The sequence below is a fragment of the Perca flavescens genome, chromosome 10 (genome assembly GCF_004354835.1).
Source record: "Perca flavescens isolate YP-PL-M2 chromosome 10, PFLA_1.0, whole genome shotgun sequence".
NCBI classification, from domain to species: Eukaryota; Metazoa; Chordata; class Actinopteri; order Perciformes; family Percidae; genus Perca; species Perca flavescens.
Window position 1 is genome coordinate 580,101 of NC_041340.1, and position 72,089 is coordinate 652,189.

The window sequence follows — 72,089 nt, forward strand, 5'->3', positions numbered from 1 at the left end:
GAACCGATCCAGTGAGTGCTGAAGGTCGCAGGCCGATGATGCCATCAGGACCACATCATCTGCAAAGAGCAGCGATGAGATCCCCAGCCCACCAAACTGCAACCCCTCCCACCCCGAACGCCTCGATATCCTGTCCATAAATATTACAAACAGGATTGGTGACAAAAGCGCAGCCCTGGCGGAGGCCAACCCTCACCTGAAACGAGTCCGACTTTTACCGAGAACCCGGACACAGCTCTCACTTTGGTCATACAGAGATTGGATGGCCCTGAGTAGAGACCCCTCACCCCATACTCCCGCAGCACCTCCCACAGTATCTCCAAATCCACAAAACACATGTAGACCGGTTGGGCATTTTCCAGGATTTAAGAGCTGGTCCGTTGTTCCACGACCAGGACGGAATCCGCAATCCGTAATAATTTAATTTAATTTAATTTAATTTAATTTAATTTAATTTAATTTAATTTAATTTTATTTTATTTTATTTTATTTTATTTTATTTTATTTTATTTTATTTTATTTTCGCTCTACGTTCGCCTCCACGGCAGCAGGTGGCGTAAATGCGTCATCGCGCTGTTACCGAACGTCACAAATCAAAGAAGACCTGAAGGACGCTTCAGTCAGTTAGCAGCTAGCAGTTAGCTTGTCAACCACAGCTCGCTTTTCTGCATTTGTCTTCGCTAAAAACAACATTTCTTTGTAAAGTGACTGCGTGCTTAACGTGACAGAGTTTGGACTTTAATTTAAGGTAAGAACCGGTAGAAAACATGTCTCTGTCGGTTGGTAGCCGCCAAGCTAACTGTTGTTGATGTTAGCTAACTTTAGCTCACTGAGCTAACGCTGTTAGCTTCCTGCATACGGTTTGTTTACATCAGAGATTTAAACTCCCACAGTAGTTCCGACTGAGATCTACTGGACACTTCTCTGGTCTACACTTTAATCTGAGTGTTTAGTTTAAGGTAAGTATGTTTCTGTCGGTTTTTAGCCGTGCATTTAGGGGTTTTACTGCAGTAAAAGTATTAATACACACTGTAAAAACACTCCACTACAATTAAAAGTTCTCTGTTTTTATACTTTTATCTCCTCTACACGTCAGAGGGAAATGCTGTTGTTTTTGACACATGGCACGTACATGTTTCTGTTGATGGTTTATTGATTAATTAGCCTTTTATAGTTATAGCAGGTTTACTGTGAGCCTTTAGTTTGTTAAAGACTGCAGATTTATTAAAGCTGCAATTTATATAATGAATTATAATAAAACCAGAGGTGGGGGGGGAAGTACTCTGATGCTTTACTGCAGATATTAAGTACAACACCATCAAATTACAAAATACCCCCCAAAAATACATTAAAACAGTTTTTGTGTGTGTGTGTGTGTGTGTGTGTGTGTGTGTGTGTGTGCGCGCGCTCGCGTGCCTGCGTGCATGTGTGTGTGTGTGTGTGTGTGTGTGTGTGTGAGTGAGTGTGTGTGTGTCTCTCTGTGTGTGTGTGTGCTATTTATAAAATGAATAATAATAATAATAAAACCAGAGGTGGGGGAAGTACTTTGATTCTTAACTGCAGTAAAAGTGCTACTACTGTGAAAATAAGTCCTGTAATCAAAACTTCACTGAAATAAAAATGTGTATGTTGCAGTAAAATGTCCCCTGTAAGTGTTCTACTGTTCTCTCTGATGTTTCTGGATTAATAGTCCTGCTGCATTAATGTATACGTTGCATTTTACAGCTGCAGGAGCCTGTACTTTCTAAAGAACTGTACTTAAGTAAAGTGCAAGTAACACACGTTGGTAAGATGGTTATTTGGAGTATTTCATACAATCAACTCTATTTTTCTTTACGTGTGTACTTCTTCACTCCCAGAGACTTGAGCAGCTCGTCTTCCCGCGTGTTCATGTTTTCAGCTGCGATTTTCCCTCTCGCCATGAATCCTCCGCAAGCGTTAACGTCACTGTAAGTCCGATTGTTACATCTCCTGTCTTCCCTGACACCTTCTGTCTGCAGGAAACGCCCCCTAGCGTTTCTCCTCCCCGCCATGTCTCGCAACAACGGCAACAACAACCCGTACAGACGCCCGCCTTCTGACTCCGATCTCAGACCTGGTCACAGACGGTACGGCTCCTCGGACCGCCACCAAGCCTCGTCGTCGGAGCGAGACTTTTCCAGGCCGTCCTCCAGAGGTGCTGCGTGGTCGCAGGACGGCGCCCTCAGCATCCTGAGCAGCTGCGGGCTGGAGCCGGCCGACCTGGCTCTGCTGGCCGAGCTTCCCGAAGACGTCCTGACCGTCGAGTCCCTGCCTCAGGTCCTCCGGCAGATCAAAGGCAAGAGGGGAACCATCAAACCTTTCCCTTCCACTGCTCCGTCTCCTTCCTCTTCCTCCTCTTCCTCATATCCCCCCAGCTCTTCCCGTCTCCCTGCTGTCAACCCCCAACCTTCCTCCTCCGATGGCGCCGCCGGCGATTGGAATCCCCCCCGCAGCCATCTGCCCCGCTATCCGCTGGACCCGGAGACACCGGGCCCTGAGACGTCGGAGCTGGACCACTGGGGGAATCCCAGGACCGGCAGCAGCTCCGGCAGAACTGACCTAACATCGTCATCGTTGTCCTCCAGCTACGTGGTGGACTTCCAGCACAGACCCGGACCCTGCGGGTACGGCCAGACGGTTAGAGACTATAGTCCGGTTCCCTCTCAAGACTTCCAACACAGAACAGGTCTCTCTGATTATAACCAGACGGGTAAAGATGCCGCTCCAGTGTCTCTTCTAGACTACAACCTTATCTCGGGAACGTCTGTGTTTGGCCAGACCGGCAGAGGCTACGGTCCAGTTTCCTCTCAAGATTACAATCCCAGACCGGGATCCTCTGACTACAGCAAGAAGGGTAAAGATCCCACTCCAGTTTCCCTTCTAGACTACAACTTTAGCCCGGCACCGCCAGAGTTTGGCCTCTCCGGCAGAGACAACAGTTCAGTTTCCTCTCAGGACTTCCAGCACAGACCAGGCCCCTTCTTCGATTACGGACAGATGGGCAGAGAAGGCGCTCCAGTTTCCCTTCTGGACTTGAACTTGAGTCCTGGACCCTCTTATGGTAAGACAGGCAGAGACGCCGTCCCAGTTTCCTCTCAGGACTACAATCTTAGACCAGGACTCTCTGAGTATATCAGGACCGGTTCAGACATGGCTCCCGTGGCCCTTCTGGACTACGACCACAGACCAGTGCTGTCTGATTATGGTAAGACTGGCCCAGACGCTGGTGCTGTTTCCTCTCAGGGTCCACCCTCTTTCAGCTCAGCAGCGCGACGAGACAAGAGAACTCGTCCTTCCCGTTTCTCTCAGCCGGGCCCGGCTCTGCCTCCTGAAGAGCAGCGCCCGAATCCTCCCCGTCAGTCTGAGACCTCTTCCATCCGGAGCATTAGCAGCAGCAGCCGGACCGCAGCCTCCATGCCCTCCAAGAAAGAAGCTCTGGACTTCCACGGGGCGTCTCCGCCGACGTTCCCGTACTCGTGCTCTCTGTGTGATATCACTGTGATGTCCATGAAGGTAAGTACCCCAGTCCTGACAAGCTCCTCGAAACCTCTCTGTTTACAGAGTCTGACTGGGGGGGCTGCAGCTCTCAGAAGCAAGTCGAGTGAGACCGATTTATTCATGCTGCTTCTTCTTGTTTTGTTTCAGGTGTGGGAGAAACATATAAACGGGCCTCACCATGCAGACGGACAGCTTAACCTTCTGCAGCAGTAAGTTCCTCTCTGCAGAGCTGCAAAGCCGGCAGCCGACCCCTTTGAGTGTCTTTAAGTATATTTTTAGGTGACTGAAATGTTAAAGGTCCCACGGCATGAAAATTTCACTTCATGAGGTTTTTTTAACATTAATATGTGTTCCCCCAGCCTGCCTAGGGTACCCCAGTGGCTAGAAATGGTGATAGGTGTAAACCGAGCCCTGGGTATCCTGCTCTGCCTTTGAGAAAATGAAAGCTCAGATGGACCAATCAGGAATCTTCTCCTTATGAGGTCATAAGGAGCAAGGTCCCCTTTCTTTGCTTTGCCCGCCCAGAGAATTTGGCCCCCCCATGAGAAAGACCGAGACATCATGGCTTGCAAACAAGCGAAGCATGGCATTTGGTCAAGGCCACACCCCCACCCTCCACCTTGCCCCCCCTCTCTCTTCCTCAATAGCTACAGACACAGAAATGGCACATCATAAGGAAAGCTCATTGTGGGACTGGCTCTAGTGGCTGTGATTCTGCACCAAGCCTGAATTTCGGGAAAGAGACTTCAGATACAGTATTAGGGGACCACTGAGGTCTATATAAAGAGACTTCAGATACAGTATTAGGGGACCACTGAGGTCTATATAAAAGAGACTTCAGATACAGTATTAGGGGACCACTGAGGTCTATATAAAAGAGACTTCAGATACAGTATTAGGGGACCACTGAGGTCTATATAAAAGAGACTTCAGATACAGTATTAGGGGACCACTAAGGTCTCTATAAAAGAGACTTCAGATACAGTATTAGGGGACCACTAAGGTCTATATAAAAGAGACATCAGATACAGTATTAGGGGACCACTGAGGTCTATATAAAAGAGACATCAGATACAGTATTAGGGGACCACTAAGGTCTATATAAAAGAGACTTCAGATACAGTATTAGGGGACCACTGAGGTCTATATAAAAGAGACTTCAGATACAGTATTAGGGGACCACTGAGGTCTATATAAAAGAGACTTCAGATACAGTATTAGGGGACCACTAAGGTCTATATAAAAGAGACTTCAGATACAGTATTAGGGACCACTAAGGTCTATATAAAAGAGACTTCAGATACAGTATTAGGGGACCACTAAGGTCTATATAAAAGAGACTTCAGATACAGTATTAGGGGACCACTAAGGTCTATATAAAAGAGACTTCAGATACAGTATTAGGGACCACTAAGGTCTATATAAAAGAGACTTCAGATACAGTATTAGGGGACCACTAAGGTCTATATAAAAGCATCCAAAAAGCAGCATGGCATAGGACCTTTTTAAATGAATAAAGTGAAAACACAGGGTCAAAGTCCTGAGACGAAAAGTCCCGCCCAGCTTAAAGCATCCCGTGATTTATTTTATTTTAGGGACAAGTATGTAGCATAAACAGCAATTATATAGCCTGAGTTAATTTGCAATGCCCATCCCGATGGGCCTTTTTAAAATACATAAAACTCGGCAACCAATACGTAAGAGACAGTACAGGACACAAACTCAACAATAGATGCATACTGTACATTAAAAGTCAAAACTCAACAAGATAATACAGACGAAACCATACAGACTCTGGTCCACTAGCCTGGTCCTACCAGACTGGTCCATTTTATTTGTCTGACCACTCTCCATTGACAAGTTTTAACTTCCTTGAAGGCGAGTCCTCTGTTGAAGTTTAAAACTATTGGCTCTGCCCAGAGCCCCTCTGGATCTGCCGTAACCAATCGCTAACGTTTGGTCGTGACGTGGGCTTAGCATCGCTAGCATAAGCCTTAGCCAACTCCTTCATCACCAACGGAGCGAGCTGGAAAATCAAACTGTTCCCGAACCCCGTGGGGAGGAGGTCCACGACATCATGGCCACCAACACAACCCAGCAAAGACTGTTCTTGCTCGGGCCTTAACTTCCGAGCCCCTAAACCGGAGACATTTTGGAAACACTTCTGAACTGTTTTGGTTGGAAATCTGCGAGATGAGACCTTGGGCTACACCGACACTGACGCCAACGTTTCTCCTCCTGATTGGGTCTCATCGGTCACGACGTCTCGCTCTCTGAGACTTAAAGCTTCTAACGTTACCTTGGCAACCACCAGCAGTGGGCGGAGTCTCCACGCTGCCTCCTGCTTATGTCCAGTTTACCAGAATGATGATGAGATCTTTTGGTTTGGGCGTGTTAGTTTAAACAGAGTAGAGCTGGGCAATATATCGATATCGTGATATGAGACTAGATATCTTAGATTTTGGATATCGTAATATGGCATAAGTGTCTTTTCCTGGTTTTAAAGGTACAGTAAAGTGATGTCATAACTTTACTTACCAGGCTGTTGTAACTGTTTGCCTTTACCCTACTTAGTCATTATATCCACATTACTGATTATTATTTATCACAAATCTCATTGTGTAAATATTTTGTGAAACCACCGATAGTCAACACTACAATTTCGTTGCGGTATCGATATTTGGTAAAAAATATCGTGATATTGGATTTTCTCCATATCGCCCAGCCCTAAAACAGAGATTAGTTCTTCTACTGGAGATAAAAACACTTGGTGCACCCAGATCACTTTGGGCTCAAAACTCAAACGCCTAAAAACCAAAACGTAGCGATGGAGATGCAATCAGACTTATTTAATTTATTTGTTTTTTCATCACTCTGTCCCGTCTCTTCTGCAGGTTTCCTAGCTGGGACTGTCGCATGGAGACAATCAGCAGGTCAGTGTCCCACATCGCTTCAACCTAACACGACAAACTGATGCACTGCTCATGTCTGTAAAAACTGTGGACGTAATAACTAAACGCTGTTTAACAAGGAGGAACCGGTATCAAGGTTTAATAACGAGATGCTCAGATTACAGATCAACATCTTAACTACAACTGCTCTGTCATTTAAGCGTCGACAACCAATCGGAGCAGAGGAAGGATGAAGAAAAGCCCGCCCAGCCGCCCCAGACGGCCAAACAGAGCTCCAGTAAAGACACCTTGTTGTTCTCTATCAGTGTTTGTCCGATTGGCCTCCTTGTTTTCTGCACTAACGTGTTGTTTTTCTGTGTGTTTAACAGAGCAACAGCCGCATAAAAAACCCCAAAAGAAGGTAAAGACTCCAAAAGAAGTCAGACGGCATTACAGTTAACTTCATCTGCTGCTGTGTGAACTCTTAAATAATACATTGTGTGTGTGTGTGTCCTGTAAGGCGGCAGAGAAAGGTAAAGTGGTGTGTGTGAAGTTCCCAGCTCAGTCCGTTGACGAGGCGTACCTGAGGAAACTGGTGGAACCGTTTGGAAAGATCGTCAAGATCCTCATGTTTCCATCTCTAGTGAGTCCACGTGGTTTATCACACAGCAGTGTGTAACAGCATGCCTACAGTAATCACAGTTTGTAATCAGCTGCACATGAAACAGACAACATGCCTCAACACTCAAAAAATGAGCATATCTCAAAAACATTTCAACAATAGTTCAAATAACTTCTGTGTGTTCAGTGTTGAGAAATATTTACTTGATGTTTCTTTTGGATCTATATGTTTTGTATGTTTTAAAGGAACACGCCAACTTATTGGGACTTTGTCTCATTCCCCGTATCCCCCAGAGTTAGATAAGTCCATACCTACCCTTCTCGTGCTATTAAATTGAATAAAACAACCAAATTCAATGAAAGTAGGGAACTGATGATTTCTTTACCCAGCCCTAAATATAAGCATGAAAGAATCCCTCCCTTCAGACACACATGCAGCTCAGTGAACCATAACTCTCTGTTCATGGACCTTTTTCACAGCAGAAATGTTGACTTGTCATAGTAGGAAAAGCACAGCTGAAATTGATAACCTTAACAAGTGTCCCAGTAAGATATTTCAGTGAGTCAGCATGCACAATACCAGGACCTCTCCTAAGTGGAATGCAGCCATCAGTAATGGTTTAATACCAGGGTCTCTCCTAAGTGGAATGCAGCCATCAGTAATGGTTTAATACCAGGGTCTCTCCTAAGTGGAATGCAGCCATCATTAATGGTTTAATACCAGGGTCTCTCCTAAGTGGAATGCAGCCATCATTAATGGTTTTGAATACACCTGTGCTTTTCCTACTATGACATGTCAACATGTTTGCTGTGAAAAAGGTCTGTAATCAACCTGTGCTGAACCCTGCAGGCGTTTGTGGAGCTGGGCTCCGTCGATCAGGCCAAGGACTTGGTGAAGTTCCACGCCAACTATCCTCCAACTGTGAACGGAGAGCCGATGGAATTCAGCGTCTCCCACACCTTCAACTTCCTCCAGGTAGATATTTAATCCAGCCAATCACAACGCTGAGGCAACACAAGGGCAGATTCAAGCATCACCCAGACCGTTTACAGTTAACCTCCTGTCTGTGTGTGTGTGTCTCTCTCTCTCTCTGTCTGTCTGTGTCTCTGTGTGTCTGTCTGTCTCTCTGTCTGTGTATCTCTGTCTGTCTGTGTCTCTCTCTGTCTGTCTCTTTCTCTCTCTGTCTGTCTGTCTGTCTGTCTGTCTCTGATGTCAGTTTTATCGGTTGGATATCTTACAGACCTATCAGAACCAGTTCCACCTCTTCTTTGCTCCAAGATAATGAATCCCTGCTCTTAAGGCCGTTATATACTAGACGCATCCAAGGTGGCGCGCGACATCGTGACGTCAAAATTAAGTAATATCCGGCCGGCGCGTCCGATTTATGGCTCACGAGCCGAGGTCGTGCACGGCTTTTTTTTTTTTTTTTTTTTCTTCAGCGGCGCGCGACAAAGCGGAAACAGGAGGCCTGAATGAGTTCGCCGACAACCGGATGTCAGGACACTCAGAGTGACTGCAAGTTTAATTTTAAAAGTCTAACCAGGGACAGGGGTTGCAAATTAGTCATGGCTATAAACCTGTATGCATGGCATCTACTTTGTATTCTTTATAAAGCAATGTTCTATGCATTTGTCCCTGTCAAATAAACATTAAATAAATAATAAATAAATAAGTCTCTCTGGTAAACTTACTGGGTTAAGATGAGCTCTTTTATGTTGAATGAAAGGCTTGATCTGACGAAGTAGGTCACTGAATCACATCGGAGCATTGAGGTCAAAGCTGCTGCCAGTTCTGCCGTTATTGACCTTTTTCTTCTTCTTCTAGTCCGTAGAAAGAGCAGCGTCGGTAGCATTTGCTCATTAGCGCCACCGCTGTTCAGGAGAAGACTGCAACTAGTGTCGCGACCACCAGCGCAGCTATAAATACTCACGGCGATCTCATGACGTCACATTTGTAATGCGCTGCGTCCAGTATATAAGAAGCTTTACTGTCCTCCATTGTTCTTTCTCCAAAGTCTCCGAGGTTGCTTTGTAGTCTGGACGGACACAAACAAGCACTCAGACGCCAGTATTCCCCTCCTGATTGGCTCTTATCAGTCAGGAATAATTTGGGGGTAAAAGTTTGAAGTCAACGTGTAATCGTGTTAATAATCCTGATTTCAGTATTGACCAAAATTATCATGATGATTTTATTTTTTTTTTCATATTCGAGCAGTCTTAGTTCATACATTGTAAGTTTAGATAAATTATATGTGTCTGTGTCTGTGTGTCTGTGTGTCTGTGTTTGTGTGTGCGTGCGCAGAGGTCCACACACATAATTTCCCCTTTGGGACAATAAAGATAAAGCCCTGACGTTGCCCTCTGCAGGAGGTAAACAAAGTCTTTCTCCTCCCAGAGTTCCCGGGTGTTGAGTTTCTCTCCGGCTCCGACAGACGAGGACAGCCGATCGGACCTGTTCACCATCGTCAAACGCTTCGGAGAGCCGCTCTACACGCTCTTCCTGCCGTCTAAGGTCTGTTGATGCAACTCTTTCTTCACGTGACTTTCACGTGTAGAAGCTGTTTTTAAAATAGCGCCCTGTCAGCAGCACACCTAATGTGATCCAAAAATTCTCTTTCCTATCAAATATTTTTTAGACAACATTTTTAGGTCTTAAACTATATTTGTGGTGGTCTTAAAAAGCATTATATTTGACTTATAAAAGGGTGCAAGAACCCTGTCGTAAGTAGAAGTGGACACTGTGATCCACTGGAACTCTGTTCAGGCTCGTGTGTGTCTTCATTTGTTGAGGGAGAGAACACGTCGTTGTAAAGTGTTTTTATACTTTATATTATATATACTTTTATACTTCCATCATTGATCTGTCATTTGCAGGCGTACACTTTCCCAGGTTTGTTCGTGTTTTATATCGCCATCGTTGTGTTTGTTTCAGCCATACTTGTTAATAACAAAGTGTTGCACAATATATACTGTAATATAGAAAAGTAATTATAATAATAATTCCTTTTATTTATATAGCGCTTTTTTTTTTAACACTCAAAGACACTTTACAAAGTTGTAGTGAAGTGCTGATCGTTGGAGGTCGACTTAAATAAGAAAAAAGTGTCGCACCCTCTGTCTACATAATTATCTCTCTTTGTTTCAGCCCTCAGGCCTTCTCCAAATAGTGTGCGACACTTTTTTCTTATTTTCAAGTGTACCTCCAGTGATCAGCACCTGCGTTACCTTTCTGTATTATGTATTGTTTTAGCCGTACTCCATCATTGATCTGTAACGTGCAGACACATACCGTACTTTCCCAGGGTGGTATGTGTTTTATATCCTTTTTGTTACAGTTCACATACTTTTTAAAGAATCTGAAAACACACACACACACACAGATACACACACACACATACACGAACAGAGACACACACACACACGAACAGACACACAAACAGACACGCGAACACGCACACACACACACACACACACACACACACACACACACACACACACACACACACACACACAGTCTTGGGAAGACGTTCAGCCAGATTAACTGTGTGGCTGTTCACACACTGTAAACGTTTGTGTTTAAAGGGGTGATAGAATGATCATATAGGGTATTTTACACTGTTCCTTAAGGTCTCCTAATGGGGTATGTAACATTGGTTGGGCTGAAAATTGCCCGAATGATATTTTATTAGGCCCTTAACTACCCTGTGAATATGGCTCTATTTGGAACAAGAGCTTTTCTTCCAAATATGGTATGCTCATGAATATTCAGAATGAGCTACGCGCTGATTGGTTTGAGAAAACTACATAGAAACACATGGGAGACTCGACAGCAGGTCTCACTGCAAAGTTATACATTGTTTGTTGGGCTATTACGTTATTAAAATTCACTTCGGAGACTTTTTTTAAGCGAGAAATCAACTATATAAAGCTCAAATATGGGACGTTTTACGAAAATTGCTGGCTTATTGCAAATTTGATAAGACTGTGTGTCGGAGTTCAGCTGCCGGTGCTGCCTGTGTTGCTGCCTCGCTGCCCGGCCTGTCTTCCTCCACAGACCCCGGCCTGCTGTGAGGTAGCTGGAGCTCCGTCACGACTGGCAGCCCACAGCAGGGACTACCAAACGCTGCTGCAGTTTGAATTTTGTCATGCCACTTATACAACATCTCCCTAAATGTCTTATAAAGCTAACAACGGTGTCCGATTTCAAGTTAATGACTTTTTGTGAACAGCGGGGGTTTCGTTAGCTATGACTGTCCCTTCACTCCTAGCTATGTGTAGCTAGCTACAAATCACGGATAGTTAGCTTCATTTTCAGCGTAATTTGTTTATATTTACAGTTTGAATTTCGTCACGCCACTTATACAACATCTCCCTAAATGTCTTATAAAGCTAACAACGGTGTCTGATTTCAAGTTAATGAATATTTGTGAATTTCAGAGGAATTCTAGGAGGAGCTAGCTCTCATTGATAGAGCTACATCCAGCCGCAGGCTCTATCAATGAGACTCGCGGACAAGCGGCGTTTATTTACCCAATCGTTTGTTTAAATAACTCAACACATTATAATTACACACATTAAAAGATTAACTGGAACCTGTGGTAAGAGATTGCTGGCGTAACAAGCTCGCTGACCGTGCTCTCACTCACACACACACCGGGCATTTAGCTAGCAGGAAGAGGGGAGCTGCAGGCCCTGGAGCTCTGTCAGAGCACCAGCGTTTAGTAGTCCATTATCCAAAAACCGGTGACTTTGCGTGGGTATGGAGTGCTGTGGGCTGCCAGTCGTGGAGCTCCAAGTACCTCAGAGCAGGCCGGGGTCTGTGAAGGAAGGCAGGCCGGGCGGTGAGGCAGCAACACAGGCAGCACCGGCAGCTGAACTCCGACACACAGTCGGACAAAATTTGCAATTAGCCATCCATTTTCGTAAAACGGCCCATATTTGAGTCTTACATAGTTGATTTCTCGCATAAAAAAGTTTCAGAAGTGAATTTTGTAATGGAATAGCAGAGATCTGCGCGACCTAGATTCGGAAGACTACCTGATCTCAGGTCAGTTGTGTAGCCTATGTAAATGTTGTACCTGATCTCAGGTCAGTTGTGTAGTCTATGTAAATGTACTACCTGATCTCAGGTCAGTTGTGTAGCCTATGTAAATGTACTACCTGATCTCAGGTCAGTTGTGTAGCCTATGTAAATGTTCTACCTGATCTCAGGTCAGTTGTGTAGCCTATGTAAATGTTCTACCTGATCTCAGGTCAGTTGTGTAGCCTATGTAAATGTTCTACCTGATCTCAGGTCAGTTGTGTAGCCTATGTAAATGTTCTACCTGATCTCAGGTCAGTTGTGTAGCCTATGTAAATGTTCTACCTGATCTCAGGTCAGTTGTGTAGCCTATGTAAATGTTGTACCTGATCTCAGGTCAGTTGTGTAGCCTATGTAAATGTTCTACCTGATCTCAGGTCAGTTGTGTAGCCTATGTAAATGTTGTACCTGATCTCAGGTCAGTTGTGTAGCCTATGTAAATGTGCTACCTGATCTCAGGTCAGTTGTGTAGCCTATGTAAATGTTGTACCTGATCTCAGGTCAGTTGTGTAGCCTATGTAAATGTACTACTTGATCTCAGGTCAGTTGTGTAGCCTATGTAAATGTACTACCTGATCTCAGGTCAGTTGTGTAGCCTATGTAAATGTTCTACCTGATCTCAGGTCAGTTGTGTAGCCTATGTAAATGTTCTACCTGATCTCAGGTCAGTTGTGTAGCCTATGTAAATGTACTACCTGATCTCAGGTCAGTTGTGTAGCCTATGTAAATGTACTACCTGATCTCAGGTCAGTTGTGTAGCCTATGTAAATGTTGGGGCGTGACCATTCTCTTAGTGGCTACTTTGAAGAATCTAAAATATAAGACATGTTTTCAGTTATTTCACACTTTTTTGTTAAGTACATAATTCCATATGTGTTCATTCATAGTTTTGATGCCTTCAGTGAGAATCTACAATGTAAATAGTCATGAAAATAAAAAGGAAACACATTGAATGAGAAGGTGTGTCCAAACTTTTGGCCTGTACTGTACGTACTTCCTTTCTTCTGTGGTCTTTCCTTCCTTCCCTTTTCCCCGTCCTTCCTTATTTATTCTTCCTTTTACTTTCCTTCCATTATTCCTTCCTTCCCTTTTCTTTCCATCCTAGCCTCCTTCCTTTCATCTTTCCTTTCCTCCTTACATACTTACTTAAAAACGTACTGTACATTAAGTGTAGAGCTGTAAAGATTAATCTATTATGTGTTAACTATTGAGTTAATCACGTCGTCTTGGGCTTTGGGAAACGCTGATCCACACGTTTTAAAAGTTCCACAAACTAACGAAGCGAAGCAGGCAGCGGTAGAGCAGTTAAGGTCCTTGCACACTAGAGGATGGATACCCAAACCGAGCCCGTTGGGACCCTACGGCCCGGGCCGGGTTCGGACAGATATTTAGAAATGATGTTGGGGTTCGGGTCAGGCTCGGTCACATTAGCGCGATAAGGCATTGAACATTTTAAATTTAAAACAGCTTATTATCTGTTAACGTGCGCTTGTTGCCCCGTGTGTGCTGATGCCTCATCTGTTGACATTTCTGAATGCCTTCCTACAGTTGCTTAATTAAAGCTTTCCACACAAACAAACGTATGTGTCATTGGGATGAGAACAAGACAGAAATATCTTAATGCCTGTCTCTGGCTCGGGCCGGGTTCGGTAACTGCTCTCGTCGGACACGGGCCGGGCTCGGACAGAAAAATGCGGCCCGATCCGCCCTCTATTGCACATTGCATCTGTCTTTATAATAATTCTTCACCACACAGACCTTGCACACTGAGTCCGATGCATATTAATTAATCTGTTGCGAAAATGTTAGCAAAAACAACACAAAATGTGACGCTGCTGTCTTGTGGTTTTTTTTATTTTTTTATTTCATTTTATTTATTTATCAATTGAGAACAACTTCTTATTTGCAACGAAGACCTGATCACATTCACACAGTTCAACATTCATACCTGGAAGCTGCCCAGTGCAACCACAGTCTGACCTGCTGGCCACTGAGCAGCTCCACTGGAGCGGTTGGAGGTTAAGGGCCTTGCTCAAGGGCACCTCAGTGGTGGTAATGAGGGAGGGACTACCCAGATTTTATCGGTCTGAACCGACAACCTCCCGGTCCCAAGCTCGCTTCCTTAACCCCCTATGCCACCACTGCCCAAAACTGCTCTGCCTCTCTCTCCTCCTCCCTCACTTCACCCCTGGCTTCTCTCCGCTGACCGTAAAGTTACCTGGCTGGCTGTCCTCGCCATCGCGTATTTTCCTCGTATCGTGCAGCCGTAGTCTGGAGATATCGAAGTCTTTAGTCCATTGTTGATCTTTGTGTGTTTGTGGTTGTACCACACTGTAACTGTAACGTGAGCTGTGTTTGTTTTTCAGGCGTTTGTAGAGATGAAAAATACTCCGGATGCTCAAAAGCTGGTGGATTATTATTCCTCCAAAGGTCTGAAGATCAACAATAAAGTCATCAACGTTTCCTTCTCCGGAGAGTACAAGAGTCTGATGTGAGTACGCACAACGGACCTACGGGTAATGATTGTGGTCCAGGAGTTTTTATTATTGATGGCTGTGAATCGTTCCTTCTCCCTGTAGGCGGGTCACTTCAGCCAAGAGGTACGAAGAAGGAATGAGTTTGGGCAAGAGGACGAGAAGTCTGAGCAGAGAGAAGGAAGACAAGACGACAGAGACCAAGAAGAGGAAGAGCAGTAGAGACAGAGAGGAGGAGAGGAAGAAGGAGGGAGAGAAACCCAGCAAAGACAGAGAGGAGGAGAGGAAGAAGAAGGAGGAAGAGAAACACGGAAGAGACGGGAAGACCAGGTCTAAGTCCAGAGAGAAAAACAGCAGAGACAGAGAGGAAGAGAGGAAGAAGGAGGGAGAGAAACCTAGCAAAGACAGAGAGGAGGAGAGGAAGAAGGAGGGAGAGAAACCCAGCAAAGACAGAGAAGAGGAGAGGAAGAAGGAGGGAGAGAAGCCCTGCAAAGACAGAGAGGAAGAGAGGAAGAAAAAGGAGGGAGAGAAACCCAGCAAAGACAGAGAGGAAGAGAGGAAGAAAAAGGAGGGAGAGAAACCCAGCAAAGACAGAGCGGAGGAGAGGAAGAAGGAGGAGGGAGAGAAACCCAACAGAGATGAGAAGTCCAGGTCTAAGTCCAGAGAGAAAAACAGCAGAGACAGAGAGGAAGAGAGGAAGAAGAATGAGGGAGAGAAACCCAGCAGAGACAAGAAGTCCAGGTCTAAGTCCAGAGATAAGTCCAGTAGAGACAGGAAGTCCAGGTCTAGGTCTAAGTCCAGAGATAAGTCCAGTAGAGACAAGAGGACCACAACTAAGTCTGGATCCAGAGAGAAATCTAAAGAGAAGTCCAGCAGAGACCGGAAGTCCCGTTCTAAATCCAGGGATAAATTCGGCAGAGACACGAGGGCCAGGGCCAGAACCAGGTCCAAGTCTGGAGAAAAGTCGACGAAAGAAGAAAACCCCAGATCCAGATCCAGAGATAAATCTAAAGAAAAGTCTGACCGAGACAGGAAGTCTAGATCTAACTCCAGGTCCAGAGAAAAGTCCTGCAGCAGGGACTCTGGGAAGAACCGGTCCAGCGAAAAGCCTGAGACGAAGGGTAAGAAAACGAGATGAACAGCAGAGAATGGTTTTTCTCTTTAGGAGAACAGCTGTTTGGATTCACGTTAGCGTTTTAGATTATCGAGACCGTCCTGATCTCGCGAGCTCCCATTTTCTACTCGCAGATCATGGAAATGGAAATAGATTTATTTGAAACCGGGACAATGCACAAATAAACATTAAACTTGTTAAACTCGAGAATATGTCTTGGGCCAGGTTATAGCAACAATTGCTAATTTCCCTGGGCAGGTATGACAAATTTAAAAAACAATTAACTATGTTAAATAAAAATTTCACAAGACTACAAATGACATGGTGTCCATAGTAATTAAAAAACAAGCAGTTTAGTAAAAACAGGGGCGCCATCAGCCCACTCTCTCTCTCTCCTCCCTCCCAGCACACACACTCAAACAGTTCAGCAGCAGCTTAGGCTCTAGACACTCATTCATACAAGGATACACACACACACACACACACACATGGCATGGCATCTTGAGATAGAGAAAATTTGGGCCGACCAATCAGCATTGGTTTTGAGGCGTGTGTTTAGGTGTGACGCCAACGAGAAGCGTCTGTTCAGTCTAAACAACGTGGTGGCTTCCACAGATGAGATGAACGTAGCTATAGCTGCAAGTTTTATCTGAATTAGAAAGTATTCCTTCATTGAAAGAAGAGCAAAAAAAAAACGGCACTGGAAGCTTTAATCGGAGGAAAAGATGTTTCTGCTCTTCTCCCGATTGGTTTCGGCAAGAGTTTGATCTGATTGGTTGATTTGGCCCGTCTATCGCCAACTATAGGTGGTGATAGACAGATGGTTTATCCAATCAGCTAACCAGGATTTTCGCCCCTTCCCAAAAGTTCTCCAATGGAAAGTTCCCAGATGGATATGCCGAGCTAATGTGAAGCAATCCATCTGGTGGAGTCAGGTTATAGATTCTCTGCAAGAGCCCGAACTTGATATTTCCCGCCACTATCCTCAGGCCGGGCCCTTGATCAAGCATTTGTTTTTTTTTAATCATTACTTTATTAGCCTTATTCGGTGGGGAGAAAGCTATGCCTCTTCAGTTTCTCCCATAGCTCTGTGTGTATGTCCTGCACTGACTTGAGTGGGAGGTAAACTGTGCTACATCGTGTCTCCCACATCTGAAGCACTGTCTTTGATAACTGCGCAACCACGAGTCCTTTAGCAGCAGATATGGTCTCTCCTATATCCGGCGTGTTGTCGGCCAGTGCGTCGGCTTTGCAGACCGTGGCGAAGGACAGTATTAATGAGGTGATCGAGACCAGAAAGTCTCCTGTATGGTTCCAGGGCTTTGGTTATGTTGCTGCCTTGATCGGTTACCCACGCTATTCGGCTGAGGGAGCTTATAAAGTCGAGGTTTCTTCATTCGGATCTATTTGCGATCTGTTCCAGTCTGAATAAACTAACAGAACAGTTTACATGCTTTGTCCTTGTTGCATTATTCATTAAGATAATTCTAAACAGATTTCTGTAGTTCAAACAACTCAGAATTGGAGTTGAGAACGTCAGTTATAACGTGATAACGTTTTTGGGACCCTCTCTAAGCTCTAATTCACCTTGGTCTCTGCTCAGGTGTGAAAGCAAATCACCTAAACCATTAAACCTCCATCTCTACTCTATATATAGAACTCTTTCTTTTTATATTGCAGGGCTCAACAATAAGGGTTACCCGATGGCCCGGGGCAAATTAATATAACAACCACGTTGCCCGTTAAGGCGTCATCGTATCATAATCTTTGTTGACATTTTTGTTTACATATTAACCCTTTCTGACAGTTTTTTTTAAATGTTATTAACGCTTTAGTCGTGTGACATTTTTCCGTTATCTTTTAACGTTTTGTAACTTTTTTGACGGATTACCTTAGCGTTAAACCCTATATTGCTTTAGTTTTCTGTTTGTCTTAACTTTTCACTATTTAGAATGTATTACTGTATTGTATATATTACTTCTCTTTTATATTATACTTGTTGTACGTGTCCTTATTGCTCCGCGGGTCGGAGAGAAAACTATATCCGATCCCTCTGTATGTTGGGCAAATATTGCAGAGTGGACGATAAAGTCAACTTGATATATCCCCTCTTCTTCTTCTCTCCTCAGCCTCCGAGTGCAGGACTGATCCTGATCCTGTCAGAGACTCCAAACCTGAAGCGGAAGACAAAGAGGAGACGGAGGAGGAAGCAGAGTGAGTTTCTCCTGTTTTAAAACATTTAAATTAGGGCCGCACAATCGTTTTTCCCTCGTCATTGCGATATCAATTTCATTTAATTAGTTTATTTTGAGCATGTTAAAAAAAAAAGATAAAAAAAGAACATGTATATTTCAGTACAGGCAAGAAAACCGACAGAAACAATCCTCGCCAAAGAGTTTTTTGTGTTAGTTGAAAGAAAATATCTTTAGAAAACTGAACTTTAAATGTGACTGTCATTCTTTTTTTAAGTCAATGTTCAGTAAAAGAAATATGGTAGTGATTTCCTTTTAGTTAGTTTTAAATTCAACACACACATATACACACTTTTAAACGCAGACACACACACACACACACACACACACATGCACACTTACAAACACATACACACAGACACACACACATGCACACTTACAAACACATATACACACACACACACACATATATATATATATACTGTACACTTACACACACACATTTTAAATTCAACAAGCAGTTTGTTGTATTTAGCAGAATACTGAAAGCAGCAGATCTGAGAACACTTTATTATCTGATTATTTATCACCATATTCAACAACGTTATCGCATATTTTCGTCCCGTCGTGCAGCCGTAGTTTCAAACCGCCGGCTGCTGGTTCTCTGACTTTGTGTGTAAAAACGTGGCCGTGATCACCTGCAGGTCGTCTGCAGAGGAGAGCGACATCGAGGGGATGGAGGTGATCGGAGAGGATGGAGAGAGCGTGGAGGATGAAGATGTGGACACTCTGGGAGACGTTGATGTAAAGGAGGAGGAAGAAGAGGAAAACATCTGTCAAACAGAGACAATAGACTCACCTGAACAAGGTAGAAATACAAACTAAGCTGTGTTCTGGAAAAGAAAAACAGAAAATGTTCAAACAGAGATTTTAATGGGTAATTTCGTTTTATTTTCAACCTGGACCCTATTTTGATTATTATTCTAAGTGTCTGACAACATTATGGGATGGATCCCTACAGAGATAGACCTTTAAAACCTCTTTAAGACCTTTCTGTTTAACCAGAAAGAGCTCTGAAGTTGCTAGCATTAAACCCACCAGACTCCATTTAAAAAAACAAAACAATACTTTTAGTGTGTATAGAGCCAGCATATGTTCACATGTAAATCAGTAAACTATGTGTTTATTTCAACCAAAACTAGAGTTGTGATGGTTGGTTAAAGTGGAAAGACGGCCCAAAATGGCTTTTCATAGTTTTATTTTGTTTCTGCCGACTTTGAATGAAGTGTGTAAACTTACTGTTTATTTACATGGAGTTTGGTGGGTTTAGCAAATGCAATTACGTGGATGTTTTTAAAAACCCAAAGTCACCCTTATAAAACAACTGTTCTGATGTCTGTTTCAGATAAAGAAGAGGAGGAGGAGATGAAGAATGGAGAGGCTGGCAAACAGGAGAAAGTAACGGAGGAGAAGAAGGTGGAAGAGGACGGAAAGGAGGAAGAGGAGGAGGAATCTATGGAGGAGGAAGGAGAGGAGAGTCGGCTGGAGGATAACAGGGTACAGACACACTACGCACTGGAACATCACATTTTAATAAAGAGCAATAAAATGCATTTTACACAGCGGGCTATCTAAGTCAGTCTTACATTATGCAACAGGAAGTTAAAGTATCTACAGGGAGTTATATTTAAATAGTTTTAGTTAGTTGAAACTGCAAAGATGAATGGAATTGTCATCAACTATTAAATTAAGTGTGTCTGTGTGTCTCTCTCTCTCTCGGTATGTCTCTTTGTCCATCCATCCGTCCGTCTGTTGTGTCCTCTGTGTGTGTGTGTGTGTGTATAACTTGTCTGTCTCTTTGACCGTCTCTCCATCTGTGTGTGTGTGTGTGTGTGTGTGTGTGTGTGTGTGTGTGTGTGTGTGTGTGTGTGTGTGTGTGTGTGTGTGTGTGTGTGTGTGTGTGTGTGTGTGTGTGTGTGTGTGTGTGTGTGTGTGTGTGTGTGTGTGTTCTCCAGGAGGAGCGAGATTTCCCAGTCGACCTGGAGAACTGCATCACTCTGGATGAACTGGGAGAAGACCAGTCCCAAGACGATACCGGTAACCCAGTGGGACTGGCAGGAGCTCGGCATAGTCCTTAAAACCGGACTCACTGCAAAGATCTTTTAAAAATGTTGTTTTTATTACCGTTTGATTTGTATCTTCTGGTCTGTTTGTTGCAGGTGAAGAAGTCAAAGATAAACACAAAGTAAGTAGTAAATATTAAAGTTTATAAAACGTAACTAACACACATTGGCATCACGTGAATAGAGATGTTCCAATACGTTTTTTTCTGAGGCTATGTTTAGATGGAAACAATCTGAAGAGAATGCAAAATGCAAAAGTGGCATTGCGTTCTCACTCTCTCTCTGCGTGCATATGATGATGCAAAAGTCTTCATTTTCTTTGGCTTTTTTAGCAGGGCGGGCGGTTGCAAGTAGCCGTGGCAGCGGTAACCATGGGTACAAACAAGGAGGCATTTTATTGGTGCTTTCCAAGCTCACAGCAAGGCAGCATTAGTGGGAGTTTTTACAGGATTACAGCTGCTACAGATGACAGGTCTTAGCTCATTCTTCAGAGCCCAGAAGTTATTTATTGCTGGTGGAGTGCAAAGACCATTTCAAACATATATAAAAAATCTTTATTGGAAAATGTTACCAACCCTGCCTTTAAAATATATTTATTATTATGTTTTTAACAGCTGTATGGTTTTTTTAAACACAGAATGCAGAGCATGAACACCATAGACCTTTGTTTTATCTACTTTAACAGTCAGTCGTAACGGAATAAAAACATCAATACTTTTCTTTAAGGTAGATTTTCTTCAGGGCCGAGTCACGCGGTTGCGGATCGATGCATAAACTCACGATGCCAGCGTTGTTAGAAAGTATCGGCCCAACTCTACGTGTGATAATGCCGTTGGCTCTCGTTCAGACTCTGTCGTTACCATTCTGCGTTGTGTCGCTGTGTGTTTGCAGTCTTCTTCCTGGTCCGGCCGAGTGGTTTTCTTCAACAACATCCCGCCGCTTCCCTACAGCGACGCCAGCTTCCTCAGTCTGGTCAAAGGTTTGGGGACAGCCGTCTACTTTTACAGGGTCCCCCGAAGCAACAAGGTCAGAAACTATTCCCTGAAACACACACCTCAAAGGTCTTGTTTTCATGTAGAATAGAATGCCTTTATTGTTGTTATACACGTGGCAACGAGATTGAAAGCAACTCCTTTTTCAGTGTCAACATGTACGCAGGAGAAATTAACATGAAATAAAATAAGTACTGCAAAATAAGGGGGTAAGGTGCACAGTCCTGAGACGCTCTCTCTCTCTCTCTCTCTCTATATATATATATATACATACAAAAAAAAAAAAAAAAAAAACTAGCATGGCCATTTTAAAAGCAATCCCTTGACTTTTCACTTCCAATGGCCCTATTTTAACGATCTAAGCGCACAGTGTGGAGCGCCTGGTGCAGGTGTGTTTAGGGCGTGTCCAAATCCACTTTTGCTAGTTTGACGGCGGAAAAAAAGGGTCCGTGCGCCGTACGCCTGGTCCTAAAGGGTTGTCCTTAGTGTCTTCATTAATCAGAGGTGTGTTTTGGACGTAACATGCAATCAACCAATCAGAGATCATCTCCCATTCCCTTTAAAAGCCAGGCGCGTTTGGACCTTGGAGCATTGCTGTTATGATGGAGGATTTACACCCTAATATTTTTATTTGTAATCGTGTGTGTGTGTGTGTGTGTGTGTGTGTGTGTGTGTGTGTGTGTGTGTGTGTGTGTGTGTGCGTTGCTGCGCGTCCCTGTGTGTGTAACAAGCATAGTGTGCGTGTGCTGTGCACGAGCCTATAGGAGCATTTTACTAATGCAATGCTGCGTTATTGACTTTAGACCAGGTTTTTGTTGGTCAATGGCGCAATCACTTCCCACTGACTCAAGATAGCAATACTCCCAGAATGCACCTGAACACACCTCCCTGTAAGACCAGCACGCCCAGAATGCACCTGAACACACCTCCCTGTAAGACCAGCATGCCCAGAATGCACCTGAACACACCTCCCTGTAAGACCAGCACGCCCAGAATGCACCTGAACACACCTCCCTGTAAGACCAGCACGCCCAGAATGCACCTGAACACACCTCCCTGTAAGACCAGCACGCCCAGAATGCACCTGAACACACCTCCCTGTAAGACCAGCACGCCCAGAATGCACCTGAACACACCTCCCTGTAAGACCAGCACGCCCAGAATGCACCTGAACACCCCTCCCTGTAAGCCCATGGGCCACAGATGGGTGCAGGTGCATTTGTTGTTTAAACGACGTGGGCGCTGGACGGGAAACTGACAACTGGGTCGGTCTTAAACTAGTAAAGAGACCTGGGTCGGGCTTTACGCTGCGCTGGGTGCAAGATAGGGTCCTGATATGGAAATGACATGTCTCCCAAAACTCACTGACTGTAGAGCTGCACTTCATTGTGTTTATCTTAAATAAAAAAGTACATTAATGTAACTGTTTTTGGGTCAGTTCGTAATGTATACATCAATCCTTTTAACGATTCAGCAGATTAGAGGGAAATCGGTTCGGGGAATCAGTGGTGATACACCTGTCCTACTTGTGCATCACAAAGCAGTTCAGTTAGAAGTATAGTTTTGACTTTTTTAAGTTTGTTGTATCATCTGAGAACGGAGCTGGTAAAATAAGATTTTTGTCTTCCAGCTCCTTTTCGATCACGGATATGTAAGATAATACAGCCAGTAAGTTATGGCTGGATTATAAAACGTGTCTGTTTTTATGAGCGGAATAAAAAACAATATGAAAATAAAATATTTTTAAATATGATGACGTCTCTTTATCTTCAGTGTTTGTGTGTTTCAGGCTTTCATCGAGATGTCGACTTCTTCTGAGGCTCGGAGAGTTGTTAATGAGCTGGCCTGTCAGCGAGTCGTGATCAACAACCACAGAATCTGTGCCTACATCTCCACCACGTACAAGAGACTCAGCGAGGGGTCAGAGACCCTCTTCTTCTCTTCACATTTCTCTGCTCATTTACTGTGTGTGTTTGTGCCTGTCTCTGTAACGTGTGTGTCTGTCTGTAACGTGTGTGTCTGTCTGTAACGTGTGTGTCTGTCTGTAACGTGTGTGTCTGTCTCTGTAACGTGTGTGTCTGTCTGTAACGTGTGTGTCTGTCTGTAACGTGTGTGTCTGTCTGTAACGTGTGTGTCTGTCTCTGTAACGTGTGTGTCTGTCTGTAACGTGTGTGTCTGTGTCTGTCTGTAACGTGTGTGTCTGTCTGTAACGTGTGTGTCTGTCTCTGTAACGTGTGTGTCTGTCTGTAACGTGTGTGTGTCTGTAACGTGTGTGTCTGTCTGTAACGTGTGTGTCTGTCTCTGTAACGTGTGTGTCTGTCTGTAACGTGTGTGTCTGTCTGTAACGTGTGTGTCTGTCTGTCTGTAACGTGTGTGTCTGTCTCTGTAACGTGTGTGTCTGTCTGTAACGTGTGTGTCTGTCTCTGTAACGTGTGTGTCTGTCTGTAACGTGTGTGTCTGTCTGTAACGTGTGTGTCTGTCTGTAACGTGTGTGTCTGTCTGTAACGTGTGTGTCTGTCTGTCTGTAACGTGTGTGTCTGTCTGTAACGTGTCTGTCTGTCGTCACTGGGCTGTATTGACAAGAATCTTGCAATACGATACATAATACAATAAGGGCTGGGTAGCGTTAAAAAAATTTAATAATCAATACAGTGACTTTGACACCGGTACCGAGATGATTTTTTTTTATATCAATTTGATAAAACAAAAATAAATTGCATTACACATATTACGTATTTATGTCCCAGCGTCTCTTTTTTATCCTGCGTGTCGCTATGATGTAGACACACCCACAAACATTATTAGAGCTTGGTAGAAGCATGCTGCGTGCTGATTGGCTCATTGACACTGATGAGATTTCTTCCTTAGGTATTTAAATTGGATATTGAATGAAGAGGCGTTTTTTGATACTCGGTACTTCGAGGCAATTCGGTCATTGCCTAAAAAGTTTTGCATTTGTTCCCCAGCATTTAATCAGGATACGGTGGTTACGATTGAATATTAGGGCTGAAATGATTCCTCAAGTCACTTTAGGCATGGTAGGCCACCGCCTATTGTATATAACAAAACAGAATTCCCCCGAGGCGGCATGGATCCACGCATGCAAGGCAGCATCCGGCATCCACGCGTTACCCAAATTCAGCTGTAACTTGTCACATAAGCCACACCCATTTTTGGCTATATTATTTTTCCTGAATAAAAAAAATCCCGATTTATGCAAAACCTACTTTTGCTCCTAGAGCGTGAGTCCGATCTGCAGGAAAATTTAGCAAGTAGACTCACCGGACAATCTTGATTAAAAAGTTCTCAAAATCATTTTGATAATTTAATGAATGCGCAAGTTATAGAAGAACAACTTCCTGTAGGTTGCAGTAAAAACAGGAAGTGTTGCGTTACAGTAACATTCGTGAACACAACTCGACCCACTAATACCCCATGGTCCTCTGAGGTGGTGTGCAAAATATGGTGCAGATCGGCCACAAGCTGGCTGTGTGTGTGTGTGTGTGTGTGTGTGTGTGTGTGTGTGTGTGTGTGTGTGTGTGTGTGTGTGTTGTCTGTTTGTGTGTAACTTGTCTCTCTTTGACCGTCTCTCCATCTGTGTGTGTGTGTGTGTGTGTGTGTGTGTGTGTGTGTGTGTGTGTGTGTGTGTGTGATCGGCCACAAGGTGGTGCTGTTTTCAACAGGGGCTGTTGGGCTCGGTTAGTTTTTTTTCCGATTAATCGATGGAATAATCAGTAGAATACTCGACTACTAAAGTAATTGATAGCTGCAGCCCTATTCCATATATTTTGGATAATGTAAGCAGGTGATTTTTTTCAACGCACAATGTCACATATACTCAAGCATATCAATGTTTTCTTGCCTCCCTAGTCTACACAGTTGGCCGGTTCCAGTGGTCGAGGACAAGGACGATAGGAAGGAGAGCAAGAAGAGCGAGAGACGAAGCAGGGACAAGTCTGACGAGAGGAAGTCTACGGGGAGGAAGGAATCCTCGAAGAAGACTCCAGAGAAAGAATCCATGTCTAAGAACACACCAGGGAAAGACTTGTCTAAAGAGACTCCAGAGAAAGAGTCCAAGTCCAAAACTGTCAAAGAGAAATCTTTGACAGGAGTCAAAGATTCTTCTCTGGAGTCACAGACTCCAGAGAAGAAGCCAGAAGTGAAAAAGACTCCAGAAACTGAACCTGTTGCCAAAGCCGTGTCAGAAAAGACCACCAGAACAAGACCGGAGAAAGACTCGGGCAGTAAAACCACTTTAGAAAAAGAATCTTTGTCTAAAACGAGTCCAGAAAACAAGGCGTTAAAAAGAAAAAGGACCCACGAGGAAGACTCTGTGACTAAAAAGAAAGACAAGAAAGCCACTGAGAAGAGTGAAGAGACTCCGGACAAAGAAAAGCTAAAGATCCATGAAAAGGACGGATCGACTGAGGAATGTCCAGAGATGGACGAGTGTAAAGCCAAAAAGACTCAAGTGAAAGAAGAGTGTGAGGACAAAGAGATATCAGAGACAGAGGAGTGTAAAGACAAACCTCCTTCTAAGGACGTATGTAAAGGCAAAAATACTCAGGTGAAAGATGAGTGTGAAGACAAAGAGATTTCAGAGACAGATAAGTGTATAGACAAACCTACTTCAAAGAAGGATGTATGTAAAGGCAAAAATACTCCAGAGAAGGGTGTATGTAAAGGAAAAACAACTCAAGTGAAAGACGAGTGTGAGGACAAAGAGATTTCAGAGACAGATGGGTGTAAAGAAAAACCTACTCCAGAGAAGGACGTATGTAAAGGCAAAAAGACTCCAAAGTCCCCTGAAGTTAAGGAGGAGACATCTGAACCAGACTCTACTGGAGATTCTCTTAAAAAGACGCTGGCTAAAAGTCTTCAGGTAAGTGTTTTGGGAGCAGAGCTAAGCTAGCGAGCGAGCGAGGTGACGTATATTGTGCGAGACGAGAGATGTAGTTCACCGAGCGGTTTGACGCTAAACTAAGTGGTCCAACGACAAACTGAGACTTTCTTCACTCCCTAAATTATCTTTTAAATTGACAAACATTGTATGTGTAAGTCATGGCTTAATTCAAACAGGATAAAAAAAACAACACCCCCGTTTACTCCACCTTTTCTTCTGAATTAAAGTCTCGTGGAGTCCTTTGGAAGGGGAGGGACTTGGCCTCTCTGTGTCTGAATATCTGCAGGTCAGGAACACGAGATGAAAGCTCACTAATGATGTGTGCTCTGTTTGCAGAATGCTGCTGCTGTTGGGCTGCCGGACTCGGAGCAAGAGCCTGGACCTGCAGGGGGCTCTGCAGAGCTGCAGGACTCGGGGCAAGAGCCTGGACCTGCAGGGGGCTCTGCAGAGCTGCAGGACTCGGGGCAAGAGCCTGGACCTGCAGGGGGCGCTGCAGAGCTGCAGGACTCAGAGCAAAGGCCTGGACCTGTAGGGGGCGCTGCAGAGCTGCAGGAACCCACCAGACCTGTTGGTAAGAACATAGAATCCCTGAGCTTGGACCACCATATTATTTAGTACTCCAGAAAAAGATTTAGTACGCCCCATACAAATGTCAAAACATTTCATAAAATGTCATAGTATAGTATGTTGAAAAATTTAATTTAAAGTCATAGTATAATATGTTGTAAAAAAGTCATAGTATATCGAAAAAAGTCATAGTATAGTATGTTGAAAAATGTCATCAAGTCATATTATAGTATGTTGAAAAAAGTAATAAAAAGTCATAGTGTTCAATGTTCATAGTTCTCCTTTGTGAACATTATTTTCTATTTGTGCAAAAATTAATGCACATGATCTTCTATGTCTTCCAGGAGCGGAGTTTATTCGACCGGTTGTTGGTTACTTCTGTAACTTGTGTCAGCTGATCTACGCTGATGAGGACGAAGCCAAACTGCAGCACTGCAGAAGCCTGACACACTACAGGAAGTACCAGGTAGGTTATTATCTTTAAAATCAGTTTCACACATGATCTAAAGTCTGCTGCTTTCACACCGCTGATCGTAACACTTTGTTTTCCAGGAGAAGACGGGGAAAGATCCGTGGACCAACACCACATGATAAAAAACACACAGACTTTGATTCTTCTTGTTGTGGAACTTGTATCAGCATCAGTTTGAATTAAGTTAAACAAATGTCTGCAGCAGGAACATCAGAAGAACACGTAGTTTTGATTTGTTAAAGATAGAGAATACTACGGCAGTTTTAAAAGCTGCCGTGGAAACATCTGAAGCCACTTATTTCTGTTCAAATGAATATTTAAGTTTTGTCGCATGAATGTTTTATTTTGAAAGACTGTAAAACGACTTCCTAATAAAAGAGTTTAAACTATTTGAGCTTTATTTCATAAAGCGTGTGCCACAGTTCAGTTTTTTTTAAGCCACACTCTGCTGACTCAACAGAAACAACTGTAAACATCCAAGTGGGACTCTTACATCGCTGGGCAGTCAGCCACAGTCCCATTTTATTTACAGAGGGGTTCATGGAGAACTATTTTAATGGATGGTAAGAAAAATAACATTTGGAAACATCCCTAAGTTTAGAATATTTTCTTATAATAAGCAAATCTGGAGTGAAATACAAACTAAACTAGATAAATGAAGGAATTGTTATTTAACAATTGCATTGCAAAATTAAAAGTACAATAAAATCCAAATGGATCAGGAGTCATTGGAACAGTGGAGAGAAGACACAGCTCAGCAGTGGTGGCCTGAAGGTTAGAGACGCACGTGACCGGGAGGTCGTGGGTTCAATCCCCAGACCGACGGGATCAAATCTGGCTGGTAGAAGTGAAAGGGGTCTCGAGGTTTTGACCTCAATGTAGATAAAAAATTTCAGAGAAAAGCTTTTCAAATGTTGCACCTGTCATACAGAACAAAATATTCTGTAACATTTTGCCGTCAATACTGCCGACGTTGTCCTGCTTTAATCAGTAGGCTCTATATAAATGGTAGGATAGGCTCCAGTAACAACCTAGTGTGTGTTCTGAGTGACTATAGGCTATATAGGCTCTTTACAGCTACACAAAGTTGTTAGAAACAGACAGCCCACTTACCCAGTTTGAATGTGTCGGCGCTTTGTCCCGAGATCAGCCCTCCCTGTACCTAGCAGCAGGAGCAGCGCCGCGTCAGACACGCTTCTGGTGTGGAGGACACCGAAAAATACATGCAGCTGAGACGCAGTGTGTAACCGGCCTAAAGGTTAAATATGTAAAACAAAAATCAGAAAAAGTCATTGTATGGTATGTCGAAAAAAGGCATACAATTTCATAGTATAGTATGTTGAATAAAGTCATAAAAAGTCATAGTATAATAGGCTAGTATGTCAAAAAGAGTAAAAAAAAGTCATAGTATAGTATGTAAACAAAATCATAAAAGTCATAGTATAGTATGTAAACAAAATCATAAAAAGTCATAATAGTATGTTGAAAAAAGTCATAGTATAGTATGTCAAAAAAATAATATAGTCATATTATAGTATGTTGAAAAAAGTCATAAAACGTCATAGTATAGTTTGTCAAAAAAAGTAATACAGTTTGTCCAAAAAAAATATAAAATCATAGTTTAATATTTTGAATAAAGTCATAATACAATCACAATATTTGGTGCCAGTGGCGTTTGGAGGCCTTGAGGAGGTTCGGGGTCAGCCCAGCTTGGTAACAGCCAGTGTATGTTCATTTTAGCTTCCAGTTTGTAGATTAATAAACCCCTGGACTGTAATATTTCAGATGTTTGAGCAAGATTTCTGCTCATGTCCAAAACTTGGTGCACATTCAAAATATAACTCATCCCATCTGTGTTCTCTGAGATTTGGAGGAGTCCGTGCCGGATTGGGACTCATTTTCAGCCCTGGATTTTCATGCCTTAGACCGGCCCACTTTACTTCACGAATGACTATGTTAAAAAAATGTAATCAAAACCTTAGTATATGTCGGCAATAGCGCCCTTTGCTCTACATCCTTGTAATTCGGTGTATTTTGTAAAATATCACTATTTCCAAGTGTTGCTTCACAATGTAGATCTATTAGAAAAGTTAACATTTTAACAACAACCCAATGATGTTGAACAATATCAGAATATGTTTCTGTGCAAATAAGTAATCACAGATTAAATAAAGAACAAGATACATTATATTGCAATTGCTAATGACACTATAATCTATTTTTCCTTTGAATATTTCATATAACTTTCATAATGGGTCACAAGTAATATTTTCGGCATAAAAAGTGATTATATTGTAACTATTCTGATCATGTTTGCTTGTTCCCACACTGTGATACAACAGCTTACAGTAGATGTGCCATCCACACTGACAGCAGCTATCCCTAATGCACACTACTGGCTCTGCTTCTGACACTAAATCCCATTTTATAAATTGTCATAATTCTCAGCACAAATCTCTCCTTTTAACATCAAGTCAAATCAGTGTCATTATGGTAGTGCTGAATCATCTGGCATCATTAATTATCCCAGGGCATTTTTCATATAGAGCATGTCAACACCACACTCTTATTAATTCTTATAATATTCAGTCAACCCTACCTGCCCAAACTGGAGTTCTGGGGGCTCATATAGCTGCTGCTTGGTAACCTTACTGGCTCTTCATTGTCACTGTTAGCAGCAAACTGGACCAGTAGGACTACTAGCTGCTGCTGCTGCGGAGCTACAAGAACAAGTTTGATTCATAAACATAAACGATGGTTTGCAGTCAGGGAGTTCTCCTAACTAAAAAAAGCATGAAAAAGTCATAGTATAGTATGTCAAAAAAGTAATATGAAGTCTATGGCTGTCAGCATTAACACATTAATCGTGATGCGATTAAGGGTCGAGCATAATGCGTTCATTTTTCAGGAATAGCAACACGGATTTCGGTGCATCATTCTGGTGCCACTGACATGTCTGCACTTCTCTCTGATTCTCTGAAACACACGTTACAGGAAAGAGAAACATCGCTGCACGTGACACTACACTTGACAGCAGCTAACGTTAGCCTACCGCTAGCTAGTAGCTGGATTAAACACGGTTACAATGCTGACAGTTAACACTAAACGGTGTACAGTGTGACTGTATTTCACTGGAGAGGATTCAACACCGGGATGTAACAATCTGCAGCTGCTGTTGTCGGAAAAACACAGACAAGGCTGTAAATTACCAGTTTCATTGAATGCACAGTTCATTTTCAACCCTCGTGGTGCATTCAAATGTGTGACTAGATTAAATATGTAATAAACTAATACAAATCTTAAATTCAAGTTCATAAAGTAACTTTCTTTGCATTCATTTAATTCCCAATCAAGATACACTGGTAAGAATGGCTTTCCATTGTCAATATGTACTTAAAAACTGTTCTGAAATAAACATGCGATTAATTGCAATTAACTATAGAAATTCAACGATTAATCGCAATTGAGAAAATGTAATCGTTTGACAGCCCTAATGAAGTCATATACTAGTATGTCGAAAAAGGAATATAAAGTAATATAGAATGTTTAAAAAGGTCAAAACGTCATAGTTGATATCTGGAAATAGATTGAGGAGACTTCACAGATGACTGATTCAGATGTCTTCAGATTAGATGCAGCTTTATTCAGATATATAAACATACACACTCATAGATCAGCTTCACAATACATGAACAGTCCTTTATACAGTTTTGGCCTCACATCTGGAGAACCAGCTGTCAATCACATCACCATAACAACTTAGGGTCCCCCAATTAGGTGGTCTCTGCTGTCGGGTAGGCCCCCTCCAAAGGTCACAGGAGAAGATTACATAAATTGTTATTCAGCTCTCCTTCACATGAAACATAATAATTACACCTGGAGAATATTAGTTCTCATGGCCTCCCGATCCTGTCATGGTGTCATACCCAGATGTTTCCATAACTCTCACCACACAGGACCCCCCCACATCAACGTCATCAGTTGGCATGTGAGGTTCACACACACATAATAACCTTATGTAATACATTCATAGGATATCTTTGAAAGCATGCAGACTATAAAAAAAATCATTGAGTCATATTATAGTATGTCGAAAATAGCCATAAAACTCATCGTATGTTAAAAAAGTCATTGTATAGTATGTAAAAAGAAGTCAAAAAAGTCATAGTATGTCGGAAAAAAATCATAAAAAGTCATAGTATAGTAGTACTATAGTATGTCGAGAAAAATGTGATTAAAAAAAGGAATAGTGAAGTATGTCAAAAGTCGTGAAAAGTCACAGTATAGTATGCCAAAAAAAGTCATAAATGTCATAGTATAGTATTCCGAAAAAATCATTAAAACTCATAGTATAGTATGTCCAAAAAAGTCATAGTATAGTATGTTGAGTATAAGAGGAAAAAATGAAAAAAATAAACCCAACTCAAAACATATAAATAAATAATGTAATAAAGTAAAATATAAAGGATGACAGTCCTATATCCAAAAACAATTCCATCTCTTGATGTATATTGTTAATAATATTCAGTTACACAACACAAGAAAAACGTGTGTATTTAAAAAAAATCTGGTAAAATATGATCAACTTAATCAGTGACCAGAAAGAGGATATTAGGATAAAATGAGACTAAAACTGGTAAATCATTTTCTTCTACAAGCTTCAACCATGAATATCTCATCATCTGATTCCTTGGAAAACAACTGTTATGTTACACTCATCGTGGTTTTCACTTGTCATCTTTACATGCTCTTTTTGACTCAATGTTATGTTCTCTGACAAATTCCACACTTTGTTCTTCTTCCATATTTATCATCAGGTTAGTGCCTGCAAGTGGTCCTGGAACTCGGCTACTTTGGGCTCGGGACTGCTCTCTTTTGTTATCTGGGTAGTAAACAGCATCTTGACTCACGCTATTTGTTCCCTCTCTCCTCTCTAACAACAGCTTGGCTTTAGAACATGTTCAAGAGGAGCCAGTGTGAATGAGTTGGTGTTTTTTAAGGTTACTACTGTGAGAAAAAGTTTTCCCACATTGTTCACACCAGAACGGTTTCTCTCCAGTGTGAACACGTCGGTGGGAGTTTAAGCTATTTAAATGTGTGAATGCTACGCAACATTGGTCACAGCTGTATGGCTTCTCTCCAGTGTGAATGCGTTGGTGGACTGTAAGGGTACCACTCCGAGAAAAAGTTTTCCCACATTGTTCACACCAGAACGGCTTCTCTCCAGTGTGAACACGTTGGTGGGACTTTAAGTTTTCTAAATGTGTGAAAGCTGCCCCACATTGGTCACAGCTGTATGGCTTCTCTCCAGTGTGAATGCGTTGGTGGACTGTAAGGTTACCACTCTGAGAAAAAGTTTTCCCACATTGCTCACACCAGAACGGCTTCTCTCCAGTGTGAATGAGTTGATGATTTTTGAGCGCACCTAACTGTGTGAAAGCTGCCCCACATTGTTCACAGCTGTATGGTCTCTCTCCAGTGTGAACTCTCTGATGAATCTTTAAATTTCCAGATGTTGTGAAGGACTTGCCACAGTGCTGACAGCTGTGATGTCCGAGTCCCCCTCTTCCTCTCCGTTTCTATAGAAACAGACAGAGAATTAGATGCAATGGTGGAGCGATACACATGCAAACATACTTAGATATGCTAAAATGTTTACAAATGCTAACATGCCAATCCATGCTAACACATGCTTATATATGCTAACATGCTAACATATGTAATGTTATATGTTCACACAGCCGTTTAATCACAGCTGTTGACATTCTTGTTGTGTTATCATCACTAATGGTCACTCCCTTACCCCCCCCCTACCAGTTCCTATGGCCACTTGGTCAGTGTGAATGCAAATGTTAAAACCGGTTTTTGGGGACAGTAGTTAGTAGAACTGTTTAGAAGTGGACTGTTCCTAGAACTACGTTCCTGGAACTACTTGGTTGGAAAGAGACCAATGCAGACCCAGAAACGGCAACAGCACTACTTCACCAACTCTTTGGATACCTCTGGGAGGATGAAAGGGTGCCAAGCGACTGGACAGAGGGATACCTGGAGAAACTCCCCAAAAAAGGAAACCTGAAAGAGTATAAGACATCTTCATGCTTACATCTGTGCAAGGGACGACAGGATAGTTCTGGAAAGACTCAAAAGAACTGGATAAAAAACTCAGAGCAACAAGCAGGCTTCCGTCAAAAAAAAACGTCAATCTTTAACATGCGTATGTGTGTTGGCAACCTGGGGGTTAAAGAATCATTTTTTTTATTTTTCGTACTTATTAGTAGTATACGTAGTAGTATGTAAAGCATGACCTTTGTACTACTAGCTAATCACTTCCTAACAACATGTTGCTCATTGATGTGTTTTTGGAGGAAGAAGATTGATGAAGCTGTGGTTTGGGTCTTTAACGGGATTCATTGATTAGAAAATACAGACCATCACCAGCCTTAACCTTTGGTTGATTAGTAGTTTTTTAAAGACAGAAAATACAGATTACTGTGTTGCTGCATTATGACATCACAATCACTATATTTGACTACAATATCCCCAAAAGCTTGTTTTGGGGTGTATTTATATCAATATGGGGATAATACTCCGGTGTCCACTTGTATATAAATTATGTGAAAATGTACCCCAGCACATACAGTAATGCTATGCAACGTCCAAAACTGGACACATCTGAGAGTAACTTTTTTTCATGTAAAATGTGAATATTTTAATTGATATTCCAAATATATTGAAGACTTAGCCCTAATGACCTATGTGTGGAGCAAATACTCTGGACACAAACACACACACATACATACAGTACATACAGCGGTATGTAACCTGTGTTTTGTACTGTGTTATGGCTTGTCTGAAACACAGTGTGAACAGGTTACTGCCACTTGTTGAAGTTTGGTGTTGCTGTTGTTGTGGCGGTTGATTGCTGCTGATCAGGTTTGTGTCTGCTGTGTTTGGAGAGGACAGCTGGCTGGCGTGTGTTGTGGCTTCAGCGTATTGGTTATTATTTCGTACCTGCATGGGATTGATGTGGCTATTGATGTTGTTGGAGAAAAGAAAAATTATTCTGACTGAAAAGATTCTTGCAAGCAAGATTGAGTCAATTCAGACCCAGTGTAAACAGGAAGTAAACTAATGAAAGGAGCAGATAGGGTCTCTCAAAGAGCTCATGAGAGATGATCAAAATGATTCACAAGTTAAAGCACAGTTTGATGAAATCAACCGGCTGCTCTGCTCGCACGTCAAAGTCTGCTGAAAGAAAAGCATGCTCTGGAGGAACAGGAAGAGAAGAGAAGACAACGAAAAGAACAACTGCAGCTTCAAGTCGATGTAGCTGCAGGAGTGGCAAAAGCAAATGTTTGAAGGAGCTCTGGATCTGGTATGTGGAGTGCTGCTTCTCAGCCATCTAATGGCATGGAATCAGACTTTAAGAAAAAGGAAACAACTGTTGAAGCTCTTAACATTGATGCAGAGACTTTTGTTCCACATCAACTTGGAAAAGATGAACAAGGAAAACCAGCAACTGGAATTGCTGTTTTACACTTTGGAATACCAAAACAGAAAAGGGACAGACGATACCAGTTATCTCCAGCAGAGGCCCCCAGAGCTGATGAGACAGAGCCCAGTTCTAAATACTGGTACTACAGCGCCTCCAGTGGCTCATCACAGAGATGTCCATACACCTTTGTCCACTAACACTAACAGTGACCAGGACCACATGTTGTCTAGAATGGAAAAACAGAATGAGATAACAGCAATGCTGGTGCATCAGCAATGTCTTGCATCACTGCCTAAGAGAGATATCCAAATATTTGATGGGGACCCTCTACAGTACCAGGCCTTCATGTGGTCCTTTGAACAAGTAGTTGAGGAAAAGACTGACAATGCTGAAGAATGGCTACATTTTCTTGAACAGCACACCAGGGGGAAACCACAACAACTTGTCAGAAGCTGTCACCACATGACTGGTTCAGGCTATGCAAAGGCAAAGACTCAACTGCAACAATACTTTGGAAATGAGCATGTGATTGCATGTACTCTACTGGAGAAGAAATCTCAAAGTGAGAAGATTGATTTCCTGAAAACAATGGAGTTTGTTTTTCGGCTGTGGCCCCGGCGTCCGTTAATGTGAGTTTGATTCCAAGCATTTCTTTGCTCATTGTCTGAGTGTATTAACTTCATTGAATTATGGTGAGTAAACACATGATATATTTTACATTTTGATCATATAGTCAATGATCCGTGTTTTGTGTAACGTGTTACAGTTACGTAACTACTTTTTCAGGTAACAAGTAGTGTTAGCTACTACTAAAAATTGGGTAACAAAACGTAGTTAATAGGGCCGGGACTTGATTAAAAAAATTAATCTAATTAATTACAGGCTTTGTAATTAATTAATCGAAATTAATCGCATTTTAATTCCATAAATATTTGACCTGAGAACAGTGAGAAGTAATTTTTTTCACATGGATTTTTAGTATACCATTGAATAATGACTGAATACATAAGCTTAAGCAACACAATATTGTTTATTTTTGTTCAACCAAGTCCAGCAGACCAGTGCAATTTTTGCCATTAAGTGTAGCAATAGCATATTTAGAAATATAGTACATTTCAGAAATGGTAGGTAGACCTTCTGTAAACTATGTTTTCTTTAAGTAAAACACAATACTTTCAAGTACATTCAGACTTAGTTACCCTGGTCCTTAAACCAGTCATCTGGTGGAGTGTAGGTTGGGTCTGGGTCCTTGTACTCGGAGTCGGGCTAACGCTAACGCTAACGCTAGCTGCTAAATGTTTTGCGTCGAGGTGATACTTGAGGCTCAATGAGCTGCGGTGATATGAGAATTCCTTGTTGTATAGCTTGCACACAACCATGCTCTAATCGACGCTTCCATCCGTTCGTTTTTTATAACAAAATGTCCCATCCACGGGGCCAACCAAAGCTGTCTCGTCAGCTTCTTCGTTCATGTTCACTGTGGTTTGTTGTTGTCTGAAGCATTGACATATATAAAAGGTCTGAAGCATTGACATATATAAAAGGTCTGAAGCATTGACATATATAAAAGGTCTGAAGCATTGACATGTATAAAAGGTCTGAAGCATTGACATATATAAAAGGTCTGAAGCATTGACATATATAAAAGGTCTGAAGTCATGAACGCTAGTTGGTGCTCCAGTATAATCGGTCCGCCGAAACTCATCCAGTGAGAAACGTCCCGCGGTGCAAAAATAAGTGTGATTAAAATGCGTAAAATATGTTTAACGTGTCATTTTTTGTGTAATTGTTTAACGCATTAAAGTCTGTAATTAATTAATCTTAACGCGTTAAAGTCCCGGCTCTAGTAGTTAATTTTTCACTCCTGCGCAACGTTACTTTTGCCAGGGACAGATTTGACAGCGACACAAGCCCCCCACAAGCAATTGCTTATTCAGTCCACCAGATGGCGCTGTTTGTTTTCTGGTGAGGTCAGCGGGGTGACTGTCAGCGTGCAGGCGGATGTAGATAAAATAAACATGGCAGCGTCAGAGAAAGAAATCAGAAATGCACCATCTGCGTTTAAATCAAGTGTTTGGACTTTTTTCGGATTTTTTAACAAGGAGGGGACAACTGAGATGGATATGAGACATGGGATTTGCAAGGAGTGTCGTATGCAAATAAAATACTCAGGGAATACCACAAACATGAGGGCTCATCTCACACGCCACCATCCAGAGTTAGCGTTAGCCGAGGACGGTAAAGCTAATGCTAAACCAGCTCCGCCAAAAACCAACCAACACTGGACACACTTAGCTTGACAAAGCTACCTCCCAATTCAGAGCGAGCTAAGAAAATAACTCAAGCCATCGCCTACTTCATGTGCAAAGACCTGCGTCCATACAACGTTGTGGAAAATGAAGGATTTTGTCACTTGCTAAAAAACACCGGAACCAAGGTAACGTGACTCCGTCGCGCTTTTTTTGTACTCATTTTAATTGTAAAAATACCTGTAGTAGCACAGCAGTGCATACCTGTTGGTATTACAGTCTAGTCCACCTTAATTAAAAATGCAAACAGTTCAGTTTGCCAGGTGTATACAACATTTATAACATATTCATTAAAGTGCTGGTTAGTTAGTCAGCTTGACAGTCACATTTTACAGCAATAAAATTCATGTGAGATGAACAAACAGATGTTGACAAAGTTTTCCTTTGGGGACATAATAATGAAGTTGGAAAAAAGGTAATAAATTGCAATATATTGCAGAATATCGCAATATGTTTAAAATCGCAATAATATCGTATCGTGACCTAAGTATCGTGATAATATCGTATCGTGGTACCTCTGGTGATTCCCACCCCTAGTAACTAAGTAAAGTACTTTTGTAAGAAGTAATAAGCAAACACTACTTTTTAAAAAGTAACTTCCCCAAAACTGGTGATGATGGAATTCATTTATTTCAAAACCATACTGTAAAAACTCTCAATTTTTAACATTGAGAATGTTACAGTCATTTTGAACAACAATGAACTGGAAATATCTGCAAACCTATGAAGGACATTTTTTTAAGTGTATTAATATGAGTGGGGGAAGTATTGGGTTACACCATTACCATATAGGGGGGATTTAGGAATTAATTTCTTTAGAAACTGTACAGTAAAAACTATAATAGTAGATAATAAAGTAGTAATACAGAACATTTGCAACATGCATTTTGGCCAGCTTCTGCTCATCTACCTCATGTACGTATATTTCAATTTTACAATTACAATATGGTTATTAATAGGACTGCAACAACGAATCGATAAAGTTAAAAAAGTTGGCAATGAATTTCAGGAAGTAGAGAAAATACCATCAGAGAGTGTTAAATTGGGCGGGGGCTCTCCGGGGCTCAGCCCCCGCCACATAAGCCTGCTCATTTGGGTCCAGATGTTCCTGCTTGCAGTCAGTTTCCTGCTGGAAATATATCACATCAAATGTGATGAAAGTGATGCTTTTGAAAACATGATATTTGTGACAATAAATTATAGATTTTTGAAATGGCATGTCTATTTTGGCGGAGCTGAGATGAGAACAATCAGAACACGGCAACAACCCTCGCAGCACTGCAGACAATTCACCCCCGCGGGTCAACCCCAGAACACCTAAGAGTCTCCGTCGGCATGACTAACAGATCTCAGTCCTTCTCCTGAAGATAAACCCCGTTCACAGCGGTGGAAGCTCCACCGGCCGCTACCAGTTCATGTCTCTGACCGAGCCGTGGAACCGGTCCTCACCGTCACATCTCCTCCAGCAGCAGGGCTCCGAGCATCGGAGAGCCCCACTCGGGGCCCTGTGTGTGTGTGTGTGTGTTTGGTCTGTATCTGCTCTTTGGGTTACTTACCTTTACACAACTAGTAACTAAAACAAGTATGTATGTATTGAGTTAATGTAAATTAATGCTTTTTTGTTTTGTTTTTTTAATCAGATTCATTGATTAATAGAAAAATATGATCGACAGATTAATCGATTATTACAATAACCGTTGTTGCAACCCTGTCTGTCTGTCTTTTAGAGAAGAACGTTCCCCTGGGCTCAAATGTTGTTGTTTAGGCTATAACTTTATATTGAATATATTTAGTTCAAACGTCGCCAGCCAATCAGAATCACTCAGGGGAGAAAACAAACGTGGAGATGAGAACAGATCTGTACGGAGGTTTACTAACGACAAACTGACTGACTCGTAGAATCATAATAACAAAATAAAAATATATCACAATAAAAAATAAGAATATAAAATATACCACAAAGTACTCAAGTTAAAGTACTGATACCACAGTGTAGAAATAAGTACAAGTACAAATGTATCAGCATGAAAATACTAGTATCAAAAGTAAAAGTTGTGATTCTGCAGAATAATCAGTATATTACTGGTTTCGTTTTTTATCCGATTCATCGATTAATAGAAAAAATAATCAACAGATTAATTGATTATTAAAATAATCGTTAGTTGTAGCTAGTTGTAGTTATTAATATATTACCATTGAACTGAAATGCCTTGCACTATATTTATATTTAAATCTTAAATCTCAGACTTTGCACTCTAAAGTTGGCTGTGTTGTGTTTTACTTTGATATACATAAAATATGTAATAGAAAAGTGGGTTACTACAGTTATGTGTACATGTTCACATGAAGGTAGGTCTAGCTGCTTGATTCCAAAGAGCAGCAGCAGGTTAGATGGCTGAGTTATAATAACAAAAGGTCTTTGGTGTTCACACAGCCATCTAATCACACCGGTTGACATTCTTGTGAAATGTTTGTGTTATCATCACAAAAGGTCTACACTAGCATTCAGACAACTCTGTCTCAACTCCCTTACCCCCTCCCCCCCCTACCAGTTCCTATGACCACTTGGTCAGTGTGAATGAAAATGTTAAAACCGGTTTTGGGGGACAGTAGTTAGTAGAACTGTTTAGAAGTGGACTGTTCCTAGAACTACGTTCCTGGAACTACTTGGTCAGAAGAGGATAATAACTTGATGTTTAGTTTCATCAAACGTCTCTAATTCACCAATATGTACAATACTACTACACACATTCCTGCTCTTATGTCCTCTACTTTGGTATTTATTAGTCAAGCATTGTCATAACTATCTTCATAGCGCTGTGTTCACAAAGCTGTAAAACAGTTTCATTTCCTATACATTCTTCACAATAAAAGCCCCTGGTTACTTTGTTACCTACATGCTTTTATTTTGAAGAGGAAACCTGGAGGAAATGTAGCTCTTCATCAGCAGTAACTTAACAAGAGTCCTCTAAACGGAGCCCAAATGTAAACCAAAGCAGATATCAACTAGAAACTAAACTAAGCCCAGAGATTCAGTTAGAAGCTCCAAACGGACTGAGAGCTGAACACAGCGAGACTTTTAAAAACCTCTTTGGACGCCTCTGGCCCCTTTTCACCCAGAGAGAAGCATGTGTGCTAATGGCCACAGAGCCCCCCCATGTTGTTTCCATGAGAGTCGGCCATCTTGTGTCTTTAGTGTGCTTGTTGTGTCCTAACACTGACCTGAACACCGCTGCTATCAGAGGCCGAGCCTGCTGCTGCTCTTCTGGGGACCTTGTTGCTCCGCTGCTCCGGCTTCTGCTGCTCCTCCTCCATTCCGCTCTTGTTCTGGTCCTAGTCCTGGTCTCGGAGATCCAGCAGCTCTCCACTGAGACTCTCTCTCTCTGAGCCCCGATAGCCTCATGTCCCCCTCTAGTCTCACCCCCCACCCCCTCCTTCCTGTCTCCCTCCAACACATGGTCAACTGTCTCAAAGTTTTCTTAAAGCCACAGTAAGCTTTTTACACACAGCATATACCACACACATTAAAATATATAGATTTAACAAAGATTAAAATAAAGAACAATGTAATACTTGAATCTTATAAAAAGAGATCAAGTTCTAAGCTGACTTTAAGAGTATATGCTGCCAAAGAAATAAAGGATTAATAAATGCAAAAGACATACAAAACTCAAAATCACTTGAAGAGTGTAATATACTGCAGCAACAAGTTCCAGATTCAAGGCAGAGCAATCACTAAACAAGGCCACTGGAAGAGTCTATGTTAGTAACATAATAATAGAAGGAAATACTGTCAGAAAGTAGGAAAGAAGAGGGGGGTACTTGGAGTTTCAGACAGTAGAACGTGTGTACCATGACCCCCCGATACACACACTTGTGTGTGTGCCTCTGAGTGTGTGTCTCTCTCTGTGTGTGTCGAAAAAAAAAGTCATATTCTAGCATTTTGAAAAAGGTTTTTAAAAAAAGTCATAGTAAAGTATGTCGAAAAGTCCCAAAAAGGTCATAGTTTATGGGTCAGACTTATGTTGTGGCTGCTGTAATGTTTTATCTATTCTTTATTTTCTGCAAAGTAGAGTATGTTGTATGTGAAAATGTGAATAACAAATAGTGGAGACTATATTTAGTAAGAATATTAGTAGACGGCCTGAAGCCATGCTGACCCTGTTCTCTCTGGGAGTGATAAGACATGTGGAGGGGGATCTGGAACAGAATGAACCCAGGAAATACTGGACCGAGGAGGAAACAGTCTCTTGTCTGAGAACAAAGTTGTAGTCATGGAAACAGGACCCCTGGACCAGGTGACCTGATAGCAGCACCACGTACTGTTGGGAGAAGGGGGGGCCAGGAGAGGATCAGAGAGAAGGAAAAAGACAGGTCTGGGATCCTGGTTCTTCTTGTTGGTGTCAGGGCGACAGAGAGAGAATTGTCTTATTATTGGCCATATTACTTCCTGAGGGAGTTTTTGCACATCATTGTGATAACTGTTTACACCCCCCCCCTTTGGCCGATGCTACCGCTGCATGTGAGTCGTGTCACGGCTGCAGACATCACACCCCCAGTCTCTCGTCCTCATCTCCGGAGACTTTAATCATTCTCCCCTGTCCTCACCACTTCCCACCTTCACTCAGTGTGTTATGGCGTTTTTCCATTACATGGTACCTACTCGACTCGCCTAGACTCTACTCGCCTCGGCGCACTGTGCATCCCTTTTCCATTGCAGATTTTAGTATCGCCTCAGCGTGGCAGGTCGTCATAGCGACTGCCGTGGGCGTGGCTTGGTAGCGTTGCATTTCCCCCGACTCATTTCCTGGTTCTCCTTCTCCGTAAACAACATGAAATCAACAAGGTAGTTAACTTTTCCTGCTCCAGATTTCCCACCGTGGTCAGAAAGAACAGGGGAGGCTTTTTGTTTCTCTCACTATATGACGCTAGAGTCACTACTCGCTGCGGAGCTAATCGCGTCACTCTCTCACTTCTCCCTCGCTCACCAGCTCCCCACACAGACACACGGCGACTCGACACACACACCAGCGCACAAGTATAAACGCCAGGCCACTTGTATGCTACGGAGAAAGCTCTGCGAGCCTTACAATGCGGTGATCAGTGACGATTCTTTCCGACCAATCAGCAGCATGCAGGGTTTCACGTCACCTTCTCGGCTCGCATCAGCTTGCTTGGAACCTCGACTGAGGAGGTACTAAAAAAAGTACCTGTTAGCAGGTACCAGGTACTTTTTTTTTTGTACTGGAAAACCAAAAAAGGCGAGTAGAGTCGAGGCGAGGCGAGTAGATACCATGTAATGGAAAAGCGCCATTTAATGCAACACAGGGGACAATAAAACACTGGATCTGCTGTATGCAAACATCAAAGAGGCATACATCTCTTCACCCCTCCCCCCAATGGGCCGCTCAGATCACAACCTGGTCCATCTCCTTCCTGCTTACACACTCTTTGGTGAGTAAACAGCCCCCCACCACAAGGTATGTGAGGAAATGGTCTGAGAAGGCCAGCAAAGCACTGAGAGACTGTGTTGAGACCACAGACTGGGAAATGCTCTGTAGGTCACCTGGGGGGGACATAGACAGTCTCCCTCACTGTGTTACAGACGATATTAATCTGTGTGTGGAGTGTCTCCAACCAGACTTCAGATCTGTCAGTGACTCAGTCTTTTCCTCTCTGGCCACTGCGGACCACCTCATCCCCCAGGGCTTCTGAGACATCAGCACCCCCAACTTCACACCTACCCGCTGCTTCTGATTCTTCATTTATGGTTATTTCACACCCCTCCCCCCATCCTTCTCTCCAGGGAACACCTACACCTCCCTCCAGCAGTCTCTCAGTCAATCAGGTGAAGAAGGAGCTAAAAAAGATCAAGGCTAGGAAGGCCCTGGGCCCAGATGGAATCTGCTCCAGACTGCTTAAAGAGTGTGCAGATCAGCTCAGTGAAGTCATTCAGCACATCTTCAACCTGAGCCTGAGTCTGGAGCCAGTTCCAGTCCTGTGGAAGACTTTGTGTGTTGTTCCAGTTCCAAAAACTGCACATCCCAGGGAGCCCAACCACTTCAGACCGGTGGCCTTAACTTCTCACCTGATGAAGACCTCGGAGAGGATGAGAACCCTGGTGAGCTCAGAACTGGACCCCCTACAGTTTGCTTACCAACCAGGCATAGGGGTGGAGGATGCCATTATCTATCTATCACCCAGATCACTGGAGAACACTGGGAGGGTCATGTGGTCATGTTGATTTCTCTAGTGCTTTCAATACAATCCAACCATCACTGCTCTGGGGGAAGCTATTGGGAGCTGAAGTTGACCCCCACCTGTCTGCGTGGACTATCAGTTACCTCACTGACAGACCACAGTATGTGAGGCTCCAGGACTGTGTGTCTGATGTGGTGATGAGCAGCACAGGAGCACCCCAGGGTACAGTACTCGCCCTGTTTCTCTTCACCCTGTATACAGCTGACTTCAGGCACAACACAAGCAGCTGTCCCATGCATAAGTTCTCTGATGATACTGCCATTGTTGGGAGGGGACCAGAGGAGAAGGATCAGGACTACATCGGTGTGAGTCAAACCACCTTCACATCAACGCCAGCAAGACAAAGGAGATGGTGGTTGACTTTCGCCAGAGGCCCCCTGGTACTACACCGGTGAACATCCAGGGTGGCAACATCGAGATGGTGGAGACATACAAATATCTGGGTGTTCACCTCAACAATAAACCAGACGTCCTGTACAAAAAGGGCCAAAGCCATCTCCACCTGCTGAGGAGGCTGAGGTCCTTTGGGGTGTGCAGGACATTTTATGACTCTGTGGTTGTGTCTGCAGTAGCCTGCTGGGGGGCTGGGAGCACAGAGAGGGACAGGAAAAGGCTAAACAGACTGGTGAAGAGGGCTAGCTCTGTTCTGGTCTGTCCTCTGGACCCCATAGAGGAGGTGGGGGAGAGGAGGATGTTAGCCAGGCTGACATCAATCATGGGCAACCCCCCCCACACACACACACACATGAGACTGTGAGTTCCCTGAGCAGCTCCTTCACCGTCAGTGCTACCTCAGGTCCTTCATTCCAGCAGCAGTCAGACTCTTCAGAACAACATCATAATGTAGCACTGCTAGCTGGTTCTGCAATATGAGCATCACTGGACAATATTCTGCACTATGCACATTTATCTATTTATTACTCTGTGTCACCTCCAACTGTGCAATAAGTCATATCTGTTCATTCACATCTTACTCATCTATATTTCTATGTTTATATACTGTAAGTTTATATAAGATTGTTTATTGTGTAAATACGGTTGTTTTTATTACAGTTAATATTATTTTTAACTGATTCAATTCTACTTTTCCCTTCCCTGTGATCCAGAGGTTTTGGCTTCACTTCTACAGCTTTATCTTCTGAGCAGGTGGGATGTGTTGTAGATTTTGGATTCACTTTAGCAGTCTATTAGTCTGGATAGCACCAGACCAAGATCAATCATTTAAGATTTAAGATTGAACATTAGTCTGGGGAGACTGCTCTATATTTTCTCTGCACAATAGGTGTGATGGGCATAGTTCAAATGTACGCAGTTGGATAGTCCTTCAACCAATCAGGTGTCCTGAGAAGAAGTGGCTGCAGGGGTGATGTGTTGTAGATTTTGGATTCACTTTAGTGGTCTATGCTTTGACCCCGGCTTTACATCGCCTGTCTCTGGGGGGCCGTCCTGGTGTTATAGCGCCCCCTGTACCTGTACCTACCAGGCAGCCTGAAACAGAGACACACACAAATCTGGGTGGGGAAAGGGAAAGAGCAGCGCTTCTCCCTCATTACCACTACTGAGGTACCCTTGAGCAAGGCCCTTAACCCTGCTCAGCAGATCAGACTGTGGTTGGACTGGCCAGCTTCCAAGTATGAATGTGGAACGGAGCCACGGTGCCTCTGCTAAATAGTCTCAGGAAGGAACTGGTTTTGGTGGAACATGTGGACGTTCAAAACTGGTTTTAGTCGTGCAACAGAAAACTCAGATTGGTAATTCATCAAATAAAAACCGGGGCCTTTATTTACCTGAAATGCAAAAGGTACCAGGCTTGTATTTGAAGCAGTTTTTTTTTAGAGGCAGGCTTTTATTTATAATCCCATCTGTTTGATAAGTATAATTGTTTTAAATAAACTTTTTAATTAAAAGCCATAGCGTTCCAGTGGACAGAGATCATTCATCTTTTAACAACTGTCTGTTGCAGGCGGCTGCTCAACCGAGTCAACCTGCAGCCATCAGGAAACGGGAGAAAGCTTTGAAGTGGGACATACCAAGTTGGGTCCACAAGTACGAGGGTGAATACCATAAATTAAGCACGTAGCATATGGCGCTAGCATATAGCCTAGCTTGATGTCCATAAACAATTAGATTTTCTTTATAGAGTTTAGCTATATACAGTACAGGACAAAGGTTTGGACACACCTTCTCATTCAATACGTCTTTTTATTTATTTTCATGACTATTTACATTGTAGATTCTCACTGAAGGCATCAAAACTATGAATGAACACATATGGAATTATGTACTTAACAAAAAAGTGTGAAATAACTGAAAACTTGTCATATTTTAGATTCTTCAAAGTAGGGCTGAACGATTTTTGAAAATAATCTAATTGTGATTTTTTTCTAAAATATTGCGATTGCGATTCGATATGCGATTATTTTTTAAGCTCTTTGTCTTTTGTATGAAAAGGGTATTTCCTGGAAGCCAGATCTCTGTTATGATGACATGAGGTTTTATTTAAAATACTTTAATCACAATAGTATATTTGAACTTCCAGTTTTGTAAACATCAGAACATAAAAAAATATCTGTGGCTTTACCACACTAAGGTTGTCAGATAATTCACTTCAAGAAACATGATATATAAACATGTGGATTGCACTTTTTAAACGCCATCTGTGAACTGCTAGACAGTCTTTAAATAAATAATAATAAATAAAAAATATACACACATCTTCCTGATCTCTATGGTCAGTAACATTACACACAAAGTGCAGAAAATAAAGGAGAGCAAATACCTGCCTGTACAACTTTGAAAATATTTAGGTAAATCAAAGTTAACATAACGATTGTACAAAAAAAAAAAAAAAAAAAATATATATATATATATATATATAAAATTAAAACTGGCTGAACATCTTGATTATCTGCCATCAGTAACATCAACACACCACACAAACTAAAGTGCGCAATGAGTATGGCACTGCCAGCCATAATGATCCTAGCTCACAGGTTTTTTGCTAGGAAGACCAGCATATCTACTTTTGCTGGCTTTAAGGATGAGCGAGTGCAAGTCACTATATTCCCTCCACTGCTGAAGAGACGCTCTGAGGGGGCACTTGTGGCTGGCACACAAAGATATTTGCGGACCATCTTGCACAGTCGTGGAAAGTGAATGTTGTGCACCTTCCACCAGGCCAAGGGATCATCCTCTCCGTCAATGACAGTGGTCAACAGGTAACTATTCAACTCTGCCTCCACAACATCTTCAAGTGGCAGAGGCAAAGCTGAAGAGGTCACACTGGTTTTAAAAAGGCTACCAAGAGACTTCTTTGCCTTTCCCCCAGAGGGCTGTGCACTTGGAGGATTTTGAACTGTTTCAGTGGTGCGAGGCCTCTTCTCCTGTCAGATAAGAAAAGAGACATTAGTTTTGCAGTTAGCTTATATAAATATTATATGTTTGTGCAAGTATAATTTTCAAGCATTATTAACCTGGTGTGTACGTCTTGCTGATTCCATCATTTCTGTCTTCAGTCGGTCCTTAATGACAGGAATGTTGTCTGCGCTGATGTATTGCGTTTTGAACCTATGGTCCATGAACGATGCAACATCCAAAAGCTCCTGGGTGTTGAGGTCACTATACTTGTCGTTGAGGTATGCCAGGACCTTGGTTTTAATTGATCTAGTCAGATCAGTGTCCTCAGCATCTTCAGCCAAGACTGATGTTGCCAGAAGGTGGAGAACTGGCTTGAGGTAGGAGATGCTCACATACTCCTCTCCAGAAAGAGCATCTGTAAATTCTGAGAGAGGATGCAGTGCCTTATGAATGGACTCCAACACTTCAGTATCCTGCCAGGTTGGGATGAGGGAGCGTGCATGTCGGTCACCTGACAATACCTGCGATATGGCTTTTGCCTGTTCCAGCACTCTGGCAATCATTTTCTCTTTGGACCCCCATCTTGTTGGGCACTCAGTAATGAGGGAGTGCTCAGGAAGTTTAAGCTCCTTCTGTGCCTCAGTGAGCGCTGCCTTTTTCCTCCAACTGTGGGAGAAGTGCCCCACCAACTTCTTGCACAGCCCTATTGCTCTTGATACTCTACCTGATCTGCATGTCTAATCGCAGCCAAATCGCAGCCTTTGCGATTAGAAAATCGCGTTTTATCATATCGCGATATTATCGCAAATGCAATTAAACGTTCAGCCCTACTTCAAAGTAGCCACCCTTTGCTTTTTTTTATTAATAAGGGAAAATATTCCACTAATGAACCCTGACAAGGCACACCTGTGAAGGTAAAACCATTTCAGGTGACTACCTCATGAAGCTCATTGAGAGAACACCAAGGGTTTGCAGAGTTATCAAAAAAAGCAAAGGGTGGCTACTTTGAAGAATCTAAAATATAAGACATGTTTTCAGTTATTTCACACTTTTTTGTTAAGTACATAATTCCATATGTGTTCATTCATAGTTTTGATGCCTTCAGTGAGAATCTACAATGTAAATAGTCATGAAAATTAAGAAACACATTGAATGAGAAGGTGTGTCCAAACTTTTGGCCTGTACTGTATTGAACGACATATGACGGACAGTAAGTGTATATGTGATGACCCCTCATGTTCCTGGGATTTGGCTAATGTTATGTTAGAGCCAGTAGTAAAACCTAAACTGTAATATAACTGAAAGAACACAAGAAACTGGATTGTTGGTGTCAGTTTCTGCATCACTGTTGTGTGTTGTTCATCAGAATTTTGTCTTCATTCCTTCATATAACTTTAGTCTGAAAATGATGAATTCATATAAGTCTGTTTAAAAAGTTGTAGCGTCAAGATCAAATTCATCACTATCATAAAAACAGATCTAAAAATGATATGCTTTCTTATTTGCTCCTTAAATAGTTTTTTTTTTTTTATTAATACAGTATTTAGTTTCACCTTCTCTTCTTCCAGGTGTGACTGAAGTACCCCTCTCGAGCTGCATCACAGCTGCACTGTGTGCATGGACCAGTGTGGTCTTTTCAAGTCCGTACATTACTCCCAACTCAAGATCCTATTGGTTCCCCTGTACTCACCTGTGTGCAGAGGGCAGGCAGCAGTGGCACAAACCAAGAACTACTTTTGAATGTTCCACCAAAACAAGTTCCTTCCTGAGACTATTTAGCAGAGGCTCCGTGGCTCCATCTGGAGGTTAGCAATTCAATTCAGTTTTATTTTTAGTATCAAATCATAACAATAGTTATCTCAAGACAATTTACATATAGCGTAGGTCTAAACCACACTATAATTTATAAAGACCCAACAATTCCAGTAATTCCCCAAAGAGCAAGCATTTAGTGCGACAGTGGTGAGGAGAAACTCCCTTTGTTAGTGAGTCAAATATCTGTCCAGTGCAACAGTCCGGCCCTGAGCAGGTTGTATAATCGTAACTAGATGTTGGTCAGTGAGCAGCAGCTGCACCATAAACTCCCACTCTCCCACTCATAAACACTGCTCATCTTTTCCCTGTGTGTGGGGACAGCTGTTCTCTCCTGTCCTGTGTGTGGGGACAGCTGTTCTCTCCTGTCCTGTGTGTGTGGACAGCTGTTCTCTCCTGTCCTGTGTGTGTGGACAGCTGTTCCCTCCTGTCCTGTGTGTGTGGACAGCTGTTCTCTCCTGTCCTGTGTGTTTGTGTGGACAGCTGTTCCCTCCTGTCCTGTGTGTGTGTCTCTCCCCTAAGAGCCGTGGCTGGTCAATCTACCTCTTTAATCGACCGGGCCATAATCGATTATTTCTGTTTACAACATTTCTGTTTACATAGTCGATAATCACACAGTTTAACCTTAATTCACCCATTTACATGTGGAGATATGCTGGCTCTATACACACTAAAAGTCCTGATTATTTACATGGAGTCTGGTGGAGATATGCTGGCTCTATACACGCTAAAAGTCCTGATTATTTACATGGAGTCTGGTGGAGATATGCTGGCTCTATACACGCTAAAAGTCCTGATTATTTACATGGAGTCTGGTGGAGATATGCTGGCTCTATACACACTAAAAGTCCTGATTATTTACATGGAGTCTGGTGGAGATATGCTGGCTCTATACACCAGAGGTATCAAGTAATTAAGTACAAATACTTTGTTACCTTACGTAAGTAGAAATTTTGGGTATCTATACTTTACTGGAGTAATTATTTTACAGCATACTTTTTATTTCTCCTCCTTATATTTTAAAAATAGCCTCGTTACTGATATTTCAGTTCGGCTTGTTTTCATTCCGGCTTGTCACACACATACACACAGTGCTAATACGCCACCAGTGCATTAACGGACCGAATAGCAATGCAGATTTCGGTGCCTTATTTTGGTGCCACTTAAATGCCTGCGCTTCTCTCTGATGCTCCGAAAACGGACGTTAGAGGGAACTGAAACATCGCTGCACGGGACGCTAGTTAACACTACACCTGACAGCAGGTAACGTTAGCCTACAGTTAGATAGTTAACACTACACCTGGCAGCAGGTAACGTTAGCCTAAAGTTAGATAGTTAACACTACACCTGACAGCAAGTAACGTTAGCCTACAGTTAGCTAGTTAACACTACACCTGGCAGCAGGTAACGTTAGCCTAAAGTTAGATAGTTAACACTACACCTGACAGCAAGTAACGTTAGCCTACAGTTAGCTAGTTAACACTACACCTGACAGCAGGTAACGTTAGCCTACAGTTAGATAGTTAACACTACACCTGGCGGCAGGTAACGTTAGCCTAAAGTTAGATAGTTAACACTACACCTGACAGCAAGTAACGTTAGCCTACAGTTAGCTAGTTAACACTACACCTGGCAGCAGGTAACGTTAGCCTAAAGTTAGATAGTTAACACTACACCTGACAGCAAGTAACGTTAGCCTACAGTTAGATAGTTAACACTACACCTGACAGCAGGTAACGTTAGCCTACAGTTAGATAGTTAACACTACACCTGGCAGCAGGTAACGTTAGCCTAAAGTTAGATAGTTAACACTACACCTGACAGCAAGTAACGTTAGCCTACAGTTAGCTAGTTAACACTACACCTGACAGCAGGTAACGTTAGCCTACAGTTAGATAGTTAACACTACACCTGGCAGCAGGTAACGTTAGCCTAAAGTTAGATAGTTAACACTACACCTGACAGCAAGTAACGTTAGCCTACAGTTAGCTAGTTAACACTACACCTGGCAGCAGGTAACGTTAGCCTAAAGTTAGATAGTTAACACTACACCTGACAGCAAGTAACGTTAGCCTACAGTTAGCTAGTTAACACTACACCTGACAGCAGGTAACGTTAGTCTACCGTTAAAAAAAGTAAAAGTGTGTCTGTATTTCACTGGAGAGGATTCTAACACCAGACTGTAGCTACCCTTTTCTGAAAAACACAGAAAGATGTGTCACCTTTTTCAGCCCTTCTGAGTTTGCAGGTATGATTTTAATATAACATTATTATAGTCATTATGGCCTTCAGAAAAATGTTTTTTATGGAAGTGGGTTTTTGTCCCCACGTTTTGGGGTTAAGCTTTTATCCTTAATGGCATTTCCCCCCCCCTTACATCAGGGGTCTTCAACGTTTTTTAAGCCAAGGACCCCTTAACTTAAAGTGAGATGTAGCAGGGACCCCCTACTACATATTGTATGAAATTAAGTTGCATATTAAACTGGGACTACAATAACTGTTATGGCAACCTAAAGCCGTCTTGAGCTATTAAAATATTAATTGTTGGCCTGATTTTATAAATTATATTTCAATGTTACATATGTGGCACAGTAAATCTAGGATTAACTGTATCTGTGGGCTGATATCTTAGTGACTACCTTACCTATAGGCCAGTAAGCCTATCATCAGTGGGAATTTATATATAATATGAATTATGTTAAGGCATTTTAATTTATTTTTTTAAAGACTCAAAAATGTACAATAATTTGGAGGCCCCCCTGCAATGACTCTGAGGACCCCCTGTTGAAGATCTCTGCATTACATTCCTTTTATACTTTAAGTAGTTTTGAAACCAGTACTTTTACACTTTTACTTAAGTAATAAGCTTGAGTTAATACCCTAGTATCTGTACTTCTACTTGAGTAATGAATGTGAATACTTTTGACACCTCTGCTATACACGCTAAAAGTCCTGATTATGAGTCCTGAGAAAAAAAACTTTAAAAAACTATGAATAAAACGTTATAACGTCAAATAAAGTGACAAAAAGCCAATGGTCAAAACCATCAGAAACAGCGACACAAGTTGGAATAAAATGTCAAAAATGTAGAAAAATACACAAAAAACGTTGAAAAAGCGACAAAAGTCAGAAAAAAGGTCTCCAAAAATGACAAAGTGTAAGAAACTTCAGAAAAAGTATCAAAAATCTAAACAAAAAAATAAATTCTAGTAAAGCTACAAAAATGTTGGAAAAATAACACTGGCAAGAAGCAGCAGAGACACCACGCTGGGTTTGTTCCCCGAAAAAAGTCACAAAATCCTTTTGAAAAGAAAAGAAAAAAGGTCTTAAGTGATGTCATACTGTATATCATAAACATATAGAAAAGGTAACATTATATATATATATATATATATATATATATATATATATATTACAGGCCAAAAGTTTGGACACACCTTCTCATTCAATGGGTTTCTTTATTTTCATGACTATTTACATTGTAGATTCTCACTGAAGGCATCAAAACTATGAATGAAAACATATGGAATTATGTACTTAACAAAAAAGTGTGAAATAACTGAAAACATGTCTTATATTTTAGATTCCTCAAAGTAGCCACCCTTTGCTTTTTTGATAACTCTACAAACCCTTGGCGTTCTCTCAATGAGCTTCATGAGGTAGTCACCTGAAATGGTTTTACCTTCACAGGTGTGCTTTGTCAGGGTTCATTAGTGGAATTTGTTCCCTTATTAATAAAAAAGCAAAGGGTGGCTACTTTGAGGAATCTAAAATATAAGACATGTTTTCAGTTATTTCACACTTTTTTGTTAAGTACATAATTCCAGATGTGTTCATTCATAGTTTTGATGCCTTCAGTGAGAATCTACAATGTAAATAGTCATGAAAATAAATAAAACGTATTGAATGAGGTGTGTCCAAACTTTTGGCCTGTACTGTATGTATGTATGTATGTATGTATGTATGTATGTATGTATGTATATATATATATATATACACACACACATACATACATATATACATACATACACACATATATATATATATATATATATATATATATATATATACACACATACATACATATATACATACATACACACATATATATATATACACACATATATATATATATATATATATATATATACATACATACATATATATATATACACATATATATATATATACACATATATATATATACACATATTATATATATATATATATATATGTGTGTGTCTGTGTATATGTATCTGTGTGCGTGTGTGTGTCTGTGTTTGTGTCTGTGTGTTTGTGTACGTGCTTGTGAACTTGCGAGTTTGGTTTTTAAATTGTTGCATTTGTGCTTTCTGTGGGACTACAGATGCAAAGTAGCCTAAGGCTAACTCTGGTGCAGTGCAATAAATGATTACATTTATGTTTAAACTGCACACTGTCCTTTACATATAAAATTGAATTCTTCCAAGAACAACCAGCAAGAAGGTTCTCCCCAAGAACACAAATCTGTTCTTTCTATTCTTGAGATTGAGAAACAGCCCAAGTCTTCCCTCTTCCTCTCCATTTCTCTAGAATCAGAGTCATAGTAGAGCCAGACATATGCTAACACATGCTAACTGAGAAAGGCATGAAGGTCACAGTGTAGTATGTCATAGAGGCAGTATAAGTGCATGAAGTCAAAAAAAGTTCATGGAATGTTTAAAAGTGATAGTTAAGTATGTCAAAAAAAGATTTAAATAAAAAAGTCATAGTATAGTTTGTCAAAAAGTATTTATTCATAGTTTGCGGGTTCTTCTAACGCAGAAGGCGGCTCAGGTTCTGGTTCAGGCTCTAGTCATCTCACGTCTACACTATTGCAACTCCCTCCTGATTGGCCTGCCTGCGTGTGCCATCCGACCCCTGCAGCTCATTCAGAACGCAGCAGCTGGACTTGTCTTCAACCTCCCCAAGTTCTCTCACACTACACCGCTCCTCCGCTCTCTTCACTGGTTACCAGTGGCTGCCCGCATCCGCTTCAAGACACTAGTACTTACATACAGGGCCACGAACGGAACAGCCCCAGCTTACATCCAGGACATGGTCAAACCATACACCCCAACCCGCTCACTTCGCTCTCATCCATCCATCCATCCATCTTCATCCGCTTATCCGGTGTCGGGTCGCGGGGGGAGCAGCTCCAGCAGGGGACCCTAAACTTCCCTTTCCCGAGCAACATTAACCAGCTCCGACTGGGGGATCCCGAGGCGTTCCCAGGCCAGGTTGGAGATATAATCCTTCCACCTACTCCTGGGTCTTCCCCGAGGCCTCCTCCCAGCTGGACGTGCCTGGAACACCTCCCTAGGGAGGCGCCCAGGGGGCATCCTTACCAGATGCCCGAACCACCTCAACTGGCTCCTTTTCGACGCGAAGGAGCAGCGGCTCTCCGAGCTCCTCACGGATGACTGAGCTTCTCACCCTATCTCTAAGGGAGACGCCAGCCACCCTCCTGAGGAAACCCATTTCGGCCGCTTGTACCCTGGATCTCGTTCTTTCGGTCATGACCCAGCCTTCATGACCATAGGTGAGGGTAGGAACAAAAACTGACCGGTAGATCGAGAGCTTTGCCTTCTGGCTCAGCTCTCTTTTCGTCACAACGGTGCGATAAATTGAATAAATCTCCCGCTCCATTGTCCCCTCACTCGCGAACAAAACCCCAAGGTACTTGAACTCCTTCCCTTGGGGTAAGGACTCATTCCCTTCCTGGTGTAGGCACTCCATCGGTTTCCTGCTGAGAACCATGGCCTCAGATTTAGAGGTGCTGATCCTCATCCCAACCGCTTCACACTCGGCTGCGAACCGATCCAGTGAGTGCTGAATGTCGCAGGCCGATGATGCCATCAGGACCACATCATCTGCAAAGAGCAGCGATGAGATCCCCAGCCCACCAAACTGCAACCCCTGCCCACCCCGACTACGCCTCGATATCCTGTCCATAAATGTTACAAACAGGATTGGTGACAAAGCGCAGCCTTGGCGGAGGCCAACCCTCACCTGAAACGAGTCCGACTTACTGCCGAGAACCCGGACACAGCTCTCACTTTGGTCGTACAGAGATTGGATGGCCCTGAGTAGAGACCCCCTTACCCCATACTCCCGCAACACCTCCCACAGTATCTCCCGGGGGACCCGGTCATACGCCTTTTCCAGATCCACAAAACACATGTAGACCGGTTGGGCATACTCCCAGGCTCCCTCCAGGATCCTTGCGAGAGTGAAGAGCTGGTCCGTTGTTCCACAACCAGGACGGAATCCGCATTGTTCCTCTTCAACATGAGGTTCGACTATCGGCCGAACCCTCCTTTCCAGCACCTTGGAGTAGACTTTACCAGGGAGGCTGAGAAGTGTGATACCCCTGTAATTGGCACACACCCTCTGGTCCCCCTTTTTAAAAAGGGGAACCACCACCCCGGTCTGCCACTTGTTCACTTCGCTCTGCATCAGCCAAACTGCTTGCTGCCCCCTCACAGCGAGGGAGAACTAATCACTCAACCAAATCCCGACTGTTCAGTGTCCTGGCTCCCAAATGGTGGAACGAGCTCCCCGTCGACATCAGGATGGCTGAAAGCCTACACATCTTCCGCCGAAGGCTAAAAAACACATCTCTTCCGACTACACCTTGGATAATATATGTATATAAAAAAAAATTAAAAAAACTCTTGAACCTGCACTTTTATACGTTTCTTTGTAGCTTAGCTTATTTAAAGCTAATGTACTTGCACTTACTTCTTGTCTAGAGTTTGGACCTTCTCAGTTGAATGCACTTGTAAGTCGCTTTGGATAAAAGCGTCAGCTAAATGACATGTAATGTAATGTAACATCAAGTGTTCTTTAATAAAACACATGAATACATGAAGTAATAAAGTAAAATATAAATGATAACCATAGGCGCCGATTCATGTTTTCCTCCATGGGTGCTCACAGGCGCGCCCTTGAAAATGAAAAAAGAAAAGAAAAAGAAAAGTAGTCAAAAGTTGTTTGCATTTCCGAACCTTAGGAAATGGACAGCAGCGGACACGAACACACGCGCCTAATAACTCGATAATAAAGCCGTAAAGTAGGCTTTCAACTCAGGAAAGAGGCACTTCTCACAAATACAGAGAGGACTGGAGATGAGAAGATTAACTGACACGTAACCGCGGTCAGCTTCGTGGGGAATTAAGAATCAAAGCCACCGACATAACCAATCACACTAGGAAAGACTCTCCACCAGGCACCAACTGTATTGTTTAATTTTGAATGAATGTAGCCTAATGGCAGCTTGGCACACGTGGGTGCTCATTATTTTCTGTGGGTGCTCGAGCTCCGGAGCACCCACGGTATCGGCGCCTATGATGATAACAGTCATATATCCAAAAACAATTCCATCTCTTGATGTACACTTTTAATAACATCCAGTTACACAAAACAAGATAAACATGTTTAAAAAAATCAGGTAAAATATGATCAACTTAATCAGTGACCAGAAAGAGGATATTAGGATAAAATGAGACTAAAACTGGTAAATCATTTTCTTCTACAAGCTTCAACCATGAATATCTCATCGGATTCCTTGGAAAACAACTGTTATGTTACACTCATCGTGTTTTTCACTGCACTGATTTTCACTTGTCATCTTTACATGCTCTTTTTGACCCAATGTTATGTGCTCTGAAAAATTCCACACTTTGTTCTTCTTCCATATTTATCATCAGGTTAGTGCCTGCAAGTGGTCCTGGACCTCGGCTACTTTGGGCTCTTTGGCAGACTGCTCTCTTTTGTTATCTGGGTAGTAAACAGTAGTGATGGTCAAATGAAGCTTGGTGAACCACTGTCTTTATTTTCTGAGCCCACTAGATGGTGCTCTCTGTTCAACATGTTGAAAGCCCATTGAATTGCCATTCATTTAACCTTTTCTTTGAACTGAGAGCGCCATCTAGTGAGCACAGCAAATAAAGACAGTGGTTCACCAAGCTTCATTTGACCATCACTAGTAAACAGTGTCTTGACTCACGCTATTTGTTCCCTCTCTCATCTCTAACAACAGCTTGGCTTTAGAACATGTTCAAGAGGAGGCAGTGTGAATGAGTTGGTGGGTTTTAAGGGTACTCCTGTGAGAAAAAGTTTTCCCACATTGTTCACACCAGTACGGCTTCTCTCCAGTGTGAATACGTCGGTGGGAGTTTAAGTTAGATAACTGTTTGAAAGCTGCTCCGCATTGGTCACAGCTGTACGGTTTATCTCCAGTGTGAATGCGTTGGTGTCTTTTAAGGCTACTACTGTCAAAAAAGGTTTTCCCACATTGTTCACACCAGAACGGCTTATCTCCAGTGTGAATGCGTTGGTGGACTTTAAGGGCACTACTGTGAGAAAACGTTTTCCCACATTGTTCACACCAGAATGGCTTCTCTCCAGTGTGAATGCGTTGGTGGACTTTAAGGTTACCACTCTCAGAAAAAGTTTTCCCACATTGATCACACCAGAACGGCTTCTCTCCAGTGTGAACACGTCGGTGGGATTTTAAGTTTTGTAACTGTGTGAAAGCTGCCCCACATTGGTCACAGCTGTACGGTGTATCTCCAGTGTGAATGCGTTGGTGACATTTAAGGTTACCACTCTGAGAAAAAGCTGCCCCACATTGTTCACAGCTGTATGGTTTCTTTCCAGTGTGAACTCTCTGATGAATCTTTAAATTGCCAGATGTTGTGAAGGACTTGCCACAGTCCTGACAGCTGTGATGTCCGAGTCCCCCTCTTCTTCTCCGTTTCTATAGAAACAGACAGAGAGTTAGATGCAATGGTGGAGCAATACACATGCAAACATACTTACATATGCTAAGATGTTTACATATGTTAACATGCCGATCCATGCTAACACATGCTTATATATGCTAACATGTTAACATATGTAAGAGTATGCATTCTAAAAAAAAAAAAAAAAAAAAAAAAATCATATTTAAAAAGCCATCCGTTGTTCAGTTCAATTTTATTCACATAGCACATTTAAAACCAACCATAGTTGACCAAATTTCTTAACAAGCTCAAAAAAGCCAAAATGATAATATACACAAACAATACACAATACACACAATAAAAAATAAGTTGTCAAAGCTCAACTTGAATTGAAAGCCAACAAATAGTTGTGGGTCTTAAGCAAGGACTTGAATGTTTCAACAGTCACATACATATATATATACTGTAGCTCATTGAGAGAACACAAAGGGTTTACAGCACTATCAAAAAAGCAAAGGGTGGCTACTTTGTGTGTGTGTGTGTGTGTATGTGTATGTGTGTGTGGTGTGCACACAGCATTTTCTGTGCTTGTGAACTTGCAAGTTTTGTGTGTGTGTGCGGTTGTGTGCTGTGCACACTTGATCATGTTGTGTATGTGTGTACCTGTAATAGGAGATGTATTTTATTGCCATTTGTTATTGTTTTTTTTTTTTACTAACTGAGCATGGTTTGGTTTTTAGATTGTTGTATTTGTGCTTTGTGTGGGACTACAGATGCCTGTACTGTACATACAAAAATTAAAAATTAACTTTTTATTATGAACCTTTCTTTGATGAACTTTAATGCTTTACAAACACCAAAGCAAGTAAGCACTGCGACTACTCTTCCGAAGTGATTTTGGAGAGGGACATTAGGTAGTTAATTACAATGGTTAAAGTGGTTGACTGACATGACACCATTGTATTCATATAATACTATCAACCCATGCTAAAGTGAATGATATTAATAATGCATGCATGTTGCTTCCTCTAAATTTCAGGTTGTGGTCGACTAGCGGAGTCTGCTGGTTTGTTAGATAAATTGATCAACATAGATTGTGATTGGTGGTTGGCTGTGCACGCAACAAACTGTGTATCCGAGAACACTTCAGTCAGTGTAAATGACGTGATATCAGAAACGGACTGCTGTTGTAGATTACGTAGTGTTACGTTTCCAGCTTCACGGCTCTGAACCGTTACATTAGTTGGGACTTTTTCTTTAGACTAACTATATTAGCTTTAGAGTATTTGTTTATGGGACTGTGTTCGTTACCTGTTGCCCCTTGGTGATTGATGTCCATGTCTGTCTTGCAGGTGTGAGGAGGTTCTATATGCTGTCTATAGCCGCTTTCCGACCAGGTAGTTACAGGAACGTATTATAGGAAAAGTCCACTTCTAAGCAGTTCTAACTACTCTCCCCCAAAATCGTTTTTTCAATTTGCATTCGCACTGGCCAGGTGGCCATAGGGACTATAGAAGGGTTAAGGGTGTAGCCTATGCAACCACAGCGGTCTTTATAGCGTTAAAATCAGAAAACAAACACACCAAAAAAGTATGAACTAAATACTAAATCTAATGTATATCGCATATTTGTCATAATTTAAACAAGTCTCCCGAAGAGAAACGGGTATCTCTCTCTCCTCCGCCTCTGCCGGCTGCTGTGTGTGTGTGTGTGTGTGTGTGTGTGTGTGTGTGTGTGTGTGTGTGTGTGTGTGTGTGTATGTCAAGTCCGCAGGGCACTCTTGTGGAGTTTAACTCCAAAAAGACAGTTAACCACAGGTTCCTGTTGATCTTATGATGGACATGTGTTGTGATATTTAAACAGTGAAATAAAAGCCTCTTATTAAGGAGAGCGGTCTGAGAGACCTCCAGCTGACAGCGGGGTCTCTGAGCAGGACTGGCCCAGCGGCGAGCTTGCGGCTGGGGCAGGCGCCTGACTGTCGCCTCACTTCATGGAGCTTCTCACCTCCGAAAACTTTGAAGCAAATTGTCAATTCGGCAAGACTGCCGATATTCAAAATATTAACAGTTCATTTCTCGCCTAAAAACCCCGTTCACAGCGGTGGAAGCCCGGTGCTCAGAAGCTCCACCGAACGCTACGAGTTCATGTCTCTGACCGAGCCGTTGAACCGGTCCTCACCGTCACATCTCCTCCAGCAGCAGGGCTCCGAGCATCGGAGAGCCCCACTCGGGGCCCTGTGTGTGTGTGTGTGTGTGTGTGTGTGTGTGTGTTTGGTCTGTATCTGCTCTTTGGGTTACTTACCTTTACACAACTAGTAACTAAAACAAGTATGTATGTATTGAGTTAATGTAAATTAATGCTTTTTTTTATCCGATTCATCAATTAATAGAAAAAATAATCAACTGATTAATCAATTATTAAAATAATCCTTAGTTGCAGCCATAGTTATTAATATATTACCATTCCACTGAAGTGCGTTGCATTATGTTTATATTTAAATCTTACATCTCAGACTTTGCACTCTAAACTTTGCTGAGTTGTGTTTTACTTTGATATACATCAAATATGCAATAGAAAAGTGGGTTACTACAGTTATGTGTACATGTTCACATGAAGGTAGGTCTAGCTGCTTGATTCCAAAGAGCAGCAGCAGGTTAGATGGCTGAGTTATAATAACAAAAGGTCTTTGGTGTTCACACAGCCATCTAATCACACCGGTTAACATTCTTGTGAAATGTTTGTGTTATCATCACAAAAGGTCTACACTAGGGTTGGGCGATGTCCCTTAAATTGGCAGTTGCCGATGTTTACAGTAAAACATCGTGATGGATGATGATGTCGTTGTCGAGGCGGGGGTAGCTCATATCTCTTACTATGGGCCAACAGTTAACGTAGAAATGATTAGACATACGGTATATTTAAATGCCCTCTGTAAATGGTGCCCTGCTGGTAGGTTTTACAACTTGACCTGCTTTCAACTACGGAGCAGTAAAGTCAATCAGATGTCCTGATCTGCGTAGCGACAGTACAGTGTGACGTCTGCCTTCAACAGAGAGACAGTAATAAAATAACATACCATCATTACTGAGTTTAAACTACATCTCAGTTATGTTTTGCACTGAATAATTCATTCAATAAACAGAAACATAACTCTTGCAGCGCACATGAACAGATGCGCAATATTAGCTCACACATAAAGTAGCACCCTCGTGAATTAGCCTACTGTTGCTAACGTACATTCATAAATCCTGCATAACATCGTCCCGTACCTACAGGACCTCAGACTTACTTATTGATGCACGCACAGAGTGGCGTTAACAAACTTAGTCCAATGAGGGGAGAAAGGAAAGTGTGATAGCGTTCCACTTTTAACGCTTTTTCTCTCTCACTCGAGACCGCTGTGTCCAACGTTACTAGAAGGTAGAGCGAGCTACAGCTGACAGGGAGAGAGAGAGAATGTATCACTACAGCCAATCAATCAGCAGTCTGCTCAGAGCCATGCTCTTTTTCACAAATAGGTTGCAGTAAAGGGGGAAAAAGTAGCTTCCACTTAAGGAGCCCTCTGTCTTGTCTTTGCTAGTTTAAGACCGACGCACTTGTCAATTTCCCGTCCAGCGCCCGCAACTAGGATTAGTGTGTCTCGACGATGATATCATCCATCGGCACAACCCTAGCCCTGAATACACTAGCATTCAGACAACTCAATTCAGTCTCAACTCCCTTACCCCCCCCCACAAGTTCCTATGGTCACTTGGTCAGTGTGAATGCAAATGTTAAAACCGGTTTTGGGGGACAGTAGTTAGTAGAACTGTTTAGAAGTGGACTGTTCCTAGAACTACGTTCCTAGAACTACTTGGTCAGAAGAGGATAATAACTTGATGTTTAGTTTCATCAGACGTCTCTAATTCACCAATATGTACAATACTACTACACACATTCCTGCTCTTATGTCGTCTACTATGGTATTTATTAGTCAAGCATTGTCATAACTATCTTCATAGCGCTGTGTTCACCAAGCAAAGTAAAACGCTTTCATTTCCTATACATTCTTCACAATAAAAGCCCCTGGTTACTTTGTTACATGCATGATTTTATTTTGAAGAGGAAACCTGGAGGAAATATAGCTCTTCATCAGCAGTAACTTAACAAGAGTCCTCTAAACGGAGCCCAAATGTAAACCAAAGCAGATATCAACTAGAAACTAAACTAAGCCCAGAGATTCAGTTAGAAGCTCCAAACGGACTGAGAGCTGAACACAGCGAGACTTTTAAAAACCTCTTTGGACGCCTCTGGCCCCTTTTCACCCAGAGAGAAGCATGTGTGCTAATGGCCACAGAGCCCCCCCATGTTGTTTCCATGAGAGTCGGCCATCTTGTGTCTTTAGTGTGCTTGTTGTGTCCTAACACTGACCTGAACACCGCTGCTATCAGAGGCCGAGCCTGCTGCTGCTCTTCTGGGGACCTTGTTGCTCCGCTGCTCCGGCTTCTGCTGCTCCTCCTCCATTCCGCTCTTGTTCTGGTCCTGGTCCTGGTCTCGGAGATCCAGCAGCTCTCCACCAGGACTGCTGCTGACTATCTGGGTTCCAGACTGTATGGCTGCAGCCTGGAGCCTCCTGTCTCTTTCCCGCCTGGTGCCGCCCCCGAGCTTCTACTTTTCAAAGTAAAAGCCCGCGTCTGAGCTTAGACTTTTCAAAATAAAAGCCCGCGTCTGGTCCGCTATGTCTCCTTCCTACTTTGGTGTTTTGGGTGTTTTTTAACTAAACAGTAACGGCAATCATACAAATGATTAAAATACTAATAAAAAATATCTGTCTATAAGATACATGCAGACTATCATGCTAATGAATAAAATACTTAAAAATATCTTTGGTGTTTTGGGTGTTTTTTAACTAAACAGTAACGGCCCAAACACACCAACCAGACGGCTGAGCCTCGGTAGAAAAGCCAGTTGGACTGATCAGTCTCCCCGAGTTGAGTAAACAGTAAGATACATGCAGACTATCATGCTAATGAATGGAATACTTAAACATATCTTTGGTGTTTTTTAACTAAACAGTAACATACAAATGAATAAAGTACAGCTTCCTGGGGCAGCCTCTAGCTCACCCAGTAAGAGTGTGTGTCCCATGTAGGCTGAGTCCTTTACAGCAGCCCAGGTTTGAATCTGACCTGTGGCCCTTTCTTGCGTGTCTCTCTTTCTCTCCCCCTTTCCTGTCTATCCACTGTCACTATTGAATACAGGGAAAAGCCCTCCCCCCCAAAAAATACAGTTACATTAAACACTTATTTTGAGAATTCCTGATATAGACAGTTAGTAGTATTTTGACAGTAGGTATGTATACAAGCAGGCGCGGATTAATGCACAGGCTTTTGAGGCTGCAGCCTAGGGGCCCCACGTGTGCAGGGGCCCCGGATTAGCCAGACAATTAATTATTATTTTGAATTTACTTCAGCGTGAAAAAAAAGACCCTAATTGGCCCATGAGAAACATTTATTTTTTAATTGGCCCATTGTTTTTTCAATTGACTCTGGGCTGGCCAAAAAACACTTTAGTCAAAAATATCACATTGACTATTTTTTTCCATACACCCCTTACTTTCAAATTGAAATGGACTAGTCCATAACGGTGCGCGGCGCGAAAGATAAACACAGTGACAGGAGAGCTTGGAAGTACACAAACAGAGACGAAGCAAGATGAGTCTAAAAAAAGACGGCAATAAGTATTTGGCAACGCTGCCGAAGATGACAAACTTTCTTTACGACTACTGTTGGGGATACAGACATGAAGAACAACAGTCCAAAGCGATGAACATGCCGCTACAGCAGCAGCTAGCTGTGAAGTGGCGCTAGGTGAGGATAACGTTAACCAAGACAATGAAGAGGACAGCATATCTTTAAACAGCACCCTCTTTGGGATTTCTGCCTGCATGCAGTTTCGGGTGTGCATCTGCCAGGCTAGAACAGTGATAGAGATCATGGAGAAGGAGGTGCTGAGAAGCTGCGTGAGAAAAAGAAACGCTGCCAAATGTGTAAAATGGACAGACATGTTTTGGCCAGTAGCAGGACCTCCATCAGCTCCCGTGGCCGATGATAGTGGTGCTGGTGTCGGCTACAGTGACATGCACAGTGAGGAGGAGACTCAGGAGGAGAGGGACAGAGATGAGGGAGTGAGGCTACAACCGGCTGCGGTAAACACAACTCCCCTTAAAACACTTAACCCCTTGATACAACTGAGTGGTGGACAAACTGTTGATGATAACACTACAACAATAAAAGAAATAGGCATGCTATACTGTATCATTGCATTAGTTTGGCTACGTGCGTGGGTATCTGAGTCTTGACTGATCATTTTCTCACCGTTTTATTATTATTAAGCTATATTAGCCTGCCTTTCATTCAACAAAGTAGCCTACATCTTAATAATAAGCAAAACACCACCATAAGGTTCATCAAACCTTAAACTTGTGCTTGTGCATTTGTGTCCTTAAAGTAGCCTAGATAAACGTTGCACATCATGCAAGCTTTCTTAATGAGAATTGTAGCTTTTCTATCTGCATTGGCAGACAAAAACTCATGCTAGACCTGTTGAAATTAAAGCACAGGGCCTCTTCAGTCGTGAAATGATAATATATAGGCCTATATATATTGTTTTATGATTCATGAGGAGTATACCATTTTATTATTAGAGCCCGACCGATATATCGGCCGGCCGATATTATCGGCCGATATGAGCTAATTGCATTTAAATCGGCATCGGCGTTTATAACGGCCGATGAAACATGAGAAACAGAGTCTCATGCTTCACTCATGTTATGAGTGTTGCATAGTTTGCCCACCAGAGGGAGGTCTGCAACTCCCCAGTTGACAACAGCGCCAGAAATCCACTACAGAAGAAAGCTATCAGCCAAGCCAGTGGCAGAGCATTACACCCGGCATGGAGATGTACTGTTTTGACGGTGAGTCTGTCGTTCGTCATGTGAAATGATTGTAGATTTAGTTCATACACTGTATATAAAAACGGTGTGGTAGTTCTAGCTAACGGTCCTATCATTATCACTTCTAAATATTCTGTAACATCACTTACAGCCGCTAATGCGTTGCTATATTAGATTAGCCACAAAGCTAACTAATACCATGTTTATCAGTGGAAGAGCGCGAACGTTAATAAGAGGTCAAACTATAACGTTAGCGTTTAACTTATTCTAAATATATCTGCAGTGTTTCCCACATAATGACCGCGTAACTGTGGCAGGGGGGGGCGCTTGTAGTCAATGACTAGAAGTTATGTACAGCGTGACTCGAAAAAACAACAACTGTTACATTATTCTAACGCTAACATAGCTTCCTTTTCAGCAGGCCCCTTAAATGCTATTAACTTGTTTGAAGGTGGTTCTTCTCAAAATTGACAGCGGTGTGTTCATGACACTAACGTTAACCATTCAACTTCGAATTGATTCCGTAATCTTCTCTGAGCTGAAAGCCGGTAACAGTAGGCTAACTTTACGTTCGCCAGCGCATGACGATGTTTTGATTCAGACTGCACAAAGAGAAGAGGAGAAGATATACGGGACCGTTGTGAACGTGTCTGTGAGAGCAAATAGTGTAGTTACAGTAACTACAGTAGGTGCGTCAGAAATGATTAAACCAGAGGGGACATGTAAATAAATGTGAGCTGAACAAGCTTTTTTTTTTGTATTCAGCACTGTGGGGGCCATCTATCAAGATAGGAGGAGCTCTCTAACAGGTTCCAAGGCAGAGATGTTGTACTTCCTGTACTACAACCTGGCAGTACTAAGGAGCACCCTGTTCAAGACATTTTTCAAAACACTGTTCAAATATTAAAGTTCAGAGCAAGACAGAGTAAAAGTCTAAAAGTATAATTTGTAAAAAGTAGTGAAGGAGGAAAACCTCTTGCCTGTGTGTTGTATATATTGAGAACATTCTACATTGTTTTAATTATATTTTGGTATTATTTATTTATTTTATATTTATTTATTTTATATGTAGCTATACATTTAACTTATTTTAATTTTATTTTCAATTCATTGACATGGTTTTGTGGAATATTGAATTTGTTTGGTATAGCTCTTTTACTTCAACTTTAGTATTATAATTTATTTACAGTACACAGACTGTTAAAACCAGCTTCAACTGGAAGTAAGTAAAAGTGTTAAATGTTTAAAACCAGACTGTTTTTTGATCATTAAAAAATATATACTTTTGATGTGCAATTGTTTAGTCATTGAGACTGTAATCTAAGGCTTTTTTTAACATAATCCCTTCTGGAAAATGGTTTATACAGCCCACATACATAGAACAGGCAGATATTTTGCTATTGAATGTTGTGTAAGTGCAGTTTATAGGAAATGGGTCTAATATCCAGTTTATTTTCTAAATCAAAATATCGGCTTATAAATCGGCTCTTTTCGAGTTAATATCGGCATCGGCATCGGCCCCCAAAAATCCATATCGGTGGGGCTCTATTTATTATATTAATAAATGGCACTTTTTTGTATTTAATGTGTCAACTCTCAATGATTCTTGCTTACCCCTTACATGGCGTTAATAGTTTTAAGGAGTAGGAGTTGCTATACACATTCAGGGGAGAGCAAGGATGGGGGGTATTTGTGGTGTGGTCTGGGCCAAAATGCCAGGGCCAATTTTTGGTCCCAGTCCGTCCCTGCTACTACCTATAGCTCGGATCCTGTATGTGAATTCTAAGAAAAATTCTAAAGGCGTGATGATTATGCAACAATATGTAGCCTACATGTTGTGCTGCTGTTTCATTATTGTTGTTAATAACAGTGTTATGTGTTGCTGCTGCTGTTTTTATTATTTTTATTTTATTCACAGTTTAGTGTATTGCACAGTGGTTTGTGTCTCAGTAATGATCAGTGGTGGAATGTAACTAAGTACATGTACTCTAGTACTGTACTTGAGTCCAAATGTTGAGGTACTCAAGTCTTTTCTTTTCATGCCACTTTCTACTTCTACTCCGCTACATTTCAGAGAGAAATATTGGACTTTTTACTCCACTACATTCATCTGTTCCAGCTTTAGTTACTAGTTACTTTAGTTACTCCACTACATTCATCTGTTCCAGCTTTAGTTACTAGTTACTTTAGTTACTCCACTACATTCATCTGTTCCAGCTTTAGTTACTAGTTACTTTAGTTACTCCACTACATTCATCTGTTCCAGCTTTAGTTACTAGTTACTTTAGTTACTCCACTACATTCGTCTGTTACAGCTTTAGTTACTAGTTACTTTAGTTACTCCGCTACATTCATCTGTTCCAGCTTTAGTTACTAGTTACTTTAGTTACTCCACTACATTCATCTGTTCCAGCTGTAGTTACTAGTTACTTTAGTTACTCCACTACATTCATCTGTTACAGCTTTAGTTACTAGTTACTTTAGTTACTCCACTACATTCGTCTGTTACAGCTTTAGTTACTAGTTACTTTAGTTACTCCACTACATTCGTCTGTTACAGCTTTAGTTACTAGTTACTTTAGTTACTCCGCTACATTCATCTGTTACAGCTTTAGTTACTAGTTACTTTAGTTACTCCGCTACATTAATCTGTTCCAGCTTTAGTTACTAGTTACTTTAGTTACTCCGCTACATTCATCTGTTACAGCTTTAGTTACTAGTTACTTTAGTTACTCCACTTCATTCATATGTTACAGCTTTAGTTACTAGTTACTTTACACATTAAGATTTCTGCACACAAAACACATGTAATTTACAAAATGTGATGTTTGATTCTAAACTAAACTATCCAACAATATAACGGCCTACAAGTCAGCTGAGATGAATAGACCATTAAACACTAGTTGATTGACAGAACTGTTTGGTTTCTTTAAAAAATATGAGGATTTTTCGACATTCAGTACTTTCACTTTTAATATTTCAAGTACATTTTCCTGATGATACTTACATACTTTTACTTAAGTAACATTTTCAATGCAGGACAGTATGGTATTAGTACTTTTACTGAAGTAAAAGATCTGAATACTTCTTCCACCACTGGTAGTGATGTTGTGATTTTGTTCTGCACTGCTGCAGATGCTGTAGCCTACATGTTGGTTTAGAAAGATAAACGTGATTACCATCTTGCTGTTGAACTGTGAATCCAGGGAATTCTGCTGCTTTGCTGTTTAGTTACATTTTCATTGTAATTGTTTTGGTGCTGTGGTGGCAGAGGATAATATCTGGTATTCTTTCCACTTACATCTCTGTTGATGTTAGTTTTATGATGTAGTTTTCTCATTTTACCTATGTGGTGTGGTGGTAGTTGGTGTGTGTGTGTGTGTGTGTGTGTGTCAGTTAAAATTATTATTATTATTTGCATGTGGACCATGTATGGCACTAAATACATTTTTCCAGTAAAGCACAATGATTAAGGGGGGGCCTCACACAAAGAGCAGCCTAGGGGCCCCTGACCACCTTAATCGGCCCCTGTATACAAGGCATCAGGTTGACTTCATTCACACTAACCGACTGTTGAGGAGGGATTGTCCTGGGCCTCTTTGCTTCCTCCTTATCTGCTATTATCTGTACACAGACAACAATTATTTAACCATAACAGGGTAAAAGAGTGTCTATTTCTACCCCCGGTACGAATAGCCTCGGCCACACAGCTGAGCTATTCACACCCTGTGACGTAACAACAAAAACACGTTGCTCGTGTGCACCGAAATCATGGCCGACGTTCATCTTCCATGACAGCAGAAACTGGCACATTAGGAACGTTTTGTCTCTAAAGTTTATAACAACTGAATTTTTAGCGGTTAATTGATACTACAGTTGCACTTTCTGTCTTCAGTGAAAGCATACAACCGTTAGTTTGTTAGTTGGTACCTATTTTTGGTATACAGTATGGTTACCTAGCAACCGAGGCTTGAAGACACCAAGTGGTAAACAGCTGTATGAGAGTCTGGAGTTCAATTCCCCAGTGGGGAGATCTTATCTTGGATCATTTCCAGGGCCACGAACACAACATTTTTTTTTTGCAGGGTGGTAGGTGAAGACTCATGAATATTCATTATTTACTCGTTGCCTGCTCTGGTTGGATTGGTTAGGTTTAGGCAAGAGGAGTGGGATTGGTTATGGTTAGGGTAAGAATGTTAGGGCGAGCCAATCAGTAATGAGTTCTCTAATGAATATTCATGAATCTTCCCCTACCTCCCTGTAAAAAAAAAAACATTGCGGCCCACGCAAGTCTATGTATCTATGTCTCTCTGAAGTGTGCAAAATATTGGAAACTGTAACGATAATATTCCAAAAAGGTGTAATACATGAGTAGTATGGATAACTGTGTGTAAATATATGCCAAGATATTTGTACCAGACGGGGTATTAATAGAACACATTGCTGCGTGCACCGGCGCGGTACGAATAGCATTCATTTCTAATTGCACCAGGGTACGAATAGCATACACTGCTAATTAAATGCATATGAAGTGGGAGGTTTGGATCCAAGATGAATCAAATCATATAATAAAGAACCATTAGCATGCAGGTCACAACATTAGATTTGTCAAATGTCAACAGAAAACGCTGATGCAGTTTTAAATGAAAAGTCATCACAGGTTTCATCAAATATACGTTAAGATCAGGGACACAACAATAACATCCAGAAATCAGAAAACTATATGTATGGCTAAAATTGTCACTTTAAAGGGGTGATAGAATACAAAACCAATTTTACCTTGTCATAGTTGAATAAGGATAGTTTGGTGGGTAAGATAGGACATACATAGAAGCTCAAAGTCCCATTGACACCTCTTTCCTCTGCAAATCTCACAATTTGAAACTGTCTCTGAAAACAGATCACAACGAACCTCCACCTTTTTTGGCTCTAGTCTCTCTCTTTGTCACGCCCCAACATTTACATAGGCTACACCACTGATCTGAGATCAGGTAGTCTTCTGAATCGGTCGCGCAGATCTCAGAAATTGTATACATTGTTTGTCTGATATTTCATCACTAAATTCACTTCTGAGACTTTCTTATGCGAGAAATCAACCATGTAGTGCTCTAATATGGGCCGTTTTATGAAAATTGATAGCTAATTGCTAATTTGGTCCGACTGTGTCACAGTTCAGGAGCTCCAGAGTCTGGCGTGACAGCCGGCCGGGGCCTGCTGGGGGTGCTGCCTCGCCAGTCGGCCTGTCCACCTTCACAGACCCCGCTGTGAGCTGCTGGAGCTTACCAGGTAATCATCTCTTACTGCTGATAGAACACATACTAAACATATTTCAACAATTATATGAAATCAACAAACAACAAATACAGACACAAACAACACATGAAGTGATTTCACCTGTTTAATATCTCTGTTGATTAATGCTGATATATAAAAAGTTCCTTCAACACGGTAACCATCATTTCCCATTTCCCATCATGCACCTCCCCCTCTGTGCTGCTGAGTCTCTCCACCAGATGGAGACTAATCTCTTTAAACTGATTTCAAATGTTGATTTCATCAGAGTTCAACCTTTAAACATCCGCAGCTTCCAATAAAGACAACAAAAGAACTTTTATATATATCACATATTTAAATATATCATTTATAAACTTACAACTATTATATCCTCTCAACTAGAGTCACCATGAGTCATAATTTCTACACATTTTACTTAAATGAGTTTTAACCATAAATTCACAAAAGAAGTTAAACTATAGTTAGAGTTGATGTTACACAGAACTGTCTGTCTGTCTGTCTGTCTCTCTGTCTGCCTGCATGTCTGTCTCTCTGCCTGTCTGTCTGTCTGCCTGCCTGTCTGTCTGTCTGTCTCTCTGCCTGTCTGTCTGTCTCTCTGCCTGTCTGTCTGTCTGTCTCTCTTTCTGTCTGCCAGTCTGCCTGTCTGTCTGTCTGTCTCTCTGTATCTCTGTCTGTCTGTCTGCCTGCCTGCCTGCCTGCCTGCCTGCCTGCCTGTCTGTCTGTCTTTTAGAGATGAACCTTGTCATACAGGAGGAGACTCTCCGTCCTCCACAGGACTCAGAGACACTGAGGAACCAGATAACCAGACCCCAAACCCAGGATAGAGAGGCTGAGTGAATGTGGTGTTGAAGGTGTAGATGTGGATCAGTGAGTCAGAGGAGACTGAGTAGAAGGACAGAGAGCCAGCAGGACAGTCCACATACACTGCTACTCTACCAGAGGGGGGAAGATGGATGTTCTGATGTTATTGTGCCAGACAGAGTAACCATAATCATCAGAGCACCTCAGACTCCAGGACTGATCATTACGTCCAAACCAACAGTCATCACTGTATCCTCTCCTCCTGATTCCTCTGTAACTCACTGATATATGAGCCCTTCCTCTCCACTCTACCTCCCAGTAACAGCGACCAGTCAGACCATCTCTACACAGCAGCTGTTTCCAGGAGTCAAACCTCTCTGGATGATCAGGATATGGCTGATCCTCCTCCACATATGTCACCTTCCTGTTGTTGTCAGACAGTTTGAGTTTTCTGTTCACTGTGTTTGTGTCGACTGTGAGTTGACAGGAATCTGACGGAGAGAAGGAGACACAACACAGCAGCAGTTATTAACCAATCAGCACTTTGATGATGACATCAGAGGGTTGAAGGAGTGATGTCACAGTTCCATGAATGAAATGTGAAACAGACTTACATCTCCGTGGACCTGGTGTCAACCATCTGACTCCAGCAGGCTTCACCCTGAAAGGAGGAGGGGGGGGGGCATTACATCACTCTCATACATTATTATACACTGATGAAGGAACAGTCTCTCTCTCTTCTTCTGTCTTCTCTCTCTTCTCTCTCTCTCTCTCTCTCTTCTTCTCTCTCTCTCGCTCTCTCTTCTTCTGTCTTCTTCTCTCTCTCTCTCTCTCTTCTTCTGTCTTCTTCTCTCTCTCTCTCTCTTCTTCTCTCTCTCCCTCTCTCTTCTTCTGTCTTCTTCTCTCTCTCTCTCTCTTCTTCTCTCTCTCTCTCCCTCTCTCTTCTTCTGTCCTCTCTCTCTTCTTCTTCTCTCTCTCTCTCTCTCTCTCTTCTTCTCTCTCTCTCTCTCTCTCTCTCTCTTCTTCTCTCTCCCTCTCTCTTCTTCTGTCCTCTCTCTCTTCTTCTCTCTCTCCCTCTCTCTTCTTCTCTCTCTCTTCTCTCTCTCTCTCTCTTCTTCTCTTTCTTCTCTCTCTTCTTCTCTCTCTTCTCTCTCTCTCTCTCTCTCTTCTCTCTCTTCTTCTCTCTCTCCCTCTCTCTTCTTCTCTCTCTCTCTTCTCTCTCTCTCTCTCTTCTTCTCTTTCTTCTCTCTCTTCTTCTCTCTCTTCTCTCTCTCTTCTCTCTCTTCTCTCTCTCTCTTCTTCTCTCTCTCTCTGGACGCTGCTCTGTTTTTAACTGATCCTACGTTTTTAAAGTTAAGTGGGTTTCCTTCTTTTTATCAGGGTGTTTTTAAATCCTGGGCCCTTTTTAACTGTACGTTGAATGATAGGTCTGACTCTCTACACTGGTTGTTGAAGGAGCCGCTGGTCAACGGGAGCAGACTGGACATCTGCAGCGGGGCTCCCGGGCTACTGGCAGCCCTGAACCGATCCAGGACCCTGAGCCTGCAGCAACTGGTGGAGGCAGCAGAGCCTGAACTATCGGGGGCCGGGACCCTGAGCCTGCAGTGGAGGCAGCAGGGCCTGAACTATTGGGGGCCGGGGCCCTGAGCCTGCAGTGGAGGCAGCGGGGCCTGAACTATCGGGGGCCGGGGCTCTGGGCTCTCTCCTGGGAATGACCTCCATCCGGGTCATGCAACGAATCCTCAACCTATGGACCCAGAAGATGAGTGGGAGAGAGAGGATGCTCCTCATGGAGTACAGCCGGGGGGAGACTAGGCCAGACCCCACAGACCTGTTCCCAGAGGTCTACCTGAGTTTGCTGAGCCCAGAGTTTGGAGAGGAGACCGGCCCCCTGCTAGCTGTCAGTAGCCCGGGCAAGCTCACCCTGCACGGAGCAGACAAAGTGACATTCTACCAGAACTGTGTGAAAGCCATGAATAAAAAAGGACTGAGTGGCAGACCCCCCCACTGTCTGGAATGACAGGTTGGGGGGGGGGACATCCTTGTCCCCAGTGGAGGGTTTTATACAAGCCTCCCCTCAAAAAACGGACCGCTGACCACCATTGGAGGATTTTACATGGTGCTTTTATC

General features: G+C 42.2%; 3 protein-coding genes across 3 annotated transcripts; 1 reads left to right on the top strand and 2 right to left on the bottom strand.

Annotated features, from left to right (window-relative positions):
- The first annotated feature begins 604 nt into the window (after positions 1-604).
- On the top strand, positions 605-27,337 carry LOC114563298 (cingulin). The gene is made up of 23 exons (XM_028590142.1): positions 605-748; positions 2,001-3,534; positions 3,667-3,728; positions 6,414-6,452; positions 6,632-6,708; positions 6,800-6,831; positions 6,931-7,053; positions 7,882-8,007; positions 9,427-9,543; positions 14,478-14,602; positions 14,691-14,825; positions 15,180-15,706; positions 17,829-17,913; positions 18,596-18,759; positions 19,297-19,448; positions 19,907-19,988; positions 20,111-20,136; positions 20,906-21,040; positions 22,796-22,926; positions 24,877-25,888; positions 26,246-26,480; positions 26,821-26,942; positions 27,029-27,337. The coding sequence occupies exons 2-23, from the start codon at positions 2,032-2,034 to the stop codon at positions 27,065-27,067; spliced, it is 5,049 nt and encodes a 1,682-aa protein (XP_028445943.1). The 5' UTR covers positions 605-748; positions 2,001-2,031; the 3' UTR covers positions 27,068-27,337.
- A 4,035-nt stretch (positions 27,338-31,372) lies between these two features.
- Positions 31,373-40,160, bottom strand: LOC114563395 (zinc finger protein 239-like). Its single transcript, XM_028590255.1, has 2 exons — positions 39,975-40,160; positions 31,373-32,527 (listed from the first exon to the last, which is right to left on the bottom strand). Exons 1-2 carry the CDS (start codon positions 40,065-40,067, stop codon positions 31,910-31,912), a joined length of 711 nt encoding a protein of 236 aa, XP_028446056.1. The 5' UTR covers positions 40,068-40,160; the 3' UTR covers positions 31,373-31,909.
- Positions 40,161-56,129: 15,969 nt separating this feature from the next.
- Positions 56,130-61,493, bottom strand: LOC114563393 (zinc finger protein 239-like). Its single transcript, XM_028590253.1, has 2 exons — positions 61,340-61,493; positions 56,130-56,964 (listed from the first exon to the last, which is right to left on the bottom strand). The coding sequence occupies exons 1-2, from the start codon at positions 61,430-61,432 to the stop codon at positions 56,263-56,265; spliced, it is 795 nt and encodes a 264-aa protein (XP_028446054.1). The 5' UTR covers positions 61,433-61,493; the 3' UTR covers positions 56,130-56,262.
- Positions 61,494-72,089: the final 10,596 nt, after the last annotated feature.

Excerpts from the sequence above, each read along its gene's own strand:
- LOC114563298 (XM_028590142.1), top strand. The coding sequence starts at position 2,032 with ATGTCTCGCAACAACGGCAACAACAACCCGTACAGACGCCCGCCTTCT. Across the intron at positions 6,453-6,631 it reads CGCATGGAGACAATCAGCAG|CGTCGACAACCAATCGGAGC; the intron begins GTCAGTGTCCCA and ends CTGTCATTTAAG. Across the intron at positions 19,449-19,906 it reads GTCGGCTGGAGGATAACAGG|GAGGAGCGAGATTTCCCAGT; the intron begins GTACAGACACAC and ends TGTGTTCTCCAG.
- LOC114563395 (XM_028590255.1), bottom strand. The coding sequence starts at position 40,067 with ATGGAGGAGGAGCAGCAGAAGCCGGAGCAGCGGAGCAACAAGGTCCCC. Across the intron at positions 32,528-39,974 it reads CTGATAGCAGCGGTGTTCAG|AAACGGAGAGGAAGAGGGGG; the intron begins GTCAGTGTTAGG and ends CTGTTTCTATAG.
- LOC114563393 (XM_028590253.1), bottom strand. The coding sequence starts at position 61,432 with ATGGAGGAGGAGCAGCAGAAGCCGGAGCAGCGGAGCAACAAGGTCCCC. Across the intron at positions 56,965-61,339 it reads CTGATAGCAGCGGTGTTCAG|AAACGGAGAAGAAGAGGGGG; the intron begins GTCAGTGTTAGG and ends CTGTTTCTATAG.